Here is a 63,484-nt window from a genome sequence, read left to right as displayed (position 1 = left end):
TTGGGGTAGAGTATTTGTGCACATCATAGAGGAGAATGTGAGGCACTTTTTCTCCTTTTTTTTTTTTTGTGAAGTTTACCTTAGATTAAATGATAGGTTTTTTGACCTCTGTTCATGGAGTGTGCGGGATCTTTCAACTTTAAGAGATGTCCCCAGTCGAGGGGAGATCGCGGTGTAGAGGCGCGTTGTTCCTCAGGAGAGTTCAAATGGCTGTCCTGAGTGATGTCTATTTATACTACGTCCATGATTTGTACCATTAGCCAAATCAGGTGTGATCTAGCCACGGTGTGTCATATTGGAAGTCACGTACCTTTCAAATTTCAGGAGGAAGTTTCTCGTTTGCTCCCCAGCGAGGACTTCTCAGCCGGGCTTTCTGCTAGTGACTTTACCACTAGTTGTTTGTATGTGCCGAGGTCATGGTCGATCACTTGGGAAAGTGGAGGGCGAAGGTCCTGCCACCTTCCCCCCCACAACTAGAGTCAAACCCTCCACCTCACAAAGTGGCCGTACAGGAGCCTCTTGCCTCGTGGTATAAATAGACCTCAGTGTCTACTGATCAGCATATATTAATTCAGTATATAACAGCAGGGCTTGTGTCTTTCGCAATAACTACCACACACACAGAGGTGTAGGAGGATTATGAGCAGTAAAGAGAACAATGTTGATGCTAGCAATATCACTACCGGGTGAAGGTTAAAAATTCCTGTTGCTGTTAGTGACCATTCAAAAAGAGTTGATGTTCTTTTGATTTTTCTTTTGTACTGGTTTAGTGTAGAATTGGACTGCAGCTGCTGTTGAGATGTAATAGGAGCTGAGGAATTCCAGTTGCATCCCAGGATCCCAGTAAAGTTACAGATAGAAATCTTTGGGTGATTGCTTGCAGCTACAGCAATAGTATTTATGATTATAAAATGACAAAGGGTTCTCATACAAACACATCAGACAAGGCAATCGAGTTAAATTACAAATTAATGATGTTTCAGAAAACCAAATAGAGAGAAGCAAAAGCTTTAATCATTATGCCACAAATCACAAGTCACTTGAAAAGGCGCCCAGGTGTTGCTGGGTTGTTAAGAAAGCCTTACTGCACGGATTTGGTTTGGAGACTCAAGAACAGAGATGCAGCTGTGCTTTTGCAGCCGGGCACTAATTCGTGAAGCACAAAGTATAGGCATTCCTCTTTTTCGATTGTAATCCCGTTCCCAATAGTGCATTATGACAAACAAGAAGTTATGTTACCATTTTTAGTTATTGAAGGCAGAACACTGAAGGAGATAAGCCCGCCTTAACTAGGATAATCCTTCTGTTAAGCAAACATGAAGATGGTACTGCTCTTTTGGAAGTTTGTCTGCAGCTCTTGAAAAAGCAGGTATCTCCCTAAGAGACAGCATCTCGAAGATGTACACAATATGCTAAACATTTCTCTCTCCTCAGAGTTTCTGGATTCCCCTGTCTCTAGTCATTGTGAATACTGTCCACCCTCCCAAGCTGATCCGCTTCCCTGGGGGCTCCTTACTCCTGGGGGCCTTCTTGGACAAAGGGGACATTCTCTCTGCATACGTCCTACATTGCCACAGAAATAACATTCCGGTCCCTCACTGTCTCCCCGTCTTCTCCTGTCCCCTTCTCGTCCTTGCCCTTGGCATTGCCCTAGCCTTCCTCGGCCTCCTCTGTCTCTTCCTCTACCCCTTCCTCTAATTTGCAAGTTCCGTCCTGAAGCTGCTGCTAAGAGATTAGCCTCTTCTTGGTTTTCCTTCTTCCGTTCCTTTGCTTGCTTCCCTTGCTGTTTCTCCTCTCTCCCGTCATAGACCAATACTGCCACGCTTAAAATCCTTTGTGAAGTTTCTCCTTGCCACCCTGGCATGTGCTCCTTCAACTCTTTTGGGCTATCCGGAGCGGCCTGATGGACAAAGACACTAATGGCTAGTGCATCATTCCAATTCTGGAAAGTCCTTCCCCCATAGTTCAACAAGGCTTGCCCTAGTCGTCCCCCAAAATCCCTGGCCTCTTTGTCCAAGCTCTGTCTACGCTCCTGCACTCTAGTCCAATCCACTCCTAGTTTGCTACATGCTCTAATAGCTTCTACCGAGTTCCGGAGTCCTGTCTGGCAAGCGACTCTGTCCCCTGCGTTATTGTAATCCCAATTTGGATCGTTTGCTGGCTAACGATTTGTGTTTCCCCCAGTCTGTTGTACAAACTTTGCCTCTTTATTAACTATTTTATCATCTCGCTCGTTTGGTCAGAACAACTCTCTCAAGAGTACTTGGGTATCCCGCCAGTTTGGTCAGAACAACTCTCTCAAGAGTACTTGGGTATCCCGCCAGTTTGGATTATACCCAGTGCATATATATTAGAAAACAGCTGAGCGCTCCTTTCCGCATCCTCCCTCAACCTGGGCATTTTGCTTGCCCACAATGCTCAATCACTCGGACTCCAGGGTTGGCCAGTAAATACATGCAGTACCACGTGAGGGGGGTTAGCTCCCCCAACCGCTGCACTCGGTTGTAATGCTGCTGCATTAGGTAAAACATTAGCAACCATAGGATGGAGTCCTGCCACGGGAGGAGGGGAAGTCTGAGTAAGAGGAGGAGAGGGACAGATAGACAGATCTTCAGGAGGCACCACCGGAGGAGTGTAAGGCGGAGCAGTAGCTCCTGGGGCGTTATTTGGGACACCTATATCTGCTGCAGCAAGAGTAGTTTTACAGAGGGTGCCGTTTGTCCTCCTTGGATCTCGCCGGTCCCACATCCAATTATCCCACACATACCAATAATCCATTCAGTGAGGCTTTTCATCTTCCAATATAAGCTGTAGCAGAGCACATTTCTTAGAATCGAAGGATCCTTCCTTGGGTTAACCCCCACATTAATTGTAAGATGGACAATCATCCTGACATAAAGGGACAGCTAACTAGCTAGGGATCGATTTGACTGTAACGGCTTTTTTCTCCTTTTTTTCCTCTTCCTTTTCTAAATTTGGATGTTTGGAGCCAAGAGGGTCCAATGGTGGTTGGCTACACTGCCATCTGGGGTGCCAAAGTGCTGTGCAAACACTTTGATCCTAGGTTTCCAAGAAGCAGAGCCTCACGCACATCTAGCAGCAAAATTTTATTTCTTTAAATGATGGTGCAGCATAGTAACTGCTGGAGCTGGGTGCCTCCAGGGAGGGACCTTGAACAAAGGAATTCTGGCCTAATTAGACCCTTTACAGTTTTATTTCCCACCTGCCAGGGAAGGTCTCCCCCAATCTTCTTTACTGAGTCTTCTTTACTCTCCTTCTGGTTGGTCTTGGCCTTCAGCCCACACTGGTTGCCACGTCCTTGTTTCCCACAGTCCCTTATCTCCTCCGAGGTCAACCCCAACCCAGGTGCATCCCATCTTGTCCCCTGCAGTCTACTTTTTAGCCCCATGAGCCAGCTGTGTATCTTTATTAGCTGCTTTTAATGGGTTTGGCCGTTACATGCTCAGCAATGATTCTGGAGTTCATGGACGGTTCGGCCTTGAGGCCTGCATGCGCAGGGTAGGCAGTGGCGATAGAAACAGAACTGCATGTCATACCCCAGCTCTGCCCTTCCACCTGAGATGCAAGCCCTGAAGACAGCAGGGGCCTGCTCTTGCCCTGGGGTGACTGGAGAGGGCAGGGGAGGCCAAAGCTTTTCTCCCCCTTTCCCTTGGCTATTGTGGGCCAGCAGAGCAGTTGACGCTTTGCAGCAAAACCAAAGTGTGTCAGGCCGCTCTACGCTGGCCTGGCATATTGGAACGAGTGGACACCCCGTCCCCCCCAGGACAAGCCAGATTCATGCAGGCAGCAAGTTTTGCCCCTTGCCTTTGGCTCCCTAAAAAAAGAACACTCACTCCGGCTGAGGAAACGGGGCTGTATCTTTGCGGGAAGCCCAACAAAGCCATGAAGCGGTAGCACAACAGGGGCTGTGCTTGAGGAGTCGAGCTGTCCTGGGGCTGCGGGAGATGCCAGCAATGAGCCAGACCTTCCAGCACACTTGCGTGTGTCCGTGGTGTGCAGCACCATGGCATTGGCACAGCTGCGTCAGCTCTGCTCAAACAGAGTCACGTCCTGGCGGGAGGGTGCCACCTCGCCCACGCTCTCGGGAGCCAGGGACACAGTGCTCCGAGGTGGAATCTTGATGTTCTCCTTGGCACCCTCAGGTTCATGATGGTCTGTGACACCAGGCAACGGACTAAAGGTTCCGCATCATTTTCCAGGGGCTGGAGGGCTGCGAGAGAAAGGCACCGAGCTGAGAACAGACTCCCACCTTTGCAGAGATCCCAGGAATCCCCCCCCAGGCAGGGCCAGCCCCACTCAGCTCTTCCCATGCGGAGGAGGCAGCAGGTAGGACAAATGGATCAGCTGGCACTTGCAAGTCGGCCAAGCCCCAGATGCGCCCCAAATACCCCCTGCTCTCCCCCACATAGGGACACAGAGCCTTCCTCACCTGGGGCAGGCCAGTGAACTGCAGCTCACTTCCCAGCCTCCTCCCTCCTCCCTGCCAGGGCTGCCTGACACAGCGCTGCTCTCACTCACCAGTGCACAGCTCCTGCACCTTCTCCTTCCTCCGCTTCTTCACTTGCTGCCCGATGAGCCCTAGGCAAACACCTCCGCTCACCCCTCATACTCCCCAGCAAGCCCCCAGCAGCACAGCTCCCATCTGGCCTTGCCAGCTTGGCCATGCAGCCTGCTCCCCTTGGGCAAGGCTGGCCCCAGCCCCGTCCCCACGGTGCAGGACCCAGGGACGGTGGGAGGGACTGAAGACCCTCCTGTGTGCCCGTCTGGGTGGGCAGGCATGGCCCTGGGCTTGTGGCTCACCAATGAACCTCACAGCTGCCTCCCGCAAGGATGCGTCCGGGTTCTCCAGGTATGGCAGGCTCTGGCGCAGGTGTTGCTCCGCTCTGCTCCTGTCCCTCAGCAGCTGCAGACAGCACAAGGACAGGGGGTTGGCACCGAGCCTCCCCAGAAGGCCAGGCCTGTCCCTCCTCCCAGCTCCGGCCTCCTCTTCCTTCCTGTCCACGCCTCCCAGCTAGAAGCTGGCTGGTAGACAGGTTCAGAGGGAGCAGAGGGCAGAGCGGGGCCTGCGGGTGCTGAGATCCCCGCCATGCTTCTGCCAAGGCCCAGCCAGGCCAGGGGCCCCTTCAGCACCCCAGCGGGCACTTAGAGTAGAGGGCTCTGGGCTGCAGCAGTGCGTGAGGGGCACAGCTGTGCACCCTGCCCACTGGCCATGGCGGCAGGCCTCATCCCGCCGCGGCCCCGGGGGCTTTGGCCACGTCCTTACCACGCACTCCCCGATCTTCCACGTCTCCGCTCTTCTGGCCAGCTGCTTGAGCTCCTCCCACTTGAGGAACTGTGCAGCGCTCACCAGGGCTTCCTGAGAGGCCTGCAGAGCAACAGAGACCAGGAGATGCCACCGCAGCCACGGCAGGACACCCTGGGTCCCCCTCGTCTTGGCAAGGCTCCCAGCCTTTCCCAGCCCCAAATGGCACGACGCAGCGTGCCACTAGGTCTGGCCCTCCCTGAAGGCAGAGGCAGCTCTGCCTTGTCCTTCGGCACACAGGAAGCTGCACCTCATGCTGCCATGCGTTCCAAGGCACACTTGGCAGCAGCCCTTGCCTTGCTGCTCACCTCCACCCACGGCATGTCAGCATTGCTTCCCCAAAACACTGCTCCCTACCTGGGCCACTCTCTGCACCTTGTCACTCATGTGGAGGAAGAGCGGCACCAGGCTCCTCTGTGCATGCTGCTTCAGGTTCCGTTTGTTCTTCCCCACCACAATCTCCAGCAGGTCTTTGAAGAGGAGCATGGAGAGCTCTCGCACTCTGCTGTCTTCCTGCAGGCAGGGAGGAGAGGAGGGGAGGCCTCAGCAACGACTCCAGGAACGGGGCCCGACAAGAGCGTTTGCCGTTGCAAGGCCTCGTCCTCTCCGGGCACAACTGTCCCCCAGCCCGGCCAGAGGTCGGAGCTGAGGACAAGCCTCTGCTGAGGCAGCCTGGACAATGAGGGTTGTCGGCAGCAGCACGACAAGCCTCCCTGGGCTCTGTCTCCCGCTCCCTCTGGAGGGAGCTTCTTGGATTTCCCGAGGCCTCCATCAGGGCCCCCGCACACAACAAGAGGACAGAAAGGGACAGCCCCGCGGCACGGCCTCTCCCTCGCTCTCTAGCCTGCTCCTACCTCTCTGCTCATCGCTGCCCCAGGCCACGGCAAGCGCCGCACGCAGTCAAGCACGAGACGCAGCAGCCGAGAGCAGACAGGGGGCTGGTTTGCTCTACTCCCACAGCCCTGGACACCAAGGCCAGCACAGGGCATGGGCTGAGAACCACAGGGCAAAAGGTTTCCTGACATACAGCAGGGCCTGTGCGGGGACGTGCCAACAGGCACGTATGCAGAGGGGCACACAGCACCCAGACCACGCATACGGACCCCCCGGACACACCAGCAGAGCCCCGGCTCTCCCATCAGCCTTACGTCATCAAAGCGAGGCAGAAGCTTCTCGGCCAGCTGCAGAACAATCGGGTTGGAGCCCTTCTGTTCCAGGTAGCTGAGGATGTTTCTCAGCAGCATCAGGCTTCCCACACGCACTTCCCTGCAAGCATCCTGCAGCCACTCCATGCTGTCTGGGAGCAGGCTCTGCATTCTCCTTTTCTGTGGGAAACACACAACTTTCTTTGTGGGAAGCAAGGCCAGACCCCCCCCCCCCACCGCCCGCCCAAAAGTGCTCTGCCTGCTCTTTTCCCATTAGGGCTCAGTGGCCAGGGCCAGGGCTCTGCACACACGCAGGCCTTGGGCACAGAGGCTGCAGTGCAGGGCACAGATCTCCAAGGGGGCCCTCAGCATGCACTGGCCTCTGTAGGGAGCAAAGCTGCTGCCTCAAGGCCCAGGAGCACCTGGCTGCCTTAGCCCGGCCCTGTGCTCATTGTCCCTCTCCCAGATCTTCCCGCTGGGCACTGGTGCCTTTCTCCTTGTGCAGCACGGCCAAGGGCCTGGCATGACACTCGGGGCAGATGAATGGGGCAGCGGAGACTTGGGAGCAGCTACCACACCTCCGGATTGCCAGCCAAGTCCAAGCCACTCTCTGACCCAGTGTCTCCTGTCAAGCCCCAGGCTGCCAGCATGGCTTCACCCGCCTGCCCCCCTCCTCACCATCTTGGGTCTATTCAACAGGGCCACGAGGCCTCTGAACGCCAGTCTGCGCATCTCCAGGCTCTCACTCTGCGCATAACCCTGGACGAGTGGCAGGACCTCCTCATCCATGTCGGCAAGGTCAGGGCATTCCAGCAGCTGAAATGGGCACAGCACTGAAAGACTGGCACAGCCGGCAGCACTGCCCGCAGCGTGCAGCTCTCCGTCCCACCCACCATCCACGGCAAGGGCACCAGGCCCTCACAAAGCTCAGCCCAAACACAGCAGGCATTGTGCAGACACCCCTGGGCCCTGCTCCCAGCCCTGCGCCTCACGGCACACTGCACACACTGCTCGCCTCCTCCTCCCGTCCCCTGAACCCTCCGCAGCCTCTTGTTCTCATCCCTTGGAGGAGCAATTGAACACAGAGAGCTGCCACAAAGCAGGCACGAAATACAAGTGCTTACGAGTGGTCGCCCAGCAGAAACGAGCCAAGGCCGGGGCTACTAACAGGAGCGTATGCATTGCCCCAGCTCCATTCACCAGCATCACCCCACACGCATGTGCACAAGCGAGCACAGCATTTAGAGGCCCCTCCAGAGAGGCACTGCTTGCCATGAGGCCCACCTCGACAAAGAAAGCCATGACGGGCAGCTGATGAAACTGGTCCTCCCTCCTCAGCAGCCTTGCCAGCTGGCGGAAGATCCAGCGACGCAGGTGACTGGCAGCCCCCCTCATTGCTCTGTCAGAGGCAAGAAGGCAGTGTTGGGCCTCAGCCGAGCAGGCAAACCTCCTCTGGCATCGCTCTGCTTGGCACGCAGCTCCTGCAGCCAGCGGCATTTGCTCATGGAGCACTGCTCTTGCCCTACCACACCTTGCCATTAGAAAGTCAGCGTCAGGCATCATTACGTTCCTTTTGGTGGGAGACCGGAGAAACAGCCTTCCTGCCCAGGCGGCATGGCCTGCCCACACATCCCCTCTCCTGCCCGCTTTGGATTCCTGTGCCCCTGGGCCCTCCCCAGGTTCTCCTGCACATGACCCTCTCCCACAGCTCCTAACACCACCTGCTCCCCCAGCAGCTCTCCAAGCTGGGCAGCATGGCAGCTCCCAGGGCCCTTCTGCTGGGCGAGCCCTTGCCACAAGGGCTGAGGCTGCAGCCTCTTTCTTGGAGAAGTGGCGTTCCCCCTGCCCCACCAAGAAGCACATGGGGTGGCACACCCCACAGCCAGGGAAGAGGTGCTGGGCCAGAGCAGGCCGGAAAGGGCTCTACCTGGCCAGCACCACCACTCCCTTCTGGGAGGTGTCCGCATGCAGAAATAGGTCCCAGCCGCCCTTCCTCTCAACAGCCACGGCTACGGTCTCATAGTGGGCGCAGCGCAGCAGACTTTTCATGGCCTGCACGGCGCACCTGCATGCAGAGCAAAGCCCAGGTCACACTGGCAGCCTGGCCCTGCCTCCAGGTGCAGTGCAGAGACAGGGCGAGCGGGATCGAGCACCTGACGTGGCTGGTGGGACGGGACTCATCCCGTTGGCATTCCCTCAAGAAGATATTTGCTTCCTGGTGGCTGAACTCTGCTGTGAAGACCATCTGCAAGAGCAGCGCCAGGAAGAGCTGGGGGAAAAACGCCTTCACCGCCTCTGGGCAGACGGGCTCCCGGATGATCTCACACAGTGCCCTCGTTGCCTGCAGAAAACACCCAGTCACACCTCTCACTCCCGAGCAGTCCCCGGCATGCTTCCACAGCCCTCCAGGTGGGAGGCTCGAGCACAGCCTTGGAGCATGGGAAATGCAGGTGGAGGCCTCAGCCTGGCTGCCTGACCAGGGCCAGCGCCCGCAGGCTCTTGGGCCTCAGCTCCTGGTTGTACACAGTGAGCCTTCCTGCCTCAGCATGACCATCACCTCGGCAGGCTTCGTGTAGCGTGCACGCTCGGCCAGGCTCCCTGTCCCAGGCCGTGCTGCCTGCCCAGGTTTTTCAGGAGCCCTACTCCTGCCCCTCACCTTGCCCCCAACCCGACCCTGGCTTTCCAGCCTGCTGAGCGAGGTCGGCGGATGCAGGGACAGCGTCGGATGGAGATTTCCTGGGCATGGCCAGCCTGGCTGTTGGTGTGCAGAGAGGCCAGGCAGCACTTGGCAGCCCTGTGTGCTGGCACAGTCGGAGGCCTGGCGCTGGCCATGTTGTAGCCATGGGCCCAGGAGAGGTCCCTGCTTGGGGGCACACGGGCAGCGGAGAGGGGGAGGGGGCCCAGGGAGGCAGGCACCAGCCTGGGGGCACGGGAGGCCTCGTCCCCTAACTCACGGCCAGCGGAAGGATGCAGTTGTTGTCCCTGTCGGAGCTGGACTGCTTGCGCAGTGGCCGCTCCTCCAGCAAGCTCAGCAGCTCCCGCAGCATGTCCGGCGCAAGCATCGGCTTATCCATCAGCACCTTCCACATGCTCACGGCAGTGCTGCAGGCCCAGAGCGCCTTGTCAGTGGCACTTCCTTGGCCGCAGCACCGTAGCCTGGGCCAGCCCTGGAGGTCCCCAGCTGTGTGCCAGCCCTGCCCCTGCCCACCCCCTCCTCCCTGGCAGCCCCAAGAGGGTCCTGCCCAGGCAGGCAGCACATGACCAAGCTGAAGCCCCTTGCGCGGCAGGGAGCGTGCAGAGCCGCTGCGCTCTGCGGCTCAAGGCAGGGACACTTGCTCAGCTCTGGCTCCTCAAGGCCTGCTTGAGGCACCAGGGCTGGGAAACGGTGGGCGAGACACAGGGCCCTGCCCCTCAGCCGTGTGCTGGCCATCTGCTTGCCTCTGGCCCTCTTTGGGCCCTTCTCCCCATGGCCAATGAGCCACTGGAGCCCGTCCAGGCTGACGGGCCCCATACCTGTTGCACAGTGGCGAGCAGTACAGCAGGCTCACGGTCACCTCGCTGGGCTCCAAGCAGGCCAGCTGGCAAAGGGTCTTGTTTAGGGTGACCCGGGCCGACAGCTCCCTCACATACTTGACGTTCCTGTAGAGGCACCTTATGATGCGTGGCACCTGGAAGACACAAGGCGGACGGTGAGGCTGCTCCCAGAGAGCAGCCAATACCCCAGCTCCCACTCACTTCTCCTTCCCTCTCCACCACTCCCACCGCTCCTTGCTGCCTTCCAAGGGGCTCCGCTGCCCAAGAACACTGGCTCTCGGCGGGGAAACAGCGCCCCAGAGGGTCGAGCCCCATGCACGCCAGCCCCAGGCTCCTTACATCTTCCAGCACAGAGAAAGCGTCCAGCAGGAACATGGTCAGCATGTGGGAAGCCACCTCCGTATTGTAGGTGCTGCAGTTCCTCATGCCCTCGATGGCTGTGACAATGACGTCTGTCCTTTCGGAAGGCTGCAGGTTTTTCACAAACAGCTGGGGCAGAAAGGACCCAGGAGAGAAGAAATGTCACGCTGCGTGCCGCACTACTGCTGCTTAGCTAAGCAGCGGATGTGGCTCTGGAGAGAGGTGCGGGGCAGTGCTGGCACCGTGGCCCAGGAGAGCCAGGAGCACGCGCTGTGCTGGGTAGCAGCAGCATGGGGCATGTGGCCAGAGGGCCACCAGGGCAAGGCAGGATGCTCGGGAGCAGGCTCACAGTGCACTGGCTCTGCAGGCAACCCTAGCTTGCCGGTGGCCAGCAGGCTGCAGCTGCTGCTGGGACTCTTGGAGCCAAGCCTCTGGCTAGTCCCCCCGCTCAGGGACAGCGGGAGACACAGCAGTGAGAGCAGGGCTGCTACCAGGCAGCAACCAGTACTCTAGGTGCCACTCAGAGCTGCTTCCTTCTCCACCACCACCTCTGCATCAACCCCAAGGCCCCCTCAGCCCCACTCGTTAGGCATCCCTTTGCTCATCCACGTCTCCTCAGGACCCCATGGCCAACAGTCCCAGCAAGGGAAGTGCTCCTCACCCTCATGATCACGCTCATGTTGCTCGTCCACGAAAGGCAGAGCTCATTGTCGGCTTCCCTCTCCTTCTGGGGCTCCACATACTCTGGATCATCCTGCAGCATCGCCCGGCCTGAACAGCAGCAGAAAGACACAGCGGTCAGCAGGAGTCATGCAGAGCTGCAGGTGGCAGACTCATGGCGTCAGAGAGAAACCAGCCTGGCAGAGACAAAGGGCATGCCAGGAATGGATGGGGAGCAGGATTCCCAGGGAGGGTCGGGGCCCATTCCAGGGCAGAGAAGGGCAACTGCTTCAAAGGGTACCAAAAGCCTCACGGGCTTTCCGGTGCGAAGCCCGACACAAGCCGTAGCCTCTGAGCAGGGGCTGCTGAGCGTTTTCCAGGCCAGTGGTATCCAGGACAGGTACTAACAGCCCGCTCCCCTGCTCCTACATCAGCCGCGCCTCCTGCTCCTTTGCCTCACTGAGCAGAGGGGCCGAGGCAGTGCGATGCCTTCCCCGGCCTTGCCAGCGTGGCCGCGTGCAGAAGCACACAGCCCAGCACAGCTTCTCTTACGTTTTCGCTGCACGACGAATCTGAAGAGGCAATGAAGAGCATCCAAGGCCCCGCCCTTGGTCTCCGCGTCCTCGTAAGCACAGCAAAGGATGAGACAGCCCACCAGCTGTCCCAGCATCGGCACGGGGATCTTCCCATAGCAGGCAGGGCTCTCATCCACTCCTCCAAAGGGGTGCCACACCTGGGCAAGGCGGGTGGGACAGGTAGAAGGGCTGACGGGAGGCAGTCGCCACCAAAGCCCTGAAGCCAAGACTCTGCCCAGGCATGGATCCCAGCGGAGCCAAAGCTCTCGAGGGCCCTGCAGGCCTTGCCTCCCAAAGCAGCAGCCCAGCAAAGGCAGCACTGCCAGGCTGCGGCTCACATCATGCTCCGCGCGCACTGCTCCCCTGCACAGGGCTGGGGGCACAGCTGGCTCCTGCGACAAAGGGACTGCAGAGAAAAGCCCATGGAGAGAGGGCCAAAGAGCTTTGCTTCAGGGCAGAGCCTTGCTCAGTGCCTTAACCTGTGCCCACGCTTCCCTCCGAGGGACCCCCTGAGCTGCACTGTGCTCTGGGCTGCTGCAAAGGGCCAAAGCGGGGGCTGCACGGTGCTTGGCTCCTTACCTCCAGCGAGGAATAGTTGGCCAGCAACTTGCTCAGCCTCCCAATCCTCCCCACGGCCCTCTCACGCACAGCTGCTCTCTCCGTCTTGGTGAAGGGCAGCAGCATCTGCAAGGAGAAAGGCTACTGCTCTGCCCGGGGAGCTGACGCCCACTCCAGCAGAAGCAGCTCTGCTAAGCGCCTGCCTGCAGTCCTACAGTGCACCAAGGCTTCCTCGGAGCTAGAGCCAAGCCTGGAATGGCCTTCCTGCCCCTACAGGCCCCAGCCTGCAAGGCCCACCTTGCCCTCAGGCAGCCAGCCACACCCAAGCCCCCTCCCAGCCTCTGCTCCTGGCCATGCACATGGCCCCGGGTGCCCTCTTCAGGATGGCAGGCCTTTCAGGCCACACCTTCCCTAGGGGTCTGCAGTGGGCAGCCTGGCCTCCGGCCTCCTGGCATGGCAGAAGAACCAAGCTTCCAGGCTCGGCTCCCCTTGCAGGACGGGCAGCTCCCAGTGGGTCTCTGCCCCATTCCGATCTGGCAAGGAAAGCACAAGGCACGCGGAGGCGGGGGGACAGCAGCACCAGCTGCCATCAGTGCAGTGCCTAGAGAAGAAGGGTGACATTCCTCCCACTGCTTTGGTGCAAGGAGAGCTTTGGGGGCAGAGGTGGCCCAGGAGTGCTCATGGGGGCAAGGTGTTCCCAAGAGCCTGGAGGATGTTTGGGGTGGGAAGGGACTTGGGCTGTAGCCAGGGGACACTGGGCTCACAGAAGAGCCCAGTGGGGAACCTCCGCTCACCCAAGCGAGAAACGCCCCCTGCCTGCAGCGTGCTGCCTGTACATGGCACTCGGGGGGGGGAATGTCCACTCGAGGGTGTCACTTCCCTCTGGGCTGAGGAACAGGCCCAATGCAGCCCACTCTTTGCAAATGCCACACCTGCAAGATCTTCTGCAGCTCCAGGAGGCTGGAAGTGGCCGACTTGAGCACCAGCACCTCCAACATGTTGTCCATGGCATCGAGGGTCTGCAAGGAGGACAGGGGGCTGTGGCATTCCTTCCCCACTGCCTCTGACCCACAGCAGACTCAGTTGAACCCCTGCTGCCCAGCGAGGACACCCGCTGCCCTGCACGGGCCAACGAGAGGCCTCAGGGCAGGAGACCTGCTGTGCACGGACCAGCCCCTGGGCACTGCCCATGGCCCAGCCCACGGGAAGGGCATGAAGGCAGGAGGGTGGGAAAACAAAGCTGAGATCCTGCCCAGCCTTGGAGCTGACAGTCACCTCTCAGCACAGCGGAGCCAGGGGCAAGCCCAGAGGGGCTGGCGGGCTCCCTGTAGCTCACCCAGCGCCTACCTTGGAGTAGAGGGACATGTCCACGGTCTCCATGTCTTCTCTTGGAGGAAGCAAGAAGACACTCTTGAAGCAGGCATGGAGAAGGCTGCTCTTTTTGCCCTCCAGAACCGGCTCCACTGCACTGCAAAGAGAGAGTGAGAGAGAGAGAGAGAGAGAGATGCCTGTTGGACACTGGTGCTGGGAGCAGTGCCTGGATGCCCTGGGGAGGTGGCTGTGGGCCGCTGGGGCAGGAGTCCCCCGGCTGCTACAGAGAGCACGTGAGGGAGCCCTGCAGGGAGGCACCTCCTCCCTCCATGAACTGGCCCAGGGGCAGAGGAGAGCCCAGGCAGCTAGGCCTCCCCCCTTCTCTACCACCTGCCTCCCCTTCTGCACTACAAGCCAAGGGGCCCTGGGGAGCTGCAGCAGGCAACCCTCTGCCCTCCCATCTGCCCTACTGACAAGCCTACTGACAAGCAAGGGGAGAGCAGAAGCGCAGCAGACAGCACCGCCAGCCTCCTCCCACCATGGTGCACACCTCCCAGCCAGGGACGGTGCCATCAGGCACATGCTGTGCACAGGTCCTGGCCAAACCAGGGGCTCTGCTAGCTACCTCATTGCCGTGATAGCAAGCATGGCTTGCTGGCGCACTGCTGTGCCCAGGCGCTCCAAGGGCTCCTCTTCCAGCAGCACCTGCACAGCACAACCGGCAGTCAGCGCGGCAACTGCCATCACCCAGCACCAGCAGACCCAGGGCCCAGCTGGCCTTGCCCCTGTCCTCACACCTGCTGCCTCTCCCCTCACCTCGATATGCTCGGCCAGCTCGTGTCGGCAGCAGAACACCTCCAGGCCCCAGGACAAGGTCTTGGCGCTGCTGCCTCCACAGAGGGTGCCGATGGACGCTAGAAACTTCAGCTTCTGCGCCTCTTGCTGACAGACGGGGAAGAGAGACAGAGTGAGCGCGAGAGGGGACAGGAAAGGCCAGCAGGACCAGAGCAGCCAGGGGGCTGCAGTGCTGGGCGGGACCCCGGACGGCAGCAGCTCTGCACAGCCAGCACCTCCCCAGCAGCCTGCCAGCAGACATGGGCGGACCCGCAGGGAGACCCAGGCACAGCCCCCATGGAAACGGCTGCACTTACCTGTTCTCGGCCACCCACAAAGGCCTGGATGAAGTCCAAGGCTTCCTCATCCTCTCTGGACAGCTCGGACCAGCTGCTGATGGAAAACCTTGCACCTGAGAAAGGAAGAGAGCCAGGAGCACTGCAGAGATGGAGGGCAGGCAGCAGAGAGCCGTGCAGTGAGCTCTGCCCGCCGGCCAGCCATGGGCCTGCTCCCGGGCACGCAGTCTCCCCCAGGCTGCTCAAGGCTGCACAGTGCCCAGCACATGGGCTGCCCTGCTGCAGCCAGCCAGGCAGGGCAAACCTCAACTGCACCAGGCTGAGGAACGTGCTGCCAGATGGGCAGCATCCCTCCTCCTGCCACGGAGCTGCCGCTCGCTGCCCGTCCCAGGCAGCAGGAGCTGCGTCCATCTGCGCTCTCCCTCCTGGGCGCATGCTGCGCTGGGGCCAGCTCCCAAGCCCCGAGCGGGCCCTGGCATCCGGGCACCGCTGTGCCACCACCCCGGGCACCCCGACACCACGTGCTGGGGAGATGGGAGCCCGGTGCAGAGCAGGGTGCGCTCCCCGGCCCTCACCCCAGCCCGGCCCAGCCCCACGGGGCCGCTCACTCACCTCTCCGCCACGCCTGGGACTCGAACCCCTCCAAGGGCCTCGAGGCAGAGCTGCTCTCCTCGGCAACCCTGTCCTGCTCCTGGGATGCCCGGCGCGGGCAGCCGTACTCCTGCTCCCAGGCCACCCGCGGGCGGCTGGGGGGTCTCTCCGCCATCCTGCGGCACGGAGCAGAGGCAGGAGGGGGACACTTGTTTAATGCAGAGCTGGGGAGGGTCCCCACGGGGGTGGGGGCAGCGCAGTCAAAGGTCCCCGCGCCCGTCCCGGCCCTGGAGCCAGCTCTCCTGCGCCTCAGCCCCTGCCGCAAGGTCCTGCCCCCGCCACGGCCGAGGGCCCCCGCAGCCCCGTGGCACTGCCGAGCCCGGCCCCGTCGCTCTCACCCGCAGCAGGAGCTGGCAAGGCCTCGGCAAACGCCTCGACTCCGCGGGGCTGCCGGGGCGGCAGGGAAAGACGCGGCTGCGCTCGGGGGCTCCTCCTCGAGCTCCACGCGCTCCTGCCCTCTCCCGTCGCCGTCCGCCCGGACACTGCCCGCACCTGACAGCGCTGCGGGTGTCACAACGGGGGGGGTCACAATGGCCCCGCCGGGGGCGGCTCTGAGGTCACCTCTGCTGCGCGAGCTGCTCCAGCAGCAGCAGCCGGCACCGCCAGGGGCTCCAGGGCCGCAGCGCGGCCGCCCCGGGCAGGAGGGAGCTGGGGCAGGGCAGGGCGAGGCAGCTCGAGGGGCCGCGCGCGGCTCCGCATGGCCAGCTCCCTCCTCTTTCATCCCCGGCTGCCCACGCCTGGCCGCACTCACCTGCTCACCACTAACCACCAGCACCACCTCAAAACCTGACGCCACCGTACCTCTTGCCCCAATCCCCTCCTCTCATCCCTCACCCCAAACTCTAACCCTCCAGCCACAACCCAGACCTCCAACCCCTTTCCCTAACTCTTGCTCCAGCCCTCACCGGCATCTCCAATCCTCAGCCCTAGCCAACAAATGCTAGCCTTCACCCCAGCCCTCACCCCTGCCATAGCCCACTCCCCCACAAAGCTAGCCAACACTCACAGCAAGCACCAGAAACCCGCAGCACAACCACCAAACCTCGCCCCACGCCTCACCCAACCCCTCACCCCATGCAGCCAGCTCTCGTCCCCAGCCCTGCCCTCAACACCAGCCCCCAAGCACCAACCCCAGGGAGATGCCCGAACCCCCACTGCCAGCCCCAACCCCTTCCCCAGCCACCCTCCCCCTCGCACCAGCCCCCTACCCTGCAGCCCCGCCGCTCACCCTCACGCTCCCGCCGGGCCCCCTCGCGCCCCACCCCGGCAGGCAGAGGAAGGGCAGGACCGGGCCGTGCTGGGGCAGCTGAGCGTGGCAGGCACCGCTGCAGATGCTCTGCTCCAGCCCCGCTCAAGCAGGGGCACCTACAGCACGTTGCCCCACACCAGCACAGGCGGCTTTGCAGCTTCTCCTGCAGCGGAGACTCCACAGCCTCTCGGGGGAACCTGCTCCACTGCTTAACCGCCCTCGCGGGGAAAAAGCGCTTTCCTGCGCTCAGGGGGAATTGCCTGCTTCGCCATTTTGGGCCACGGCAGCACCCAACTCCTGGGCCGGGGCCGGGGGCGGAGGGGCGGAGGGGCGGGGCCATGGCAGGGACGGGGCGCCAGCCGGGCCCCCCGCGCCGGCACAGGGAGCGCAGCAGGCTGCTGGGGCGCGGCCGTGGCGCAGACGCCCCCGCCGCACGCCCCTCGCCCACGGGCCCCGCCCGGGCCCTGCGCCCGGGCACGCAGCAGGCCGCCGCCGCCGGGCCCTGCGCCACGCTGGCCCCGGCCGCGGCCGCAGGGACAGCCCGCCGGGCGGCCGTTGGGCGGCCTGCGTGTCGCTCACGGCTCACCCCGCCCCTCCCGGGCACCCATTCGCTCGCTGCCTCCCCTCGCTCCCCGATTGGCCGGGCGGGGGGCGGGCTCTCCACCCGCCCGCGGCAGCTGCTGGCGCCAAGCAGAAGCTGCAGCTCCGCTCTGTGGAGAAGAGGCGGCTGCAGAGAGCCGCTCGCTCTGCCCGCAGCCCCGCCGCCTCCGGGCAGCGTTCTCCCGCCCGGCACCTGGCCCCTTCTCTGCACGGCACAGATTATTGGCCTTGCCAGTTCTGCTGGCACCCGGGGCCGTGGCCGGGCTCCCAAGTGGGCGGAAAACCACACGGACGTCGGGCAAAGAGCTGGTGAGCAGCCTGGACTGCTTCAGGCTGGAGCACGTTATACGGCGTAGAAATTATGCCCTCCACTCCTGCAAGTAGGAGGATGTTGGCCCGTTCAGCTGGCACGGTTGGAGCTGGAAAAGGATGCCTGCCCGTTGTCTAAAAGAAATTGTTGTAAAACCTAAAACCTTTTCCCTGTGTTTTACAAAAGCAAAACAGCTAACCTCGTGTGAACTCAAGGAGCAATTTCTCTGGGAGGACTGTATGAAAACTGAGGGGTTTTTTTTGTTTGTTTTGAGGAGAAAAGCACTCTTTCTTTTCCAAACCCTTGAGTTGGTGTTCTTTGACCTTCATACGTGAGTCGATTTCAGCCTAGAAGGCTCTTTTCCCACCGGTAGGTGTTGATGTTGACAGAGGCACCGCTGTGCTTTCTAGTGTGGCATGCTAGCACCTATTCCAAGAAGTGGAACTCTCTCTGCTTATTGCGTTGTGGCCAAGCAATACATCCGCACAATGGAAGAAGGTTGAGGGCAGAAGCCTGGCTGTGACTGACCACAGGTGTTGCCAAGAAAGCTGGATGAATCTCAGCACAAAGGGTGCCACAGGCTGGCCTTTGTTTTAAGGCATGCCCTGGACTCCTGCAAGCACCTGAAAGCTGGAAATCCATCCTTCCAGGAGCAGAAACGATGAGCAGTAGAGGGAATGTGCTGCGCAGGTGAGCTGCAGCTGGTGCAGCAAGCATCGCTGGTTTGAAGCGGTGGCTTGCTCCTTTGCCCTTTCCCAGAGAAATGCAATCTGATAATGGATGACATCTGTAAGAACAAAGAACTGCAAAGGTGGAGTTCTTCCCGTGGAGTCCAGTGGACTTTCCACCTACCGTGTCAAGCTCAATGCAATGGGGGAGGAGAAAGATGGAATGGATGAGAGAACGAACAGCAATGCAAGAGTGACTCTTCTCTCTTAGAATACTTCTAAGTGGGGATTGGATTTGTGGGAAGTCTGAAGTTGGCTAAGTAAGTGACACCCTCCCACCATGGGAAGTGTCAGAGAAGGACACTGTATCTGATTTAGCTTCAGCTTAGTCTCAGGGCCTAAAGTAGATGAAGCCTGCGGGCCTCAAGGCCGAACTGTGAATGAACTTGAGAAACATTGCTGGCAATGTAGCTGCAAAACCATTTAAGACCAGCTACTAAGGCTACAAAAGCAGCTAATGAGGATGTAAAATAGGATGCAGGAGACAAGATGGGATGCACGTGGGTTGGGGTTGACCTTGGAGGAGATAAGGGCCTGGGCTGTAGGCCAGGAGCTGTCCGAAGGAGAGAGAGACCAGTCAGAAGGGGAGAGACCAGTGACTCAGAAAAGAAGACTGGAGGAGACTGTCACTGGCAGGTGGGGAAATAAGACTGCAAAGGGTCTGATTAGCCCAGAATGTCTTTGTTCAGGGTCCCTGCGTGGAGGCAGCCAGCTCGAGCTGTTACTTCCTGTACTGTCATTTATTCTTGTAATTCATGTCAAAGAAATAATTAATGCCATGTCCTTGTTTCTCCCAGGCCCTTATCTCCTCCAAGGTCAACCCCAACCCACGTGCATCCCATCTTGTCTCCTGCAGTCTACTTTGTAGCCTCATGAGCTAGTTTTGTATCTTTGTCAGCTAGTTTTAACTGGTTTGGCAGTTACAGCACTGGCAACGTCACATCCTTCGCAATGTTTCTGGAGTTCAAGGACAGTTCAGCCTTGAGGCCTGCAGGCTTCATCTACTTTAGGCACTGATGCTAAGCAAGAGTGAGACTTATGCGAAGCGGAAGCTAAATCGGCTACAATTTCCTCCAACAGTCCTCCCTTGGTTTCTATGAGCACACCTGCTGGATACATATATTGGGGTAGAGTATTTGTGCACATCATAGAGGAGAATGTGAGGCACTTTTTCTCCTTTTTTTTTTTTTGTGAAGTTTACCTTAGATTAAATGATAGGTTTTTTGACCTCTGTTCATGGAGTGTGCGGGATCTTTCAACTTTAAGAGATGTCCCCAGTCGAGGGGAGATCGCGGTGTAGAGGCGCGTTGTTCCTCAGGAGAGTTCAAATGGCTGTCCTGAGTGATGTCTATTTATACTACGTCCATGATTTGTACCATTAGCCAAATCAGGTGTGATCTAGCCACGGTGTGTCATATTGGAAGTCACGTACCTTTCAAATTTCAGGAGGAAGTTTCTCGTTTGCTCCCCAGCGAGGACTTCTCAGCCGGGCTTTCTGCTAGTGACTTTACCACTAGTTGTTTGTATGTGCCGAGGTCATGGTCGATCACTTGGGAAAGTGGAGGGCGAAGGTCCTGCCACCTTCCCCCCCACAACTAGAGTCAAACCCTCCACCTCACAAAGTGGCCGTACAGGAGCCTCTTGCCTCGTGGTATAAATAGACCTCAGTGTCTACTGATCAGCATATATTAATTCAGTATATAACAGCAGGGCTTGTGTCTTTCGCAATAACTACCACACACACAGAGGTGTAGGAGGATTATGAGCAGTAAAGAGAACAATGTTGATGCTAGCAATATCACTACCGGGTGAAGGTTAAAAATTCCTGTTGCTGTTAGTGACCATTCAAAAAGAGTTGATGTTCTTTTGATTTTTCTTTTGTACTGGTTTAGTGTAGAATTGGACTGCAGCTGCTGTTGAGATGTAATAGGAGCTGAGGAATTCCAGTTGCATCCCAGGATCCCAGTAAAGTTACAGATAGAAATCTTTGGGTGATTGCTTGCAGCTACAGCAATAGTATTTATGATTATAAAATGACAAAGGGTTCTCATACAAACACATCAGACAAGGCAATCGAGTTAAATTACAAATTAATGATGTTTCAGAAAACCAAATAGAGAGAAGCAAAAGCTTTAATCATTATGCCACAAATCACAAGTCACTTGAAAAGGCGCCCAGGTGTTGCTGGGTTGTTAAGAAAGCCTTACTGCACGGATTTGGTTTGGAGACTCAAGAACAGAGATGCAGCTGTGCTTTTGCAGCCGGGCACTAATTCGTGAAGCACAAAGTATAGGCATTCCTCTTTTTCGATTGTAATCCCGTTCCCAATAGTGCATTATGACAAACAAGAAGTTATGTTACCATTTTTAGTTATTGAAGGCAGAACACTGAAGGAGATAAGCCCGCCTTAACTAGGATAATCCTTCTGTTAAGCAAACATGAAGATGGTACTGCTCTTTTGGAAGTTTGTCTGCAGCTCTTGAAAAAGCAGGTATCTCCCTAAGAGACAGCATCTCGAAGATGTACACAATATGCTAAACATTTCTCTCTCCTCAGAGTTTCTGGATTCCCCTGTCTCTAGTCATTGTGAATACTGTCCACCCTCCCAAGCTGATCCGCTTCCCTGGGGGCTCCTTACTCCTGGGGGCCTTCTTGGACAAAGGGGACATTCTCTCTGCATACGTCCTACATTGCCACAGAAATAACATTCCGGTCCCTCACTGTCTCCCCGTCTTCTCCTGTCCCCTTCTCGTCCTTGCCCTTGGCATTGCCCTAGCCTTCCTCGGCCTCCTCTGTCTCTTCCTCTACCCCTTCCTCTAATTTGCAAGTTCCGTCCTGAAGCTGCTGCTAAGAGATTAGCCTCTTCTTGGTTTTCCTTCTTCCGTTCCTTTGCTTGCTTCCCTTGCTGTTTCTCCTCTCTCCCGTCATAGACCAATACTGCCACGCTTAAAATCCTTTGTGAAGTTTCTCCTTGCCACCCTGGCATGTGCTCCTTCAACTCTTTTGGGCTATCCGGAGCGGCCTGATGGACAAAGACACTAATGGCTAGTGCATCATTCCAATTCTGGAAAGTCCTTCCCCCATAGTTCAACAAGGCTTGCCCTAGTCGTCCCCCAAAATCCCTGGCCTCTTTGTCCAAGCTCTGTCTACGCTCCTGCACTCTAGTCCAATCCACTCCTAGTTTGCTACATGCTCTAATAGCTTCTACCGAGTTCCGGAGTCCTGTCTGGCAAGCGACTCTGTCCCCTGCGTTATTGTAATCCCAATTTGGATCGTTTGCTGGCTAACGATTTGTGTTTCCCCCAGTCTGTTGTACAAACTTTGCCTCTTTATTAACTATTTTATCATCTCGCTCGTTTGGTCAGAACAACTCTCTCAAGAGTACTTGGGTATCCCGCCAGTTTGGTCAGAACAACTCTCTCAAGAGTACTTGGGTATCCCGCCAGTTTGGATTATACCCAGTGCATATATATTAGAAAACAGCTGAGCGCTCCTTTCCGCATCCTCCCTCAACCTGGGCATTTTGCTTGCCCACAATGCTCAATCACTCGGACTCCAGGGTTGGCCAGTAAATACATGCAGTACCACGTGAGGGGGGTTAGCTCCCCCAACCGCTGCACTCGGTTGTAATGCTGCTGCATTAGGTAAAACATTAGCAACCATAGGATGGAGTCCTGCCACGGGAGGAGGGGAAGTCTGAGTAAGAGGAGGAGAGGGACAGATAGACAGATCTTCAGGAGGCACCACCGGAGGAGTGTAAGGCGGAGCAGTAGCTCCTGGGGCGTTATTTGGGACACCTATATCTGCTGCAGCAAGAGTAGTTTTACAGAGGGTGCCGTTTGTCCTCCTTGGATCTCGCCGGTCCCACATCCAATTATCCCACACATACCAATAATCCATTCAGTGAGGCTTTTCATCTTCCAATATAAGCTGTAGCAGAGCACATTTCTTAGAATCGAAGGATCCTTCCTTGGGTTAACCCCCACATTAATTGTAAGATGGACAATCATCCTGACATAAAGGGACAGCTAACTAGCTAGGGATCGATTTGACTGTAACGGCTTTTTTCTCCTTTTTTTCCTCTTCCTTTTCTAAATTTGGATGTTTGGAGCCAAGAGGGTCCAATGGTGGTTGGCTACACTGCCATCTGGGGTGCCAAAGTGCTGTGCAAACACTTTGATCCTAGGTTTCCAAGAAGCAGAGCCTCACGCACATCTAGCAGCAAAATTTTATTTCTTTAAATGATGGTGCAGCATAGTAACTGCTGGAGCTGGGTGCCTCCAGGGAGGGACCTTGAACAAAGGAATTCTGGCCTAATTAGACCCTTTACAGTTTTATTTCCCACCTGCCAGGGAAGGTCTCCCCCAATCTTCTTTACTGAGTCTTCTTTACTCTCCTTCTGGTTGGTCTTGGCCTTCAGCCCACACTGGTTGCCACGTCCTTGTTTCCCACAGTCCCTTATCTCCTCCGAGGTCAACCCCAACCCAGGTGCATCCCATCTTGTCCCCTGCAGTCTACTTTTTAGCCCCATGAGCCAGCTGTGTATCTTTATTAGCTGCTTTTAATGGGTTTGGCCGTTACATGCTCAGCAATGATTCTGGAGTTCATGGACGGTTCGGCCTTGAGGCCTGCATGCGCAGGGTAGGCAGTGGCGATAGAAACAGAACTGCATGTCATACCCCAGCTCTGCCCTTCCACCTGAGATGCAAGCCCTGAAGACAGCAGGGGCCTGCTCTTGCCCTGGGGTGACTGGAGAGGGCAGGGGAGGCCAAAGCTTTTCTCCCCCTTTCCCTTGGCTATTGTGGGCCAGCAGAGCAGTTGACGCTTTGCAGCAAAACCAAAGTGTGTCAGGCCGCTCTACGCTGGCCTGGCATATTGGAACGAGTGGACACCCCGTCCCCCCCAGGACAAGCCAGATTCATGCAGGCAGCAAGTTTTGCCCCTTGCCTTTGGCTCCCTAAAAAAAGAACACTCACTCCGGCTGAGGAAACGGGGCTGTATCTTTGCGGGAAGCCCAACAAAGCCATGAAGCGGTAGCACAACAGGGGCTGTGCTTGAGGAGTCGAGCTGTCCTGGGGCTGCGGGAGATGCCAGCAATGAGCCAGACCTTCCAGCACACTTGCGTGTGTCCGTGGTGTGCAGCACCATGGCATTGGCACAGCTGCGTCAGCTCTGCTCAAACAGAGTCACGTCCTGGCGGGAGGGTGCCACCTCGCCCACGCTCTCGGGAGCCAGGGACACAGTGCTCCGAGGTGGAATCTTGATGTTCTCCTTGGCACCCTCAGGTTCATGATGGTCTGTGACACCAGGCAACGGACTAAAGGTTCCGCATCATTTTCCAGGGGCTGGAGGGCTGCGAGAGAAAGGCACCGAGCTGAGAACAGACTCCCACCTTTGCAGAGATCCCAGGAATCCCCCCCCAGGCAGGGCCAGCCCCACTCAGCTCTTCCCATGCGGAGGAGGCAGCAGGTAGGACAAATGGATCAGCTGGCACTTGCAGGTCGGCCAAGCCCCAGATGCGCCCCAAATACCCCCTGCTCTCCCCCACATAGGGACACAGAGCCTTCCTCACCTGGGGCAGGCCAGTGAACTGCAGCTCACTTCCCAGCCTCCTCCCTCCTCCCTGCCAGGGCTGCCTGACACAGCGCTGCTCTCACTCACCAGTGCACAGCTCCTGCACCTTCTCCTTCCTCCGCTTCTTCACTTGCTGCCCGATGAGCCCTAGGCAAACACCTCCGCTCACCCCTCATACTCCCCAGCAAGCCCCCAGCAGCACAGCTCCCATCTGGCCTTGCCAGCTTGGCCATGCAGCCTGCTCCCCTTGGGCAAGGCTGGCCCCAGCCCCGTCCCCACGGTGCAGGACCCAGGGACGGTGGGAGGGACTGAAGACCCTCCTGTGTGCCCGTCTGGGTGGGCAGGCATGGCCCTGGGCTTGTGGCTCACCAATGAACCTCACAGCTGCCTCCCGCAAGGATGCGTCCGGGTTCTCCAGGTATGGCAGGCTCTGGCGCAGGTGTTGCTCCGCTCTGCTCCTGTCCCTCAGCAGCTGCAGACAGCACAAGGACAGGGGGTTGGCACCGAGCCTCCCCAGAAGGCCAGGCCTGTCCCTCCTCCCAGCTCCGGCCTCCTCTTCCTTCCTGTCCACGCCTCCCAGCTAGAAGCTGGCTGGTAGACAGGTTCAGAGGGAGCAGAGGGCAGAGCGGGGCCTGCGGGTGCTGAGATCCCCGCCATGCTTCTGCCAAGGCCCAGCCAGGCCAGGGGCCCCTTCAGCACCCCAGCGGGCACTTAGAGTAGAGGGCTCTGGGCTGCAGCAGTGCGTGAGGGGCACAGCTGTGCACCCTGCCCACTGGCCATGGCGGCAGGCCTCATCCCGCCGCGGCCCCGGGGGCTTTGGCCACGTCCTTACCACGCACTCCCCGATCTTCCACGTCTCCGCTCTTCTGGCCAGCTGCTTGAGCTCCTCCCACTTGAGGAACTGTGCAGCGCTCACCAGGGCTTCCTGAGAGGCCTGCAGAGCAACAGAGACCAGGAGATGCCACCGCAGCCACGGCAGGACACCCTGGGTCCCCCTCGTCTTGGCAAGGCTCCCAGCCTTTCCCAGCCCCAAATGGCACGACGCAGCGTGCCACTAGGTCTGGCCCTCCCTGAAGGCAGAGGCAGCTCTGCCTTGTCCTTCGGCACACAGGAAGCTGCACCTCATGCTGCCATGCGTTCCAAGGCACACTTGGCAGCAGCCCTTGCCTTGCTGCTCACCTCCACCCACGGCATGTCAGCATTGCTTCCCCAAAACACTGCTCCCTACCTGGGCCACTCTCTGCACCTTGTCACTCATGTGGAAGAAGAGCGGCACCAGGCTCCTCTGTGCATGCTGCTTCAGGTTCCGTTTGTTCTTCCCCACCACAATCTCCAGCAGGTCTTTGAAGAGGAGCATGGAGAGCTCTCGCACTCTGCTGTCTTCCTGCAGGCAGGGAGGAGAGGAGGGGAGGCCTCAGCAACGACTCCAGGAACGGGGCCCGACAAGAGCGTTTGCCGTTGCAAGGCCTCGTCCTCTCCGGGCACAACTGTCCCCCAGCCCGGCCAGAGGTCGGAGCTGAGGACAAGCCTCTGCTGAGGCAGCCTGGACAATGAGGGTTGTCGGCAGCAGCACGACAAGCCTCCCTGGGCTCTGTCTCCCGCTCCCTCTGGAGGGAGCTTCTTGGATTTCCCGAGGCCTCCATCAGGGCCCCCGCACACAACAAGAGGACAGAAAGGGACAGCCCCGCGGCACGGCCTCTCCCTCGCTCTCTAGCCTGCTCCTACCTCTCTGCTCATCGCTGCCCCAGGCCACGGCAAGCGCCGCACGCAGTCAAGCACGAGACGCAGCAGCCGAGAGCAGACAGGGGGCTGGTTTGCTCTACTCCCACAGCCCTGGACACCAAGGCCAGCACAGGGCATGGGCTGAGAACCACAGGGCAAAAGGTTTCCTGACATACAGCAGGGCCTGTGCGGGGACGTGCCAACAGGCACGTATGCAGAGGGGCACACAGCACCCAGACCACGCATACGGACCCCCCGGACACACCAGCAGAGCCCCGGCTCTCCCATCAGCCTTACGTCATCAAAGCGAGGCAGAAGCTTCTCGGCCAGCTGCAGAACAATCGGGTTGGAGCCCTTCTGTTCCAGGTAGCTGAGGATGTTTCTCAGCAGCATCAGGCTTCCCACACGCACTTCCCTGCAAGCATCCTGCAGCCACTCCATGCTGTCTGGGAGCAGGCTCTGCATTCTCCTTTTCTGTGGGAAACACACAACTTTCTTTGTGGGAAGCAAGGCCAGACCCCCCCCCCCCACCGCCCGCCCAAAAGTGCTCTGCCTGCTCTTTTCCCATTAGGGCTCAGTGGCCAGGGCCAGGGCTCTGCACACACGCAGGCCTTGGGCACAGAGGCTGCAGTGCAGGGCACAGATCTCCAAGGGGGCCCTCAGCATGCACTGGCCTCTGTAGGGAGCAAAGCTGCTGCCTCAAGGCCCAGGAGCACCTGGCTGCCTTAGCCCGGCCCTGTGCTCATTGTCCCTCTCCCAGATCTTCCCGCTGGGCACTGGTGCCTTTCTCCTTGTGCAGCACGGCCAAGGGCCTGGCATGACACTCGGGGCAGATGAATGGGGCAGCGGAGACTTGGGAGCAGCTACCACACCTCCGGATTGCCAGCCAAGTCCAAGCCACTCTCTGACCCAGTGTCTCCTGTCAAGCCCCAGGCTGCCAGCATGGCTTCACCCGCCTGCCCCCCTCCTCACCATCTTGGGTCTATTCAACAGGGCCACGAGGCCTCTGAACGCCAGTCTGCGCATCTCCAGGCTCTCACTCTGCGCATAACCCTGGACGAGTGGCAGGACCTCCTCATCCATGTCGGCAAGGTCAGGGCATTCCAGCAGCTGAAATGGGCACAGCACTGAAAGACTGGCACAGCCGGCAGCACTGCCCGCAGCGTGCAGCTCTCCGTCCCACCCACCATCCACGGCAAGGGCACCAGGCCCTCACAAAGCTCAGCCCAAACACAGCAGGCATTGTGCAGACACCCCTGGGCCCTGCTCCCAGCCCTGCGCCTCACGGCACACTGCACACACTGCTCGCCTCCTCCTCCCGTCCCCTGAACCCTCCGCAGCCTCTTGTTCTCATCCCTTGGAGGAGCAATTGAACACAGAGAGCTGCCACAAAGCAGGCACGAAATACAAGTGCTTACGAGTGGTCGCCCAGCAGAAACGAGCCAAGGCCGGGGCTACTAACAGGAGCGTATGCATTGCCCCAGCTCCATTCACCAGCATCACCCCACACGCATGTGCACAAGCGAGCACAGCATTTAGAGGCCCCTCCAGAGAGGCACTGCTTGCCATGAGGCCCACCTCGACAAAGAAAGCCATGACGGGCAGCTGATGAAACTGGTCCTCCCTCCTCAGCAGCCTTGCCAGCTGGCGGAAGATCCAGCGACGCAGGTGACTGGCAGCCCCCCTCATTGCTCTGTCAGAGGCAAGAAGGCAGTGTTGGGCCTCAGCCGAGCAGGCAAACCTCCTCTGGCATCGCTCTGCTTGGCACGCAGCTCCTGCAGCCAGCGGCATTTGCTCATGGAGCACTGCTCTTGCCCTACCACACCTTGCCATTAGAAAGTCAGCGTCAGGCATCATTACGTTCCTTTTGGTGGGAGACCGGAGAAACAGCCTTCCTGCCCAGGCGGCATGGCCTGCCCACACATCCCCTCTCCTGCCCGCTTTGGATTCCTGTGCCCCTGGGCCCTCCCCAGGTTCTCCTGCACATGACCCTCTCCCACAGCTCCTAACACCACCTGCTCCCCCAGCAGCTCTCCAAGCTGGGCAGCATGGCAGCTCCCAGGGCCCTTCTGCTGGGCGAGCCCTTGCCACAAGGGCTGAGGCTGCAGCCTCTTTCTTGGAGAAGTGGCGTTCCCCCTGCCCCACCAAGAAGCACATGGGGTGGCACACCCCACAGCCAGGGAAGAGGTGCTGGGCCAGAGCAGGCCGGAAAGGGCTCTACCTGGCCAGCACCACCACTCCCTTCTGGGAGGTGTCCGCATGCAGAAATAGGTCCCAGCCGCCCTTCCTCTCAACAGCCACGGCTACGGTCTCATAGTGGGCGCAGCGCAGCAGACTTTTCATGGCCTGCACGGCGCACCTGCATGCAGAGCAAAGCCCAGGTCACACTGGCAGCCTGGCCCTGCCTCCAGGTGCAGTGCAGAGACAGGGCGAGCGGGATCGAGCACCTGACGTGGCTGGTGGGACGGGACTCATCCCGTTGGCATTCCCTCAAGAAGATATTTGCTTCCTGGTGGCTGAACTCTGCTGTGAAGACCATCTGCAAGAGCAGCGCCAGGAAGAGCTGGGGGAAAAACGCCTTCACCGCCTCTGGGCAGACGGGCTCCCGGATGATCTCACACAGTGCCCTCGTTGCCTGCAGAAAACACCCAGTCACACCTCTCACTCCCGAGCAGTCCCCGGCATGCTTCCACAGCCCTCCAGGTGGGAGGCTCGAGCACAGCCTTGGAGCATGGGAAATGCAGGTGGAGGCCTCAGCCTGGCTGCCTGACCAGGGCCAGCGCCCGCAGGCTCTTGGGCCTCAGCTCCTGGTTGTACACAGTGAGCCTTCCTGCCTCAGCATGACCATCACCTCGGCAGGCTTCGTGTAGCGTGCACGCTCGGCCAGGCTCCCTGTCCCAGGCCGTGCTGCCTGCCCAGGTTTTTCAGGAGCCCTACTCCTGCCCCTCACCTTGCCCCCAACCCGACCCTGGCTTTCCAGCCTGCTGAGCGAGGTCGGCGGATGCAGGGACAGCGTCGGATGGAGATTTCCTGGGCATGGCCAGCCTGGCTGTTGGTGTGCAGAGAGGCCAGGCAGCACTTGGCAGCCCTGTGTGCTGGCACAGTCGGAGGCCTGGCGCTGGCCATGTTGTAGCCATGGGCCCAGGAGAGGTCCCTGCTTGGGGGCACACGGGCAGCGGAGAGGGGGAGGGGGCCCAGGGAGGCAGGCACCAGCCTGGGGGCACGGGAGGCCTCGTCCCCTAACTCACGGCCAGCGGAAGGATGCAGTTGTTGTCCCTGTCGGAGCTGGACTGCTTGCGCAGTGGCCGCTCCTCCAGCAAGCTCAGCAGCTCCCGCAGCATGTCCGGCGCAAGCATCGGCTTATCCATCAGCACCTTCCACATGCTCACGGCAGTGCTGCAGGCCCAGAGCGCCTTGTCAGTGGCACTTCCTTGGCCGCAGCACCGTAGCCTGGGCCAGCCCTGGAGGTCCCCAGCTGTGTGCCAGCCCTGCCCCTGCCCACCCCCTCCTCCCTGGCAGCCCCAAGAGGGTCCTGCCCAGGCAGGCAGCACATGACCAAGCTGAAGCCCCTTGCGCGGCAGGGAGCGTGCAGAGCCGCTGCGCTCTGCGGCTCAAGGCAGGGACACTTGCTCAGCTCTGGCTCCTCAAGGCCTGCTTGAGGCACCAGGGCTGGGAAACGGTGGGCGAGACACAGGGCCCTGCCCCTCAGCCGTGTGCTGGCCATCTGCTTGCCTCTGGCCCTCTTTGGGCCCTTCTCCCCATGGCCAATGAGCCACTGGAGCCCGTCCAGGCTGACGGGCCCCATACCTGTTGCACAGTGGCGAGCAGTACAGCAGGCTCACGGTCACCTCGCTGGGCTCCAAGCAGGCCAGCTGGCAAAGGGTCTTGTTTAGGGTGACCCGGGCCGACAGCTCCCTCACATACTTGACGTTCCTGTAGAGGCACCTTATGATGCGTGGCACCTGGAAGACACAAGGCGGACGGTGAGGCTGCTCCCAGAGAGCAGCCAATACCCCAGCTCCCACTCACTTCTCCTTCCCTCTCCACCACTCCCACCGCTCCTTGCTGCCTTCCAAGGGGCTCCGCTGCCCAAGAACACTGGCTCTCGGCGGGGAAACAGCGCCCCAGAGGGTCGAGCCCCATGCACGCCAGCCCCAGGCTCCTTACATCTTCCAGCACAGAGAAAGCGTCCAGCAGGAACATGGTCAGCATGTGGGAAGCCACCTCCGTATTGTAGGTGCTGCAGTTCCTCATGCCCTCGATGGCTGTGACAATGACGTCTGTCCTTTCGGAAGGCTGCAGGTTTTTCACAAACAGCTGGGGCAGAAAGGACCCAGGAGAGAAGAAATGTCACGCTGCGTGCCGCACTACTGCTGCTTAGCTAAGCAGCGGATGTGGCTCTGGAGAGAGGTGCGGGGCAGTGCTGGCACCGTGGCCCAGGAGAGCCAGGAGCACGCGCTGTGCTGGGTAGCAGCAGCATGGGGCATGTGGCCAGAGGGCCACCAGGGCAAGGCAGGATGCTCGGGAGCAGGCTCACAGTGCACTGGCTCTGCAGGCAACCCTAGCTTGCCGGTGGCCAGCAGGCTGCAGCTGCTGCTGGGACTCTTGGAGCCAAGCCTCTGGCTAGTCCCCCCGCTCAGGGACAGCGGGAGACACAGCAGTGAGAGCAGGGCTGCTACCAGGCAGCAACCAGTACTCTAGGTGCCACTCAGAGCTGCTTCCTTCTCCACCACCACCTCTGCATCAACCCCAAGGCCCCCTCAGCCCCACTCGTTAGGCATCCCTTTGCTCATCCACGTCTCCTCAGGACCCCATGGCCAACAGTCCCAGCAAGGGAAGTGCTCCTCACCCTCATGATCACGCTCATGTTGCTCGTCCACGAAAGGCAGAGCTCATTGTCGGCTTCCCTCTCCTTCTGGGGCTCCACATACTCTGGATCATCCTGCAGCATCGCCCGGCCTGAACAGCAGCAGAAAGACACAGCGGTCAGCAGGAGTCATGCAGAGCTGCAGGTGGCAGACTCATGGCGTCAGAGAGAAACCAGCCTGGCAGAGACAAAGGGCATGCCAGGAATGGATGGGGAGCAGGATTCCCAGGGAGGGTCGGGGCCCATTCCAGGGCAGAGAAGGGCAACTGCTTCAAAGGGTACCAAAAGCCTCACGGGCTTTCCGGTGCGAAGCCCGACACAAGCCGTAGCCTCTGAGCAGGGGCTGCTGAGCGTTTTCCAGGCCAGTGGTATCCAGGACAGGTACTAACAGCCCGCTCCCCTGCTCCTACATCAGCCGCGCCTCCTGCTCCTTTGCCTCACTGAGCAGAGGGGCCGAGGCAGTGCGATGCCTTCCCCGGCCTTGCCAGCGTGGCCGCGTGCAGAAGCACACAGCCCAGCACAGCTTCTCTTACGTTTTCGCTGCACGACGAATCTGAAGAGGCAATGAAGAGCATCCAAGGCCCCGCCCTTGGTCTCCGCGTCCTCGTAAGCACAGCAAAGGATGAGACAGCCCACCAGCTGTCCCAGCATCGGCACGGGGATCTTCCCATAGCAGGCAGGGCTCTCATCCACTCCTCCAAAGGGGTGCCACACCTGGGCAAGGCGGGTGGGACAGGTAGAAGGGCTGACGGGAGGCAGTCGCCACCAAAGCCCTGAAGCCAAGACTCTGCCCAGGCATGGATCCCAGCGGAGCCAAAGCTCTCGAGGGCCCTGCAGGCCTTGCCTCCCAAAGCAGCAGCCCAGCAAAGGCAGCACTGCCAGGCTGCGGCTCACATCATGCTCCGCGCGCACTGCTCCCCTGCACAGGGCTGGGGGCACAGCTGGCTCCTGCGACAAAGGGACTGCAGAGAAAAGCCCATGGAGAGAGGGCCAAAGAGCTTTGCTTCAGGGCAGAGCCTTGCTCAGTGCCTTAACCTGTGCCCACGCTTCCCTCCGAGGGACCCCCTGAGCTGCACTGTGCTCTGGGCTGCTGCAAAGGGCCAAAGCGGGGGCTGCACGGTGCTTGGCTCCTTACCTCCAGCGAGGAATAGTTGGCCAGCAACTTGCTCAGCCTCCCAATCCTCCCCACGGCCCTCTCACGCACAGCTGCTCTCTCCGTCTTGGTGAAGGGCAGCAGCATCTGCAAGGAGAAAGGCTACTGCTCTGCCCGGGGAGCTGACGCCCACTCCAGCAGAAGCAGCTCTGCTAAGCGCCTGCCTGCAGTCCTACAGTGCACCAAGGCTTCCTCGGAGCTAGAGCCAAGCCTGGAATGGCCTTCCTGCCCCTACAGGCCCCAGCCTGCAAGGCCCACCTTGCCCTCAGGCAGCCAGCCACACCCAAGCCCCCTCCCAGCCTCTGCTCCTGGCCATGCACATGGCCCCGGGTGCCCTCTTCAGGATGGCAGGCCTTTCAGGCCACACCTTCCCTAGGGGTCTGCAGTGGGCAGCCTGGCCTCCGGCCTCCTGGCATGGCAGAAGAACCAAGCTTCCAGGCTCGGCTCCCCTTGCAGGACGGGCAGCTCCCAGTGGGTCTCTGCCCCATTCCGATCTGGCAAGGAAAGCACAAGGCACGCGGAGGCGGGGGGACAGCAGCACCAGCTGCCATCAGTGCAGTGCCTAGAGAAGAAGGGTGACATTCCTCCCACTGCTTTGGTGCAAGGAGAGCTTTGGGGGCAGAGGTGGCCCAGGAGTGCTCATGGGGGCAAGGTGTTCCCAAGAGCCTGGAGGATGTTTGGGGTGGGAAGGGACTTGGGCTGTAGCCAGGGGACACTGGGCTCACAGAAGAGCCCAGTGGGGAACCTCCGCTCACCCAAGCGAGAAACGCCCCCTGCCTGCAGCGTGCTGCCTGTACATGGCACTCGGGGGGGGGAATGTCCACTCGAGGGTGTCACTTCCCTCTGGGCTGAGGAACAGGCCCAATGCAGCCCACTCTTTGCAAATGCCACACCTGCAAGATCTTCTGCAGCTCCAGGAGGCTGGAAGTGGCCGACTTGAGCACCAGCACCTCCAACATGTTGTCCATGGCATCGAGGGTCTGCAAGGAGGACAGGGGGCTGTGGCATTCCTTCCCCACTGCCTCTGACCCACAGCAGACTCAGTTGAACCCCTGCTGCCCAGCGAGGACACCCGCTGCCCTGCACGGGCCAACGAGAGGCCTCAGGGCAGGAGACCTGCTGTGCACGGACCAGCCCCTGGGCACTGCCCATGGCCCAGCCCACGGGAAGGGCATGAAGGCAGGAGGGTGGGAAAACAAAGCTGAGATCCTGCCCAGCCTTGGAGCTGACAGTCACCTCTCAGCACAGCGGAGCCAGGGGCAAGCCCAGAGGGGCTGGCGGGCTCCCTGTAGCTCACCCAGCGCCTACCTTGGAGTAGAGGGACATGTCCACGGTCTCCATGTCTTCTCTTGGAGGAAGCAAGAAGACACTCTTGAAGCAGGCATGGAGAAGGCTGCTCTTTTTGCCCTCCAGAACCGGCTCCACTGCACTGCAAAGAGAGAGTGAGAGAGAGAGAGAGAGAGAGATGCCTGTTGGACACTGGTGCTGGGAGCAGTGCCTGGATGCCCTGGGGAGGTGGCTGTGGGCCGCTGGGGCAGGAGTCCCCCGGCTGCTACAGAGAGCACGTGAGGGAGCCCTGCAGGGAGGCACCTCCTCCCTCCATGAACTGGCCCAGGGGCAGAGGAGAGCCCAGGCAGCTAGGCCTCCCCCCTTCTCTACCACCTGCCTCCCCTTCTGCACTACAAGCCAAGGGGCCCTGGGGAGCTGCAGCAGGCAACCCTCTGCCCTCCCATCTGCCCTACTGACAAGCCTACTGACAAGCAAGGGGAGAGCAGAAGCGCAGCAGACAGCACCGCCAGCCTCCTCCCACCATGGTGCACACCTCCCAGCCAGGGACGGTGCCATCAGGCACATGCTGTGCACAGGTCCTGGCCAAACCAGGGGCTCTGCTAGCTACCTCATTGCCGTGATAGCAAGCATGGCTTGCTGGCGCACTGCTGTGCCCAGGCGCTCCAAGGGCTCCTCTTCCAGCAGCACCTGCACAGCACAACCGGCAGTCAGCGCGGCAACTGCCATCACCCAGCACCAGCAGACCCAGGGCCCAGCTGGCCTTGCCCCTGTCCTCACACCTGCTGCCTCTCCCCTCACCTCGATATGCTCGGCCAGCTCGTGTCGGCAGCAGAACACCTCCAGGCCCCAGGACAAGGTCTTGGCGCTGCTGCCTCCACAGAGGGTGCCGATGGACGCTAGAAACTTCAGCTTCTGCGCCTCTTGCTGACAGACGGGGAAGAGAGACAGAGTGAGCGCGAGAGGGGACAGGAAAGGCCAGCAGGACCAGAGCAGCCAGGGGGCTGCAGTGCTGGGCGGGACCCCGGACGGCAGCAGCTCTGCACAGCCAGCACCTCCCCAGCAGCCTGCCAGCAGACATGGGCGGACCCGCAGGGAGACCCAGGCACAGCCCCCATGGAAACGGCTGCACTTACCTGTTCTCGGCCACCCACAAAGGCCTGGATGAAGTCCAAGGCTTCCTCATCCTCTCTGGACAGCTCGGACCAGCTGCTGATGGAAAACCTTGCACCTGAGAAAGGAAGAGAGCCAGGAGCACTGCAGAGATGGAGGGCAGGCAGCAGAGAGCCGTGCAGTGAGCTCTGCCCGCCGGCCAGCCATGGGCCTGCTCCCGGGCACGCAGTCTCCCCCAGGCTGCTCAAGGCTGCACAGTGCCCAGCACATGGGCTGCCCTGCTGCAGCCAGCCAGGCAGGGCAAACCTCAACTGCACCAGGCTGAGGAACGTGCTGCCAGATGGGCAGCATCCCTCCTCCTGCCACGGAGCTGCCGCTCGCTGCCCGTCCCAGGCAGCAGGAGCTGCGTCCATCTGCGCTCTCCCTCCTGGGCGCATGCTGCGCTGGGGCCAGCTCCCAAGCCCCGAGCGGGCCCTGGCATCCGGGCACCGCTGTGCCACCACCCCGGGCACCCCGACACCACGTGCTGGGGAGATGGGAGCCCGGTGCAGAGCAGGGTGCGCTCCCCGGCCCTCACCCCAGCCCGGCCCAGCCCCACGGGGCCGCTCACTCACCTCTCCGCCACGCCTGGGACTCGAACCCCTCCAAGGGCCTCGAGGCAGAGCTGCTCTCCTCGGCAACCCTGTCCTGCTCCTGGGATGCCCGGCGCGGGCAGCCGTACTCCTGCTCCCAGGCCACCCGCGGGCGGCTGGGGGGTCTCTCCGCCATCCTGCGGCACGGAGCAGAGGCAGGAGGGGGACACTTGTTTAATGCAGAGCTGGGGAGGGTCCCCACGGGGGTGGGGGCAGCGCAGTCAAAGGTCCCCGCGCCCGTCCCGGCCCTGGAGCCAGCTCTCCTGCGCCTCAGCCCCTGCCGCAAGGTCCTGCCCCCGCCACGGCCGAGGGCCCCCGCAGCCCCGTGGCACTGCCGAGCCCGGCCCCGTCGCTCTCACCCGCAGCAGGAGCTGGCAAGGCCTCGGCAAACGCCTCGACTCCGCGGGGCTGCCGGGGCGGCAGGGAAAGACGCGGCTGCGCTCGGGGGCTCCTCCTCGAGCTCCACGCGCTCCTGCCCTCTCCCGTCGCCGTCCGCCCGGACACTGCCCGCACCTGACAGCGCTGCGGGTGTCACAACGGGGGGGGTCACAATGGCCCCGCCGGGGGCGGCTCTGAGGTCACCTCTGCTGCGCGAGCTGCTCCAGCAGCAGCAGCCGGCACCGCCAGGGGCTCCAGGGCCGCAGCGCGGCCGCCCCGGGCAGGAGGGAGCTGGGGCAGGGCAGGGCGAGGCAGCTCGAGGGGCCGCGCGCGGCTCCGCATGGCCAGCTCCCTCCTCTTTCATCCCCGGCTGCCCACGCCTGGCCGCACTCACCTGCTCACCACTAACCACCAGCACCACCTCAAAACCTGACGCCACCGTACCTCTTGCCCCAATCCCCTCCTCTCATCCCTCACCCCAAACTCTAACCCTCCAGCCACAACCCAGACCTCCAACCCCTTTCCCTAACTCTTGCTCCAGCCCTCACCGGCATCTCCAATCCTCAGCCCTAGCCAACAAATGCTAGCCTTCACCCCAGCCCTCACCCCTGCCATAGCCCACTCCCCCACAAAGCTAGCCAACACTCACAGCAAGCACCAGAAACCCGCAGCACAACCACCAAACCTCGCCCCACGCCTCACCCAACCCCTCACCCCATGCAGCCAGCTCTCGTCCCCAGCCCTGCCCTCAACACCAGCCCCCAAGCACCAACCCCAGGGAGATGCCCGAACCCCCACTGCCAGCCCCAACCCCTTCCCCAGCCACCCTCCCCCTCGCACCAGCCCCCTACCCTGCAGCCCCGCCGCTCACCCTCACGCTCCCGCCGGGCCCCCTCGCGCCCCACCCCGGCAGGCAGAGGAAGGGCAGGACCGGGCCGTGCTGGGGCAGCTGAGCGTGGCAGGCACCGCTGCAGATGCTCTGCTCCAGCCCCGCTCAAGCAGGGGCACCTACAGCACGTTGCCCCACACCAGCACAGGCGGCTTTGCAGCTTCTCCTGCAGCGGAGACTCCACAGCCTCTCGGGGGAACCTGCTCCACTGCTTAACCGCCCTCGCGGGGAAAAAGCGCTTTCCTGCGCTCAGGGGGAATTGCCTGCTTCGCCATTTTGGGCCACGGCAGCACCCAACTCCTGGGCCGGGGCCGGGGGCGGAGGGGCGGAGGGGCGGGGCCATGGCAGGGACGGGGCGCCAGCCGGGCCCCCCGCGCCGGCACAGGGAGCGCAGCAGGCTGCTGGGGCGCGGCCGTGGCGCAGACGCCCCCGCCGCACGCCCCTCGCCCACGGGCCCCGCCCGGGCCCTGCGCCCGGGCACGCAGCAGGCCGCCGCCGCCGGGCCCTGCGCCACGCTGGCCCCGGCCGCGGCCGCAGGGACAGCCCGCCGGGCGGCCGTTGGGCGGCCTGCGTGTCGCTCACGGCTCACCCCGCCCCTCCCGGGCACCCATTCGCTCGCTGCCTCCCCTCGCTCCCCGATTGGCCGGGCGGGGGGCGGGCTCTCCACCCGCCCGCGGCAGCTGCTGGCGCCAAGCAGAAGCTGCAGCTCCGCTCTGTGGAGAAGAGGCGGCTGCAGAGAGCCGCTCGCTCTGCCCGCAGCCCCGCCGCCTCCGGGCAGCGTTCTCCCGCCCGGCACCTGGCCCCTTCTCTGCACGGCACAGATTATTGGCCTTGCCAGTTCTGCTGGCACCCGGGGCCGTGGCCGGGCTCCCAAGTGGGCGGAAAACCACACGGACGTCGGGCAAAGAGCTGGTGAGCAGCCTGGACTGCTTCAGGCTGGAGCACGTTATACGGCGTAGAAATTATGCCCTCCACTCCTGCAAGTAGGAGGATGTTGGCCCGTTCAGCTGGCACGGTTGGAGCTGGAAAAGGATGCCTGCCCGTTGTCTAAAAGAAATTGTTGTAAAACCTAAAACCTTTTCCCTGTGTTTTACAAAAGCAAAACAGCTAACCTCGTGTGAACTCAAGGAGCAATTTCTCTGGGAGGACTGTATGAAAACTGAGGGGTTTTTTTTGTTTGTTTTGAGGAGAAAAGCACTCTTTCTTTTCCAAACCCTTGAGTTGGTGTTCTTTGACCTTCATACGTGAGTCGATTTCAGCCTAGAAGGCTCTTTTCCCACCGGTAGGTGTTGATGTTGACAGAGGCACCGCTGTGCTTTCTAGTGTGGCATGCTAGCACCTATTCCAAGAAGTGGAACTCTCTCTGCTTATTGCGTTGTGGCCAAGCAATACATCCGCACAATGGAAGAAGGTTGAGGGCAGAAGCCTGGCTGTGACTGACCACAGGTGTTGCCAAGAAAGCTGGATGAATCTCAGCACAAAGGGTGCCACAGGCTGGCCTTTGTTTTAAGGCATGCCCTGGACTCCTGCAAGCACCTGAAAGCTGGAAATCCATCCTTCCAGGAGCAGAAACGATGAGCAGTAGAGGGAATGTGCTGCGCAGGTGAGCTGCAGCTGGTGCAGCAAGCATCGCTGGTTTGAAGCGGTGGCTTGCTCCTTTGCCCTTTCCCAGAGAAATGCAATCTGATAATGGATGACATCTGTAAGAACAAAGAACTGCAAAGGTGGAGTTCTTCCCGTGGAGTCCAGTGGACTTTCCACCTACCGTGTCAAGCTCAATGCAATGGGGGAGGAGAAAGATGGAATGGATGAGAGAACGAACAGCAATGCAAGAGTGACTCTTCTCTCTTAGAATACTTCTAAGTGGGGATTGGATTTGTGGGAAGTCTGAAGTTGGCTAAGTAAGTGACACCCTCCCACCATGGGAAGTGTCAGAGAAGGACACTGTATCTGATTTAGCTTCAGCTTAGTCTCAGGGCCTAAAGTAGATGAAGCCTGCGGGCCTCAAGGCCGAACTGTGAATGAACTTGAGAAACATTGCTGGCAATGTAGCTGCAAAACCATTTAAGACCAGCTACTAAGGCTACAAAAGCAGCTAATGAGGATGTAAAATAGGATGCAGGAGACAAGATGGGATGCACGTGGGTTGGGGTTGACCTTGGAGGAGATAAGGGCCTGGGCTGTAGGCCAGGAGCTGTCCGAAGGAGAGAGAGACCAGTCAGAAGGGGAGAGACCAGTGACTCAGAAAAGAAGACTGGAGGAGACTGTCACTGGCAGGTGGGGAAATAAGACTGCAAAGGGTCTGATTAGCCCAGAATGTCTTTGTTCAGGGTCCCTGCGTGGAGGCAGCCAGCTCGAGCTGTTACTTCCTGTACTGTCATTTATTCTTGTAATTCATGTCAAAGAAATAATTAATGCCATGTCCTTGTTTCTCCCAGGCCCTTATCTCCTCCAAGGTCAACCCCAACCCACGTGCATCCCATCTTGTCTCCTGCAGTCTACTTTGTAGCCTCATGAGCTAGTTTTGTATCTTTGTCAGCTAGTTTTAACTGGTTTGGCAGTTACAGCACTGGCAACGTCACATCCTTCGCAATGTTTCTGGAGTTCAAGGACAGTTCAGCCTTGAGGCCTGCAGGCTTCATCTACTTTAGGCACTGATGCTAAGCAAGAGTGAGACTTATGCGAAGCGGAAGCTAAATCGGCTACAATTTCCTCCAACAGTCCTCCCTTGGTTTCTATGAGCACACCTGCTGGATACATATATTGGGGTAGAGTATTTGTGCACATCATAGAGGAGAATGTGAGGCACTTTTTCTCCTTTTTTTTTTTTTGTGAAGTTTACCTTAGATTAAATGATAGGTTTTTTGACCTCTGTTCATGGAGTGTGCGGGATCTTTCAACTTTAAGAGATGTCCCCAGTCGAGGGGAGATCGCGGTGTAGAGGCGCGTTGTTCCTCAGGAGAGTTCAAATGGCTGTCCTGAGTGATGTCTATTTATACTACGTCCATGATTTGTACCATTAGCCAAATCAGGTGTGATCTAGCCACGGTGTGTCATATTGGAAGTCACGTACCTTTCAAATTTCAGGAGGAAGTTTCTCGTTTGCTCCCCAGCGAGGACTTCTCAGCCGGGCTTTCTGCTAGTGACTTTACCACTAGTTGTTTGTATGTGCCGAGGTCATGGTCGATCACTTGGGAAAGTGGAGGGCGAAGGTCCTGCCACCTTCCCCCCCACAACTAGAGTCAAACCCTCCACCTCACAAAGTGGCCGTACAGGAGCCTCTTGCCTCGTGGTATAAATAGACCTCAGTGTCTACTGATCAGCATATATTAATTCAGTATATAACAGCAGGGCTTGTGTCTTTCGCAATAACTACCACACACACAGAGGTGTAGGAGGATTATGAGCAGTAAAGAGAACAATGTTGATGCTAGCAATATCACTACCGGGTGAAGGTTAAAAATTCCTGTTGCTGTTAGTGACCATTCAAAAAGAGTTGATGTTCTTTTGATTTTTCTTTTGTACTGGTTTAGTGTAGAATTGGACTGCAGCTGCTGTTGAGATGTAATAGGAGCTGAGGAATTCCAGTTGCATCCCAGGATCCCAGTAAAGTTACAGATAGAAATCTTTGGGTGATTGCTTGCAGCTACAGCAATAGTATTTATGATTATAAAATGACAAAGGGTTCTCATACAAACACATCAGACAAGGCAATCGAGTTAAATTACAAATTAATGTTTCAGAAAACCAAATAGAGAGAAGCAAAAGCTTTAATCATTATGCCACAAATCACAAGTCACTTGAAAAGGCGCCCAGGTGTTGCTGGGTTGTTAAGAAAGCCTTACTGCACGGATTTGGTTTGGAGACTCAAGAACAGAGATGCAGCTGTGCTTTTGCAGCCGGGCACTAATTCGTGAAGCACAAAGTATAGGCATTCCTCTTTTTCGATTGTAATCCCGTTCCCAATAGTGCATTATGACAAACAAGAAGTTATGTTACCATTTTTAGTTATTGAAGGCAGAACACTGAAGGAGATAAGCCCGCCTTAACTAGGATAATCCTTCTGTTAAGCAAACATGAAGATGGTACTGCTCTTTTGGAAGTTTGTCTGCAGCTCTTGAAAAAGCAGGTATCTCCCTAAGAGACAGCATCTCGAAGATGTACACAATATGCTAAACATTTCTCTCTCCTCAGAGTTTCTGGATTCCCCTGTCTCTAGTCATTGTGAATACTGTCCACCCTCCCAAGCTGATCCGCTTCCCTGGGGGCTCCTTACTCCTGGGGGCCTTCTTGGACAAAGGGGACATTCTCTCTGCATACGTCCTACATTGCCACAGAAATAACATTCCGGTCCCTCACTGTCTCCCCGTCTTCTCCTGTCCCCTTCTCGTCCTTGCCCTTGGCATTGCCCTAGCCTTCCTCGGCCTCCTCTGTCTCTTCCTCTACCCCTTCCTCTAATTTGCAAGTTCCGTCCTGAAGCTGCTGCTAAGAGATTAGCCTCTTCTTGGTTTTCCTTCTTCCGTTCCTTTGCTTGCTTCCCTTGCTGTTTCTCCTCTCTCCCGTCATAGACCAATACTGCCACGCTTAAAATCCTTTGTGAAGTTTCTCCTTGCCACCCTGGCATGTGCTCCTTCAACTCTTTTGGGCTATCCGGAGCGGCCTGATGGACAAAGACACTAATGGCTAGTGCATCATTCCAATTCTGGAAAGTCCTTCCCCCATAGTTCAACAAGGCTTGCCCTAGTCGTCCCCCAAAATCCCTGGCCTCTTTGTCCAAGCTCTGTCTACGCTCCTGCACTCTAGTCCAATCCACTCCTAGTTTGCTACATGCTCTAATAGCTTCTACCGAGTTCCGGAGTCCTGTCTGGCAAGCGACTCTGTCCCCTGCGTTATTGTAATCCCAATTTGGATCGTTTGCTGGCTAACGATTTGTGTTTCCCCCAGTCTGTTGTACAAACTTTGCCTCTTTATTAACTATTTTATCATCTCGCTCGTTTGGTCAGAACAACTCTCTCAAGAGTACTTGGGTATCCCGCCAGTTTGGTCAGAACAACTCTCTCAAGAGTACTTGGGTATCCCGCCAGTTTGGATTATACCCAGTGCATATATATTAGAAAACAGCTGAGCGCTCCTTTCCGCATCCTCCCTCAACCTGGGCATTTTGCTTGCCCACAATGCTCAATCACTCGGACTCCAGGGTTGGCCAGTAAATACATGCAGTACCACGTGAGGGGGGTTAGCTCCCCCAACCGCTGCACTCGGTTGTAATGCTGCTGCATTAGGTAAAACATTAGCAACCATAGGATGGAGTCCTGCCACGGGAGGAGGGGAAGTCTGAGTAAGAGGAGGAGAGGGACAGATAGACAGATCTTCAGGAGGCACCACCGGAGGAGTGTAAGGCGGAGCAGTAGCTCCTGGGGCGTTATTTGGGACACCTATATCTGCTGCAGCAAGAGTAGTTTTACAGAGGGTGCCGTTTGTCCTCCTTGGATCTCGCCGGTCCCACATCCAATTATCCCACACATACCAATAATCCATTCAGTGAGGCTTTTCATCTTCCAATATAAGCTGTAGCAGAGCACATTTCTTAGAATCGAAGGATCCTTCCTTGGGTTAACCCCCACATTAATTGTAAGATGGACAATCATCCTGACATAAAGGGACAGCTAACTAGCTAGGGATCGATTTGACTGTAACGGCTTTTTTCTCCTTTTTTTCCTCTTCCTTTTCTAAATTTGGATGTTTGGAGCCAAGAGGGTCCAATGGTGGTTGGCTACACTGCCATCTGGGGTGCCAAAGTGCTGTGCAAACACTTTGATCCTAGGTTTCCAAGAAGCAGAGCCTCACGCACATCTAGCAGCAAAATTTTATTTCTTTAAATGATGGTGCAGCATAGTAACTGCTGGAGCTGGGTGCCTCCAGGGAGGGACCTTGAACAAAGGAATTCTGGCCTAATTAGACCCTTTACAGTTTTATTTCCCACCTGCCAGGGAAGGTCTCCCCCAATCTTCTTTACTGAGTCTTCTTTACTCTCCTTCTGGTTGGTCTTGGCCTTCAGCCCACACTGGTTGCCACGTCCTTGTTTCCCACAGTCCCTTATCTCCTCCGAGGTCAACCCCAACCCAGGTGCATCCCATCTTGTCCCCTGCAGTCTACTTTTTAGCCCCATGAGCCAGCTGTGTATCTTTATTAGCTGCTTTTAATGGGTTTGGCCGTTACATGCTCAGCAATGATTCTGGAGTTCATGGACGGTTCGGCCTTGAGGCCTGCATGCGCAGGGTAGGCAGTGGCGATAGAAACAGAACTGCATGTCATACCCCAGCTCTGCCCTTCCACCTGAGATGCAAGCCCTGAAGACAGCAGGGGCCTGCTCTTGCCCTGGGGTGACTGGAGAGGGCAGGGGAGGCCAAAGCTTTTCTCCCCCTTTCCCTTGGCTATTGTGGGCCAGCAGAGCAGTTGACGCTTTGCAGCAAAACCAAAGTGTGTCAGGCCGCTCTACGCTGGCCTGGCATATTGGAACGAGTGGACACCCCGTCCCCCCCAGGACAAGCCAGATTCATGCAGGCAGCAAGTTTTGCCCCTTGCCTTTGGCTCCCTAAAAAAAGAACACTCACTCCGGCTGAGGAAACGGGGCTGTATCTTTGCGGGAAGCCCAACAAAGCCATGAAGCGGTAGCACAACAGGGGCTGTGCTTGAGGAGTCGAGCTGTCCTGGGGCTGCGGGAGATGCCAGCAATGAGCCAGACCTTCCAGCACACTTGCGTGTGTCCGTGGTGTGCAGCACCATGGCATTGGCACAGCTGCGTCAGCTCTGCTCAAACAGAGTCACGTCCTGGCGGGAGGGTGCCACCTCGCCCACGCTCTCGGGAGCCAGGGACACAGTGCTCCGAGGTGGAATCTTGATGTTCTCCTTGGCACCCTCAGGTTCATGATGGTCTGTGACACCAGGCAACGGACTAAAGGTTCCGCATCATTTTCCAGGGGCTGGAGGGCTGCGAGAGAAAGGCACCGAGCTGAGAACAGACTCCCACCTTTGCAGAGATCCCAGGAATCCCCCCCCAGGCAGGGCCAGCCCCACTCAGCTCTTCCCATGCGGAGGAGGCAGCAGGTAGGACAAATGGATCAGCTGGCACTTGCAGGTCGGCCAAGCCCCAGATGCGCCCCAAATACCCCCTGCTCTCCCCCACATAGGGACACAGAGCCTTCCTCACCTGGGGCAGGCCAGTGAACTGCAGCTCACTTCCCAGCCTCCTCCCTCCTCCCTGCCAGGGCTGCCTGACACAGCGCTGCTCTCACTCACCAGTGCACAGCTCCTGCACCTTCTCCTTCCTCCGCTTCTTCACTTGCTGCCCGATGAGCCCTAGGCAAACACCTCCGCTCACCCCTCATACTCCCCAGCAAGCCCCCAGCAGCACAGCTCCCATCTGGCCTTGCCAGCTTGGCCATGCAGCCTGCTCCCCTTGGGCAAGGCTGGCCCCAGCCCCGTCCCCACGGTGCAGGACCCAGGGACGGTGGGAGGGACTGAAGACCCTCCTGTGTGCCCGTCTGGGTGGGCAGGCATGGCCCTGGGCTTGTGGCTCACCAATGAACCTCACAGCTGCCTCCCGCAAGGATGCGTCCGGGTTCTCCAGGTATGGCAGGCTCTGGCGCAGGTGTTGCTCCGCTCTGCTCCTGTCCCTCAGCAGCTGCAGACAGCACAAGGACAGGGGGTTGGCACCGAGCCTCCCCAGAAGGCCAGGCCTGTCCCTCCTCCCAGCTCCGGCCTCCTCTTCCTTCCTGTCCACGCCTCCCAGCTAGAAGCTGGCTGGTAGACAGGTTCAGAGGGAGCAGAGGGCAGAGCGGGGCCTGCGGGTGCTGAGATCCCCGCCATGCTTCTGCCAAGGCCCAGCCAGGCCAGGGGCCCCTTCAGCACCCCAGCGGGCACTTAGAGTAGAGGGCTCTGGGCTGCAGCAGTGCGTGAGGGGCACAGCTGTGCACCCTGCCCACTGGCCATGGCGGCAGGCCTCATCCCGCCGCGGCCCCGGGGGCTTTGGCCACGTCCTTACCACGCACTCCCCGATCTTCCACGTCTCCGCTCTTCTGGCCAGCTGCTTGAGCTCCTCCCACTTGAGGAACTGTGCAGCGCTCACCAGGGCTTCCTGAGAGGCCTGCAGAGCAACAGAGACCAGGAGATGCCACCGCAGCCACGGCAGGACACCCTGGGTCCCCCTCGTCTTGGCAAGGCTCCCAGCCTTTCCCAGCCCCAAATGGCACGACGCAGCGTGCCACTAGGTCTGGCCCTCCCTGAAGGCAGAGGCAGCTCTGCCTTGTCCTTCGGCACACAGGAAGCTGCACCTCATGCTGCCATGCGTTCCAAGGCACACTTGGCAGCAGCCCTTGCCTTGCTGCTCACCTCCACCCACGGCATGTCAGCATTGCTTCCCCAAAACACTGCTCCCTACCTGGGCCACTCTCTGCACCTTGTCACTCATGTGGAGGAAGAGCGGCACCAGGCTCCTCTGTGCATGCTGCTTCAGGTTCCGTTTGTTCTTCCCCACCACAATCTCCAGCAGGTCTTTGAAGAGGAGCATGGAGAGCTCTCGCACTCTGCTGTCTTCCTGCAGGCAGGGAGGAGAGGAGGGGAGGCCTCAGCAACGACTCCAGGAACGGGGCCCGACAAGAGCGTTTGCCGTTGCAAGGCCTCGTCCTCTCCGGGCACAACTGTCCCCCAGCCCGGCCAGAGGTCGGAGCTGAGGACAAGCCTCTGCTGAGGCAGCCTGGACAATGAGGGTTGTCGGCAGCAGCACGACAAGCCTCCCTGGGCTCTGTCTCCCGCTCCCTCTGGAGGGAGCTTCTTGGATTTCCCGAGGCCTCCATCAGGGCCCCCGCACACAACAAGAGGACAGAAAGGGACAGCCCCGCGGCACGGCCTCTCCCTCGCTCTCTAGCCTGCTCCTACCTCTCTGCTCATCGCTGCCCCAGGCCACGGCAAGCGCCGCACGCAGTCAAGCACGAGACGCAGCAGCCGAGAGCAGACAGGGGGCTGGTTTGCTCTACTCCCACAGCCCTGGACACCAAGGCCAGCACAGGGCATGGGCTGAGAACCACAGGGCAAAAGGTTTCCTGACATACAGCAGGGCCTGTGCGGGGACGTGCCAACAGGCACGTATGCAGAGGGGCACACAGCACCCAGACCACGCATACGGACCCCCCGGACACACCAGCAGAGCCCCGGCTCTCCCATCAGCCTTACGTCATCAAAGCGAGGCAGAAGCTTCTCGGCCAGCTGCAGAACAATCGGGTTGGAGCCCTTCTGTTCCAGGTAGCTGAGGATGTTTCTCAGCAGCATCAGGCTTCCCACACGCACTTCCCTGCAAGCATCCTGCAGCCACTCCATGCTGTCTGGGAGCAGGCTCTGCATTCTCCTTTTCTGTGGGAAACACACAACTTTCTTTGTGGGAAGCAAGGCCAGACCCCCCCCCCCCACCGCCCGCCCAAAAGTGCTCTGCCTGCTCTTTTCCCATTAGGGCTCAGTGGCCAGGGCCAGGGCTCTGCACACACGCAGGCCTTGGGCACAGAGGCTGCAGTGCAGGGCACAGATCTCCAAGGGGGCCCTCAGCATGCACTGGCCTCTGTAGGGAGCAAAGCTGCTGCCTCAAGGCCCAGGAGCACCTGGCTGCCTTAGCCCGGCCCTGTGCTCATTGTCCCTCTCCCAGATCTTCCCGCTGGGCACTGGTGCCTTTCTCCTTGTGCAGCACGGCCAAGGGCCTGGCATGACACTCGGGGCAGATGAATGGGGCAGCGGAGACTTGGGAGCAGCTACCACACCTCCGGATTGCCAGCCAAGTCCAAGCCACTCTCTGACCCAGTGTCTCCTGTCAAGCCCCAGGCTGCCAGCATGGCTTCACCCGCCTGCCCCCCTCCTCACCATCTTGGGTCTATTCAACAGGGCCACGAGGCCTCTGAACGCCAGTCTGCGCATCTCCAGGCTCTCACTCTGCGCATAACCCTGGACGAGTGGCAGGACCTCCTCATCCATGTCGGCAAGGTCAGGGCATTCCAGCAGCTGAAATGGGCACAGCACTGAAAGACTGGCACAGCCGGCAGCACTGCCCGCAGCGTGCAGCTCTCCGTCCCACCCACCATCCACGGCAAGGGCACCAGGCCCTCACAAAGCTCAGCCCAAACACAGCAGGCATTGTGCAGACACCCCTGGGCCCTGCTCCCAGCCCTGCGCCTCACGGCACACTGCACACACTGCTCGCCTCCTCCTCCCGTCCCCTGAACCCTCCGCAGCCTCTTGTTCTCATCCCTTGGAGGAGCAATTGAACACAGAGAGCTGCCACAAAGCAGGCACGAAATACAAGTGCTTACGAGTGGTCGCCCAGCAGAAACGAGCCAAGGCCGGGGCTACTAACAGGAGCGTATGCATTGCCCCAGCTCCATTCACCAGCATCACCCCACACGCATGTGCACAAGCGAGCACAGCATTTAGAGGCCCCTCCAGAGAGGCACTGCTTGCCATGAGGCCCACCTCGACAAAGAAAGCCATGACGGGCAGCTGATGAAACTGGTCCTCCCTCCTCAGCAGCCTTGCCAGCTGGCGGAAGATCCAGCGACGCAGGTGACTGGCAGCCCCCCTCATTGCTCTGTCAGAGGCAAGAAGGCAGTGTTGGGCCTCAGCCGAGCAGGCAAACCTCCTCTGGCATCGCTCTGCTTGGCACGCAGCTCCTGCAGCCAGCGGCATTTGCTCATGGAGCACTGCTCTTGCCCTACCACACCTTGCCATTAGAAAGTCAGCGTCAGGCATCATTACGTTCCTTTTGGTGGGAGACCGGAGAAACAGCCTTCCTGCCCAGGCGGCATGGCCTGCCCACACATCCCCTCTCCTGCCCGCTTTGGATTCCTGTGCCCCTGGGCCCTCCCCAGGTTCTCCTGCACATGACCCTCTCCCACAGCTCCTAACACCACCTGCTCCCCCAGCAGCTCTCCAAGCTGGGCAGCATGGCAGCTCCCAGGGCCCTTCTGCTGGGCGAGCCCTTGCCACAAGGGCTGAGGCTGCAGCCTCTTTCTTGGAGAAGTGGCGTTCCCCCTGCCCCACCAAGAAGCACATGGGGTGGCACACCCCACAGCCAGGGAAGAGGTGCTGGGCCAGAGCAGGCCGGAAAGGGCTCTACCTGGCCAGCACCACCACTCCCTTCTGGGAGGTGTCCGCATGCAGAAATAGGTCCCAGCCGCCCTTCCTCTCAACAGCCACGGCTACGGTCTCATAGTGGGCGCAGCGCAGCAGACTTTTCATGGCCTGCACGGCGCACCTGCATGCAGAGCAAAGCCCAGGTCACACTGGCAGCCTGGCCCTGCCTCCAGGTGCAGTGCAGAGACAGGGCGAGCGGGATCGAGCACCTGACGTGGCTGGTGGGACGGGACTCATCCCGTTGGCATTCCCTCAAGAAGATATTTGCTTCCTGGTGGCTGAACTCTGCTGTGAAGACCATCTGCAAGAGCAGCGCCAGGAAGAGCTGGGGGAAAAACGCCTTCACCGCCTCTGGGCAGACGGGCTCCCGGATGATCTCACACAGTGCCCTCGTTGCCTGCAGAAAACACCCAGTCACACCTCTCACTCCCGAGCAGTCCCCGGCATGCTTCCACAGCCCTCCAGGTGGGAGGCTCGAGCACAGCCTTGGAGCATGGGAAATGCAGGTGGAGGCCTCAGCCTGGCTGCCTGACCAGGGCCAGCGCCCGCAGGCTCTTGGGCCTCAGCTCCTGGTTGTACACAGTGAGCCTTCCTGCCTCAGCATGACCATCACCTCGGCAGGCTTCGTGTAGCGTGCACGCTCGGCCAGGCTCCCTGTCCCAGGCCGTGCTGCCTGCCCAGGTTTTTCAGGAGCCCTACTCCTGCCCCTCACCTTGCCCCCAACCCGACCCTGGCTTTCCAGCCTGCTGAGCGAGGTCGGCGGATGCAGGGACAGCGTCGGATGGAGATTTCCTGGGCATGGCCAGCCTGGCTGTTGGTGTGCAGAGAGGCCAGGCAGCACTTGGCAGCCCTGTGTGCTGGCACAGTCGGAGGCCTGGCGCTGGCCATGTTGTAGCCATGGGCCCAGGAGAGGTCCCTGCTTGGGGGCACACGGGCAGCGGAGAGGGGGAGGGGGCCCAGGGAGGCAGGCACCAGCCTGGGGGCACGGGAGGCCTCGTCCCCTAACTCACGGCCAGCGGAAGGATGCAGTTGTTGTCCCTGTCGGAGCTGGACTGCTTGCGCAGTGGCCGCTCCTCCAGCAAGCTCAGCAGCTCCCGCAGCATGTCCGGCGCAAGCATCGGCTTATCCATCAGCACCTTCCACATGCTCACGGCAGTGCTGCAGGCCCAGAGCGCCTTGTCAGTGGCACTTCCTTGGCCGCAGCACCGTAGCCTGGGCCAGCCCTGGAGGTCCCCAGCTGTGTGCCAGCCCTGCCCCTGCCCACCCCCTCCTCCCTGGCAGCCCCAAGAGGGTCCTGCCCAGGCAGGCAGCACATGACCAAGCTGAAGCCCCTTGCGCGGCAGGGAGCGTGCAGAGCCGCTGCGCTCTGCGGCTCAAGGCAGGGACACTTGCTCAGCTCTGGCTCCTCAAGGCCTGCTTGAGGCACCAGGGCTGGGAAACGGTGGGCGAGACACAGGGCCCTGCCCCTCAGCCGTGTGCTGGCCATCTGCTTGCCTCTGGCCCTCTTTGGGCCCTTCTCCCCATGGCCAATGAGCCACTGGAGCCCGTCCAGGCTGACGGGCCCCATACCTGTTGCACAGTGGCGAGCAGTACAGCAGGCTCACGGTCACCTCGCTGGGCTCCAAGCAGGCCAGCTGGCAAAGGGTCTTGTTTAGGGTGACCCGGGCCGACAGCTCCCTCACATACTTGACGTTCCTGTAGAGGCACCTTATGATGCGTGGCACCTGGAAGACACAAGGCGGACGGTGAGGCTGCTCCCAGAGAGCAGCCAATACCCCAGCTCCCACTCACTTCTCCTTCCCTCTCCACCACTCCCACCGCTCCTTGCTGCCTTCCAAGGGGCTCCGCTGCCCAAGAACACTGGCTCTCGGCGGGGAAACAGCGCCCCAGAGGGTCGAGCCCCATGCACGCCAGCCCCAGGCTCCTTACATCTTCCAGCACAGAGAAAGCGTCCAGCAGGAACATGGTCAGCATGTGGGAAGCCACCTCCGTATTGTAGGTGCTGCAGTTCCTCATGCCCTCGATGGCTGTGACAATGACGTCTGTCCTTTCGGAAGGCTGCAGGTTTTTCACAAACAGCTGGGGCAGAAAGGACCCAGGAGAGAAGAAATGTCACGCTGCGTGCCGCACTACTGCTGCTTAGCTAAGCAGCGGATGTGGCTCTGGAGAGAGGTGCGGGGCAGTGCTGGCACCGTGGCCCAGGAGAGCCAGGAGCACGCGCTGTGCTGGGTAGCAGCAGCATGGGGCATGTGGCCAGAGGGCCACCAGGGCAAGGCAGGATGCTCGGGAGCAGGCTCACAGTGCACTGGCTCTGCAGGCAACCCTAGCTTGCCGGTGGCCAGCAGGCTGCAGCTGCTGCTGGGACTCTTGGAGCCAAGCCTCTGGCTAGTCCCCCCGCTCAGGGACAGCGGGAGACACAGCAGTGAGAGCAGGGCTGCTACCAGGCAGCAACCAGTACTCTAGGTGCCACTCAGAGCTGCTTCCTTCTCCACCACCACCTCTGCATCAACCCCAAGGCCCCCTCAGCCCCACTCGTTAGGCATCCCTTTGCTCATCCACGTCTCCTCAGGACCCCATGGCCAACAGTCCCAGCAAGGGAAGTGCTCCTCACCCTCATGATCACGCTCATGTTGCTCGTCCACGAAAGGCAGAGCTCATTGTCGGCTTCCCTCTCCTTCTGGGGCTCCACATACTCTGGATCATCCTGCAGCATCGCCCGGCCTGAACAGCAGCAGAAAGACACAGCGGTCAGCAGGAGTCATGCAGAGCTGCAGGTGGCAGACTCATGGCGTCAGAGAGAAACCAGCCTGGCAGAGACAAAGGGCATGCCAGGAATGGATGGGGAGCAGGATTCCCAGGGAGGGTCGGGGCCCATTCCAGGGCAGAGAAGGGCAACTGCTTCAAAGGGTACCAAAAGCCTCACGGGCTTTCCGGTGCGAAGCCCGACACAAGCCGTAGCCTCTGAGCAGGGGCTGCTGAGCGTTTTCCAGGCCAGTGGTATCCAGGACAGGTACTAACAGCCCGCTCCCCTGCTCCTACATCAGCCGCGCCTCCTGCTCCTTTGCCTCACTGAGCAGAGGGGCCGAGGCAGTGCGATGCCTTCCCCGGCCTTGCCAGCGTGGCCGCGTGCAGAAGCACACAGCCCAGCACAGCTTCTCTTACGTTTTCGCTGCACGACGAATCTGAAGAGGCAATGAAGAGCATCCAAGGCCCCGCCCTTGGTCTCCGCGTCCTCGTAAGCACAGCAAAGGATGAGACAGCCCACCAGCTGTCCCAGCATCGGCACGGGGATCTTCCCATAGCAGGCAGGGCTCTCATCCACTCCTCCAAAGGGGTGCCACACCTGGGCAAGGCGGGTGGGACAGGTAGAAGGGCTGACGGGAGGCAGTCGCCACCAAAGCCCTGAAGCCAAGACTCTGCCCAGGCATGGATCCCAGCGGAGCCAAAGCTCTCGAGGGCCCTGCAGGCCTTGCCTCCCAAAGCAGCAGCCCAGCAAAGGCAGCACTGCCAGGCTGCGGCTCACATCATGCTCCGCGCGCACTGCTCCCCTGCACAGGGCTGGGGGCACAGCTGGCTCCTGCGACAAAGGGACTGCAGAGAAAAGCCCATGGAGAGAGGGCCAAAGAGCTTTGCTTCAGGGCAGAGCCTTGCTCAGTGCCTTAACCTGTGCCCACGCTTCCCTCCGAGGGACCCCCTGAGCTGCACTGTGCTCTGGGCTGCTGCAAAGGGCCAAAGCGGGGGCTGCACGGTGCTTGGCTCCTTACCTCCAGCGAGGAATAGTTGGCCAGCAACTTGCTCAGCCTCCCAATCCTCCCCACGGCCCTCTCACGCACAGCTGCTCTCTCCGTCTTGGTGAAGGGCAGCAGCATCTGCAAGGAGAAAGGCTACTGCTCTGCCCGGGGAGCTGACGCCCACTCCAGCAGAAGCAGCTCTGCTAAGCGCCTGCCTGCAGTCCTACAGTGCACCAAGGCTTCCTCGGAGCTAGAGCCAAGCCTGGAATGGCCTTCCTGCCCCTACAGGCCCCAGCCTGCAAGGCCCACCTTGCCCTCAGGCAGCCAGCCACACCCAAGCCCCCTCCCAGCCTCTGCTCCTGGCCATGCACATGGCCCCGGGTGCCCTCTTCAGGATGGCAGGCCTTTCAGGCCACACCTTCCCTAGGGGTCTGCAGTGGGCAGCCTGGCCTCCGGCCTCCTGGCATGGCAGAAGAACCAAGCTTCCAGGCTCGGCTCCCCTTGCAGGACGGGCAGCTCCCAGTGGGTCTCTGCCCCATTCCGATCTGGCAAGGAAAGCACAAGGCACGCGGAGGCGGGGGGACAGCAGCACCAGCTGCCATCAGTGCAGTGCCTAGAGAAGAAGGGTGACATTCCTCCCACTGCTTTGGTGCAAGGAGAGCTTTGGGGGCAGAGGTGGCCCAGGAGTGCTCATGGGGGCAAGGTGTTCCCAAGAGCCTGGAGGATGTTTGGGGTGGGAAGGGACTTGGGCTGTAGCCAGGGGACACTGGGCTCACAGAAGAGCCCAGTGGGGAACCTCCGCTCACCCAAGCGAGAAACGCCCCCTGCCTGCAGCGTGCTGCCTGTACATGGCACTCGGGGGGGGGAATGTCCACTCGAGGGTGTCACTTCCCTCTGGGCTGAGGAACAGGCCCAATGCAGCCCACTCTTTGCAAATGCCACACCTGCAAGATCTTCTGCAGCTCCAGGAGGCTGGAAGTGGCCGACTTGAGCACCAGCACCTCCAACATGTTGTCCATGGCATCGAGGGTCTGCAAGGAGGACAGGGGGCTGTGGCATTCCTTCCCCACTGCCTCTGACCCACAGCAGACTCAGTTGAACCCCTGCTGCCCAGCGAGGACACCCGCTGCCCTGCACGGGCCAACGAGAGGCCTCAGGGCAGGAGACCTGCTGTGCACGGACCAGCCCCTGGGCACTGCCCATGGCCCAGCCCACGGGAAGGGCATGAAGGCAGGAGGGTGGGAAAACAAAGCTGAGATCCTGCCCAGCCTTGGAGCTGACAGTCACCTCTCAGCACAGCGGAGCCAGGGGCAAGCCCAGAGGGGCTGGCGGGCTCCCTGTAGCTCACCCAGCGCCTACCTTGGAGTAGAGGGACATGTCCACGGTCTCCATGTCTTCTCTTGGAGGAAGCAAGAAGACACTCTTGAAGCAGGCATGGAGAAGGCTGCTCTTTTTGCCCTCCAGAACCGGCTCCACTGCACTGCAAAGAGAGAGTGAGAGAGAGAGAGAGAGAGAGATGCCTGTTGGACACTGGTGCTGGGAGCAGTGCCTGGATGCCCTGGGGAGGTGGCTGTGGGCCGCTGGGGCAGGAGTCCCCCGGCTGCTACAGAGAGCACGTGAGGGAGCCCTGCAGGGAGGCACCTCCTCCCTCCATGAACTGGCCCAGGGGCAGAGGAGAGCCCAGGCAGCTAGGCCTCCCCCCTTCTCTACCACCTGCCTCCCCTTCTGCACTACAAGCCAAGGGGCCCTGGGGAGCTGCAGCAGGCAACCCTCTGCCCTCCCATCTGCCCTACTGACAAGCCTACTGACAAGCAAGGGGAGAGCAGAAGCGCAGCAGACAGCACCGCCAGCCTCCTCCCACCATGGTGCACACCTCCCAGCCAGGGACGGTGCCATCAGGCACATGCTGTGCACAGGTCCTGGCCAAACCAGGGGCTCTGCTAGCTACCTCATTGCCGTGATAGCAAGCATGGCTTGCTGGCGCACTGCTGTGCCCAGGCGCTCCAAGGGCTCCTCTTCCAGCAGCACCTGCACAGCACAACCGGCAGTCAGCGCGGCAACTGCCATCACCCAGCACCAGCAGACCCAGGGCCCAGCTGGCCTTGCCCCTGTCCTCACACCTGCTGCCTCTCCCCTCACCTCGATATGCTCGGCCAGCTCGTGTCGGCAGCAGAACACCTCCAGGCCCCAGGACAAGGTCTTGGCGCTGCTGCCTCCACAGAGGGTGCCGATGGACGCTAGAAACTTCAGCTTCTGCGCCTCTTGCTGACAGACGGGGAAGAGAGACAGAGTGAGCGCGAGAGGGGACAGGAAAGGCCAGCAGGACCAGAGCAGCCAGGGGGCTGCAGTGCTGGGCGGGACCCCGGACGGCAGCAGCTCTGCACAGCCAGCACCTCCCCAGCAGCCTGCCAGCAGACATGGGCGGACCCGCAGGGAGACCCAGGCACAGCCCCCATGGAAACGGCTGCACTTACCTGTTCTCGGCCACCCACAAAGGCCTGGATGAAGTCCAAGGCTTCCTCATCCTCTCTGGACAGCTCGGACCAGCTGCTGATGGAAAACCTTGCACCTGAGAAAGGAAGAGAGCCAGGAGCACTGCAGAGATGGAGGGCAGGCAGCAGAGAGCCGTGCAGTGAGCTCTGCCCGCCGGCCAGCCATGGGCCTGCTCCCGGGCACGCAGTCTCCCCCAGGCTGCTCAAGGCTGCACAGTGCCCAGCACATGGGCTGCCCTGCTGCAGCCAGCCAGGCAGGGCAAACCTCAACTGCACCAGGCTGAGGAACGTGCTGCCAGATGGGCAGCATCCCTCCTCCTGCCACGGAGCTGCCGCTCGCTGCCCGTCCCAGGCAGCAGGAGCTGCGTCCATCTGCGCTCTCCCTCCTGGGCGCATGCTGCGCTGGGGCCAGCTCCCAAGCCCCGAGCGGGCCCTGGCATCCGGGCACCGCTGTGCCACCACCCCGGGCACCCCGACACCACGTGCTGGGGAGATGGGAGCCCGGTGCAGAGCAGGGTGCGCTCCCCGGCCCTCACCCCAGCCCGGCCCAGCCCCACGGGGCCGCTCACTCACCTCTCCGCCACGCCTGGGACTCGAACCCCTCCAAGGGCCTCGAGGCAGAGCTGCTCTCCTCGGCAACCCTGTCCTGCTCCTGGGATGCCCGGCGCGGGCAGCCGTACTCCTGCTCCCAGGCCACCCGCGGGCGGCTGGGGGGTCTCTCCGCCATCCTGCGGCACGGAGCAGAGGCAGGAGGGGGACACTTGTTTAATGCAGAGCTGGGGAGGGTCCCCACGGGGGTGGGGGCAGCGCAGTCAAAGGTCCCCGCGCCCGTCCCGGCCCTGGAGCCAGCTCTCCTGCGCCTCAGCCCCTGCCGCAAGGTCCTGCCCCCGCCACGGCCGAGGGCCCCCGCAGCCCCGTGGCACTGCCGAGCCCGGCCCCGTCGCTCTCACCCGCAGCAGGAGCTGGCAAGGCCTCGGCAAACGCCTCGACTCCGCGGGGCTGCCGGGGCGGCAGGGAAAGACGCGGCTGCGCTCGGGGGCTCCTCCTCGAGCTCCACGCGCTCCTGCCCTCTCCCGTCGCCGTCCGCCCGGACACTGCCCGCACCTGACAGCGCTGCGGGTGTCACAACGGGGGGGGTCACAATGGCCCCGCCGGGGGCGGCTCTGAGGTCACCTCTGCTGCGCGAGCTGCTCCAGCAGCAGCAGCCGGCACCGCCAGGGGCTCCAGGGCCGCAGCGCGGCCGCCCCGGGCAGGAGGGAGCTGGGGCAGGGCAGGGCGAGGCAGCTCGAGGGGCCGCGCGCGGCTCCGCATGGCCAGCTCCCTCCTCTTTCATCCCCGGCTGCCCACGCCTGGCCGCACTCACCTGCTCACCACTAACCACCAGCACCACCTCAAAACCTGACGCCACCGTACCTCTTGCCCCAATCCCCTCCTCTCATCCCTCACCCCAAACTCTAACCCTCCAGCCACAACCCAGACCTCCAACCCCTTTCCCTAACTCTTGCTCCAGCCCTCACCGGCATCTCCAATCCTCAGCCCTAGCCAACAAATGCTAGCCTTCACCCCAGCCCTCACCCCTGCCATAGCCCACTCCCCCACAAAGCTAGCCAACACTCACAGCAAGCACCAGAAACCCGCAGCACAACCACCAAACCTCGCCCCACGCCTCACCCAACCCCTCACCCCATGCAGCCAGCTCTCGTCCCCAGCCCTGCCCTCAACACCAGCCCCCAAGCACCAACCCCAGGGAGATGCCCGAACCCCCACTGCCAGCCCCAACCCCTTCCCCAGCCACCCTCCCCCTCGCACCAGCCCCCTACCCTGCAGCCCCGCCGCTCACCCTCACGCTCCCGCCGGGCCCCCTCGCGCCCCACCCCAGCAGGCAGAGGAAGGGCAGGACCGGGCCGTGCTGGGGCAGCTGAGCGTGGCAGGCACCGCTGCAGATGCTCTGCTCCAGCCCCGCTCAAGCAGGGGCACCTACAGCACGTTGCCCCACACCAGCACAGGCGGCTTTGCAGCTTCTCCTGCAGCGGAGACTCCACAGCCTCTCGGGGGAACCTGCTCCACTGCTTAACCGCCCTCGCGGGGAAAAAGCGCTTTCCTGCGCTCAGGGGGAATTGCCTGCTTCGCCATTTTGGGCCACGGCAGCACCCAACTCCTGGGCCGGGGCCGGGGGCGGAGGGGCGGAGGGGCGGGGCCATGGCAGGGACGGGGCGCCAGCCGGGCCCCCCGCGCCGGCACAGGGAGCGCAGCAGGCTGCTGGGGCGCGGCCGTGGCGCAGACGCCCCCGCCGCACGCCCCTCGCCCACGGGCCCCGCCCGGGCCCTGCGCCCGGGCACGCAGCAGGCCGCCGCCGCCGGGCCCTGCGCCACGCTGGCCCCGGCCGCGGCCGCAGGGACAGCCCGCCGGGCGGCCGTTGGGCGGCCTGCGTGTCGCTCACGGCTCACCCCGCCCCTCCCGGGCACCCATTCGCTCGCTGCCTCCCCTCGCTCCCCGATTGGCCGGGCGGGGGGCGGGCTCTCCACCCGCCCGCGGCAGCTGCTGGCGCCAAGCAGAAGCTGCAGCTCCGCTCTGTGGAGAAGAGGCGGCTGCAGAGAGCCGCTCGCTCTGCCCGCAGCCCCGCCGCCTCCGGGCAGCGTTCTCCCGCCCGGCACCTGGCCCCTTCTCTGCACGGCACAGATTATTGGCCTTGCCAGTTCTGCTGGCACCCGGGGCCGTGGCCGGGCTCCCAAGTGGGCGGAAAACCACACGGACGTCGGGCAAAGAGCTGGTGAGCAGCCTGGACTGCTTCAGGCTGGAGCACGTTATACGGCGTAGAAATTATGCCCTCCACTCCTGCAAGTAGGAGGATGTTGGCCCGTTCAGCTGGCACGGTTGGAGCTGGAAAAGGATGCCTGCCCGTTGTCTAAAAGAAATTGTTGTAAAACCTAAAACCTTTTCCCTGTGTTTTACAAAAGCAAAACAGCTAACCTCGTGTGAACTCAAGGAGCAATTTCTCTGGGAGGACTGTATGAAAACTGAGGGGTTTTTTTTGTTTGTTTTGAGGAGAAAAGCACTCTTTCTTTTCCAAACCCTTGAGTTGGTGTTCTTTGACCTTCATACGTGAGTCGATTTCAGCCTAGAAGGCTCTTTTCCCACCGGTAGGTGTTGATGTTGACAGAGGCACCGCTGTGCTTTCTAGTGTGGCATGCTAGCACCTATTCCAAGAAGTGGAACTCTCTCTGCTTATTGCGTTGTGGCCAAGCAATACATCCGCACAATGGAAGAAGGTTGAGGGCAGAAGCCTGGCTGTGACTGACCACAGGTGTTGCCAAGAAAGCTGGATGAATCTCAGCACAAAGGGTGCCACAGGCTGGCCTTTGTTTTAAGGCATGCCCTGGACTCCTGCAAGCACCTGAAAGCTGGAAATCCATCCTTCCAGGAGCAGAAACGATGAGCAGTAGAGGGAATGTGCTGCACAGGTGAGCTGCAGCTGGTGCAGCAAGCATCGCTGGTTTGAAGCGGTGGCTTGCTCCTTTGCCCTTTCCCAGAGAAATGCAATCTGATAATGGATGACATCTGTAAGAACAAAGAACTGCAAAGGTGGAGTTCTTCCCGTGGAGTCCAGTGGACTTTCCACCTACCGTGTCAAGCTCAATGCAATGGGGGAGGAGAAAGATGGAATGGATGAGAGAACGAACAGCAATGCAAGAGTGACTCTTCTCTCTTAGAATACTTCTAAGTGGGGATTGGATTTGTGGGAAGTCTGAAGTTGGCTAAGTAAGTGACACCCTCCCACCATGGGAAGTGTCAGAGAAGGACACTGTATCTGATTTAGCTTCAGCTTAGTCTCAGGGCCTAAAGTAGATGAAGCCTGCGGGCCTCAAGGCCGAACTGTGAATGAACTTGAGAAACATTGCTGGCAATGTAGCTGCAAAACCATTTAAGACCAGCTACTAAGGCTACAAAAGCAGCTAATGAGGATGTAAAATAGGATGCAGGAGACAAGATGGGATGCACGTGGGTTGGGGTTGACCTTGGAGGAGATAAGGGCCTGGGCTGTAGGCCAGGAGCTGTCCGAAGGAGAGAGAGACCAGTCAGAAGGGGAGAGACCAGTGACTCAGAAAAGAAGACTGGAGGAGACTGTCACTGGCAGGTGGGGAAATAAGACTGCAAAGGGTCTGATTAGCCCAGAATGTCTTTGTTCAGGGTCCCTGCGTGGAGGCAGCCAGCTCGAGCTGTTACTTCCTGTACTGTCATTTATTCTTGTAATTCATGTCAAAGAAATAATTAATGCCATGTCCTTGTTTCTCCCAGGCCCTTATCTCCTCCAAGGTCAACCCCAACCCACGTGCATCCCATCTTGTCTCCTGCAGTCTACTTTGTAGCCTCATGAGCTAGTTTTGTATCTTTGTCAGCTAGTTTTAACTGGTTTGGCAGTTACAGCACTGGCAACGTCACATCCTTCGCAATGTTTCTGGAGTTCAAGGACAGTTCAGCCTTGAGGCCTGCAGGCTTCATCTACTTTAGGCACTGATGCTAAGCAAGAGTGAGACTTATGCGAAGCGGAAGCTAAATCGGCTACAATTTCCTCCAACAGTCCTCCCTTGGTTTCTATGAGCACACCTGCTGGATACATATATTGGGGTAGAGTATTTGTGCACATCATAGAGGAGAATGTGAGGCACTTTTTCTCCTTTTTTTTTTTTTGTGAAGTTTACCTTAGATTAAATGATAGGTTTTTTGACCTCTGTTCATGGAGTGTGCGGGATCTTTCAACTTTAAGAGATGTCCCCAGTCGAGGGGAGATCGCGGTGTAGAGGCGCGTTGTTCCTCAGGAGAGTTCAAATGGCTGTCCTGAGTGATGTCTATTTATACTACGTCCATGATTTGTACCATTAGCCAAATCAGGTGTGATCTAGCCACGGTGTGTCATATTGGAAGTCACGTACCTTTCAAATTTCAGGAGGAAGTTTCTCGTTTGCTCCCCAGCGAGGACTTCTCAGCCGGGCTTTCTGCTAGTGACTTTACCACTAGTTGTTTGTATGTGCCGAGGTCATGGTCGATCACTTGGGAAAGTGGAGGGCGAAGGTCCTGCCACCTTCCCCCCCACAACTAGAGTCAAACCCTCCACCTCACAAAGTGGCCGTACAGGAGCCTCTTGCCTCGTGGTATAAATAGACCTCAGTGTCTACTGATCAGCATATATTAATTCAGTATATAACAGCAGGGCTTGTGTCTTTCGCAATAACTACCACACACACAGAGGTGTAGGAGGATTATGAGCAGTAAAGAGAACAATGTTGATGCTAGCAATATCACTACCGGGTGAAGGTTAAAAATTCCTGTTGCTGTTAGTGACCATTCAAAAAGAGTTGATGTTCTTTTGATTTTTCTTTTGTACTGGTTTAGTGTAGAATTGGACTGCAGCTGCTGTTGAGATGTAATAGGAGCTGAGGAATTCCAGTTGCATCCCAGGATCCCAGTAAAGTTACAGATAGAAATCTTTGGGTGATTGCTTGCAGCTACAGCAATAGTATTTATGATTATAAAATGACAAAGGGTTCTCATACAAACACATCAGACAAGGCAATCGAGTTAAATTACAAATTAATGTTTCAGAAAACCAAATAGAGAGAAGCAAAAGCTTTAATCATTATGCCACAAATCACAAGTCACTTGAAAAGGCGCCCAGGTGTTGCTGGGTTGTTAAGAAAGCCTTACTGCACGGATTTGGTTTGGAGACTCAAGAACAGAGATGCAGCTGTGCTTTTGCAGCCGGGCACTAATTCGTGAAGCACAAAGTATAGGCATTCCTCTTTTTCGATTGTAATCCCGTTCCCAATAGTGCATTATGACAAACAAGAAGTTATGTTACCATTTTTAGTTATTGAAGGCAGAACACTGAAGGAGATAAGCCCGCCTTAACTAGGATAATCCTTCTGTTAAGCAAACATGAAGATGGTACTGCTCTTTTGGAAGTTTGTCTGCAGCTCTTGAAAAAGCAGGTATCTCCCTAAGAGACAGCATCTCGAAGATGTACACAATATGCTAAACATTTCTCTCTCCTCAGAGTTTCTGGATTCCCCTGTCTCTAGTCATTGTGAATACTGTCCACCCTCCCAAGCTGATCCGCTTCCCTGGGGGCTCCTTACTCCTGGGGGCCTTCTTGGACAAAGGGGACATTCTCTCTGCATACGTCCTACATTGCCACAGAAATAACATTCCGGTCCCTCACTGTCTCCCCGTCTTCTCCTGTCCCCTTCTCGTCCTTGCCCTTGGCATTGCCCTAGCCTTCCTCGGCCTCCTCTGTCTCTTCCTCTACCCCTTCCTCTAATTTGCAAGTTCCGTCCTGAAGCTGCTGCTAAGAGATTAGCCTCTTCTTGGTTTTCCTTCTTCCGTTCCTTTGCTTGCTTCCCTTGCTGTTTCTCCTCTCTCCCGTCATAGACCAATACTGCCACGCTTAAAATCCTTTGTGAAGTTTCTCCTTGCCACCCTGGCATGTGCTCCTTCAACTCTTTTGGGCTATCCGGAGCGGCCTGATGGACAAAGACACTAATGGCTAGTGCATCATTCCAATTCTGGAAAGTCCTTCCCCCATAGTTCAACAAGGCTTGCCCTAGTCGTCCCCCAAAATCCCTGGCCTCTTTGTCCAAGCTCTGTCTACGCTCCTGCACTCTAGTCCAATCCACTCCTAGTTTGCTACATGCTCTAATAGCTTCTACCGAGTTCCGGAGTCCTGTCTGGCAAGCGACTCTGTCCCCTGCGTTATTGTAATCCCAATTTGGATCGTTTGCTGGCTAACGATTTGTGTTTCCCCCAGTCTGTTGTACAAACTTTGCCTCTTTATTAACTATTTTATCATCTCGCTCGTTTGGTCAGAACAACTCTCTCAAGAGTACTTGGGTATCCCGCCAGTTTGGTCAGAACAACTCTCTCAAGAGTACTTGGGTATCCCGCCAGTTTGGATTATACCCAGTGCATATATATTAGAAAACAGCTGAGCGCTCCTTTCCGCATCCTCCCTCAACCTGGGCATTTTGCTTGCCCACAATGCTCAATCACTCGGACTCCAGGGTTGGCCAGTAAATACATGCAGTACCACGTGAGGGGGGTTAGCTCCCCCAACCGCTGCACTCGGTTGTAATGCTGCTGCATTAGGTAAAACATTAGCAACCATAGGATGGAGTCCTGCCACGGGAGGAGGGGAAGTCTGAGTAAGAGGAGGAGAGGGACAGATAGACAGATCTTCAGGAGGCACCACCGGAGGAGTGTAAGGCGGAGCAGTAGCTCCTGGGGCGTTATTTGGGACACCTATATCTGCTGCAGCAAGAGTAGTTTTACAGAGGGTGCCGTTTGTCCTCCTTGGATCTCGCCGGTCCCACATCCAATTATCCCACACATACCAATAATCCATTCAGTGAGGCTTTTCATCTTCCAATATAAGCTGTAGCAGAGCACATTTCTTAGAATCGAAGGATCCTTCCTTGGGTTAACCCCCACATTAATTGTAAGATGGACAATCATCCTGACATAAAGGGACAGCTAACTAGCTAGGGATCGATTTGACTGTAACGGCTTTTTTCTCCTTTTTTTCCTCTTCCTTTTCTAAATTTGGATGTTTGGAGCCAAGAGGGTCCAATGGTGGTTGGCTACACTGCCATCTGGGGTGCCAAAGTGCTGTGCAAACACTTTGATCCTAGGTTTCCAAGAAGCAGAGCCTCACGCACATCTAGCAGCAAAATTTTATTTCTTTAAATGATGGTGCAGCATAGTAACTGCTGGAGCTGGGTGCCTCCAGGGAGGGACCTTGAACAAAGGAATTCTGGCCTAATTAGACCCTTTACAGTTTTATTTCCCACCTGCCAGGGAAGGTCTCCCCCAATCTTCTTTACTGAGTCTTCTTTACTCTCCTTCTGGTTGGTCTTGGCCTTCAGCCCACACTGGTTGCCACGTCCTTGTTTCCCACAGTCCCTTATCTCCTCCGAGGTCAACCCCAACCCAGGTGCATCCCATCTTGTCCCCTGCAGTCTACTTTTTAGCCCCATGAGCCAGCTGTGTATCTTTATTAGCTGCTTTTAATGGGTTTGGCCGTTACATGCTCAGCAATGATTCTGGAGTTCATGGACGGTTCGGCCTTGAGGCCTGCATGCGCAGGGTAGGCAGTGGCGATAGAAACAGAACTGCATGTCATACCCCAGCTCTGCCCTTCCACCTGAGATGCAAGCCCTGAAGACAGCAGGGGCCTGCTCTTGCCCTGGGGTGACTGGAGAGGGCAGGGGAGGCCAAAGCTTTTCTCCCCCTTTCCCTTGGCTATTGTGGGCCAGCAGAGCAGTTGACGCTTTGCAGCAAAACCAAAGTGTGTCAGGCCGCTCTACGCTGGCCTGGCATATTGGAACGAGTGGACACCCCGTCCCCCCCAGGACAAGCCAGATTCATGCAGGCAGCAAGTTTTGCCCCTTGCCTTTGGCTCCCTAAAAAAAGAACACTCACTCCGGCTGAGGAAACGGGGCTGTATCTTTGCGGGAAGCCCAACAAAGCCATGAAGCGGTAGCACAACAGGGGCTGTGCTTGAGGAGTCGAGCTGTCCTGGGGCTGCGGGAGATGCCAGCAATGAGCCAGACCTTCCAGCACACTTGCGTGTGTCCGTGGTGTGCAGCACCATGGCATTGGCACAGCTGCGTCAGCTCTGCTCAAACAGAGTCACGTCCTGGCGGGAGGGTGCCACCTCGCCCACGCTCTCGGGAGCCAGGGACACAGTGCTCCGAGGTGGAATCTTGATGTTCTCCTTGGCACCCTCAGGTTCATGATGGTCTGTGACACCAGGCAACGGACTAAAGGTTCCGCATCATTTTCCAGGGGCTGGAGGGCTGCGAGAGAAAGGCACCGAGCTGAGAACAGACTCCCACCTTTGCAGAGATCCCAGGAATCCCCCCCCAGGCAGGGCCAGCCCCACTCAGCTCTTCCCATGCGGAGGAGGCAGCAGGTAGGACAAATGGATCAGCTGGCACTTGCAAGTCGGCCAAGCCCCAGATGCGCCCCAAATACCCCCTGCTCTCCCCCACATAGGGACACAGAGCCTTCCTCACCTGGGGCAGGCCAGTGAACTGCAGCTCACTTCCCAGCCTCCTCCCTCCTCCCTGCCAGGGCTGCCTGACACAGCGCTGCTCTCACTCACCAGTGCACAGCTCCTGCACCTTCTCCTTCCTCCGCTTCTTCACTTGCTGCCCGATGAGCCCTAGGCAAACACCTCCGCTCACCCCTCATACTCCCCAGCAAGCCCCCAGCAGCACAGCTCCCATCTGGCCTTGCCAGCTTGGCCATGCAGCCTGCTCCCCTTGGGCAAGGCTGGCCCCAGCCCCGTCCCCACGGTGCAGGACCCAGGGACGGTGGGAGGGACTGAAGACCCTCCTGTGTGCCCGTCTGGGTGGGCAGGCATGGCCCTGGGCTTGTGGCTCACCAATGAACCTCACAGCTGCCTCCCGCAAGGATGCGTCCGGGTTCTCCAGGTATGGCAGGCTCTGGCGCAGGTGTTGCTCCGCTCTGCTCCTGTCCCTCAGCAGCTGCAGACAGCACAAGGACAGGGGGTTGGCACCGAGCCTCCCCAGAAGGCCAGGCCTGTCCCTCCTCCCAGCTCCGGCCTCCTCTTCCTTCCTGTCCACGCCTCCCAGCTAGAAGCTGGCTGGTAGACAGGTTCAGAGGGAGCAGAGGGCAGAGCGGGGCCTGCGGGTGCTGAGATCCCCGCCATGCTTCTGCCAAGGCCCAGCCAGGCCAGGGGCCCCTTCAGCACCCCAGCGGGCACTTAGAGTAGAGGGCTCTGGGCTGCAGCAGTGCGTGAGGGGCACAGCTGTGCACCCTGCCCACTGGCCATGGCGGCAGGCCTCATCCCGCCGCGGCCCCGGGGGCTTTGGCCACGTCCTTACCACGCACTCCCCGATCTTCCACGTCTCCGCTCTTCTGGCCAGCTGCTTGAGCTCCTCCCACTTGAGGAACTGTGCAGCGCTCACCAGGGCTTCCTGAGAGGCCTGCAGAGCAACAGAGACCAGGAGATGCCACCGCAGCCACGGCAGGACACCCTGGGTCCCCCTCGTCTTGGCAAGGCTCCCAGCCTTTCCCAGCCCCAAATGGCACGACGCAGCGTGCCACTAGGTCTGGCCCTCCCTGAAGGCAGAGGCAGCTCTGCCTTGTCCTTCGGCACACAGGAAGCTGCACCTCATGCTGCCATGCGTTCCAAGGCACACTTGGCAGCAGCCCTTGCCTTGCTGCTCACCTCCACCCACGGCATGTCAGCATTGCTTCCCCAAAACACTGCTCCCTACCTGGGCCACTCTCTGCACCTTGTCACTCATGTGGAGGAAGAG

The 63,484-nt window shown here is 59.3% G+C and overlaps 3 protein-coding genes across 3 annotated transcripts in view; all 3 read right to left on the bottom strand.

Annotated features, from left to right (window-relative positions):
- Positions 1-3,096: 3,096 nt before the first annotated feature.
- Positions 3,097-12,267, bottom strand: LOC138064889 (maestro heat-like repeat-containing protein family member 7). Its single transcript, XM_068929154.1, has 15 exons — positions 12,177-12,267; positions 11,575-11,755; positions 11,024-11,133; positions 10,342-10,491; positions 9,982-10,136; positions 9,423-9,570; positions 8,622-8,809; positions 8,396-8,533; positions 7,753-7,867; positions 7,147-7,284; positions 6,472-6,648; positions 5,681-5,836; positions 5,285-5,386; positions 4,822-4,924; positions 3,097-4,231 (listed from the first exon to the last, which is right to left on the bottom strand). Exons 2-15 carry the CDS (start codon positions 11,690-11,692, stop codon positions 4,065-4,067), a joined length of 1,965 nt encoding a protein of 654 aa, XP_068785255.1. The 5' UTR covers positions 11,693-11,755; positions 12,177-12,267; the 3' UTR covers positions 3,097-4,064.
- Positions 12,268-41,605: 29,338 nt separating this feature from the next.
- LOC138064888 (maestro heat-like repeat-containing protein family member 7) lies at positions 41,606-50,776 on the bottom strand. Its single transcript, XM_068929153.1, has 15 exons — positions 50,686-50,776; positions 50,084-50,264; positions 49,533-49,642; positions 48,851-49,000; positions 48,491-48,645; positions 47,932-48,079; positions 47,131-47,318; positions 46,905-47,042; positions 46,262-46,376; positions 45,656-45,793; positions 44,981-45,157; positions 44,190-44,345; positions 43,794-43,895; positions 43,331-43,433; positions 41,606-42,740 (listed from the first exon to the last, which is right to left on the bottom strand). Exons 2-15 carry the CDS (start codon positions 50,199-50,201, stop codon positions 42,574-42,576), a joined length of 1,965 nt encoding a protein of 654 aa, XP_068785254.1. The 5' UTR covers positions 50,202-50,264; positions 50,686-50,776; the 3' UTR covers positions 41,606-42,573.
- A 10,082-nt stretch (positions 50,777-60,858) lies between these two features.
- Positions 60,859-63,484, bottom strand: part of LOC138064885 (maestro heat-like repeat-containing protein family member 7) — a 9,171-nt gene continuing 6,545 nt past the window's right edge. The window contains exons 12-15 of the mRNA XM_068929150.1: positions 63,443-63,484; positions 63,047-63,148; positions 62,584-62,686; positions 60,859-61,993 (exon numbers count right to left, since the gene is read on the bottom strand). The exon at positions 63,443-63,484 is cut by the window's right edge and continues 114 nt beyond it. Of these exons, the coding sequence (XP_068785251.1) occupies positions 61,827-61,993; positions 62,584-62,686; positions 63,047-63,148; positions 63,443-63,484 (414 nt within the window). The 3' untranslated portion in view covers positions 60,859-61,826. The remainder of the gene's footprint in view (positions 61,994-62,583; positions 62,687-63,046; positions 63,149-63,442) is intronic.

This window comes from Struthio camelus, unplaced genomic scaffold (genome assembly GCF_040807025.1).
Source record: "Struthio camelus isolate bStrCam1 unplaced genomic scaffold, bStrCam1.hap1 HAP1_SCAFFOLD_33, whole genome shotgun sequence".
Lineage (NCBI taxonomy): Eukaryota > Metazoa > Chordata > Aves > Struthioniformes > Struthionidae > Struthio > Struthio camelus.
The sequence above is the reverse complement of the archived record's forward strand: the minus strand, read 5'-3'. Positions and strand labels throughout refer to the sequence as shown.

What these genes read in the sequence shown, in the direction of transcription:
- LOC138064889 (XM_068929154.1), bottom strand. Translation starts at nt 11,692, where the DNA reads ATGCTGGGACAGCTGGTGGGCTGTCTCATCCTTTGCTGTGCTTACGAG. An exon ending in ACTGCATCCTTCCGCTGGCC is followed by an intron (nt 8,810 to 9,422) that starts GTGAGTTAGGGG and finishes TGTTTTCTGCAG; the next exon opens with GCAACGAGGGCACTGTGTGA. An exon ending in TCATGGCTTTCTTTGTCGAG is followed by an intron (nt 7,285 to 7,752) that starts GTGGGCCTCATG and finishes TGCCCATTTCAG; the next exon opens with CTGCTGGAATGCCCTGACCT.
- LOC138064888 (XM_068929153.1), bottom strand. Translation starts at nt 50,201, where the DNA reads ATGCTGGGACAGCTGGTGGGCTGTCTCATCCTTTGCTGTGCTTACGAG. An exon ending in CGTCCCACCAGCCACGTCAG is followed by an intron (nt 47,043 to 47,130) that starts GTGCTCGATCCC and finishes CTCTGCATGCAG; the next exon opens with GTGCGCCGTGCAGGCCATGA. An exon ending in TCATGGCTTTCTTTGTCGAG is followed by an intron (nt 45,794 to 46,261) that starts GTGGGCCTCATG and finishes TGCCCATTTCAG; the next exon opens with CTGCTGGAATGCCCTGACCT.